We start from the raw sequence: 69644 nt of genomic DNA on the forward strand, positions 1-69644 counted from the left end.
GGAGGTTTTGTGACATGAGCACGATTGATTATTAAATCATCAGCCATTGGGCCAGCCCCACCCCTCCCTGGAGGAGGTGAGCGATTAGGATTGAAAGTCCCAACTCTAAGGGACCCCATGAGGCTCGCAACCAGGGCAGCCATGGGCAGCAGCAGTTCCTCCCTGACTATCCCCAAGGCCCCCGTTTCTCTGACGTCTTAGCCAAGCAGACCAGCCTCGGCTCCTTTCCCCAGCCCTTTGTTTCACTGTCCCAGCTTTAATGAACATCCTCTAAAATTCACATGGACTCATATTGTGGCATCTTTTCCTTCACAAAGTAAAGAACCCACACACTGTTGGCTGGCCCCAGGCAGACCCGTTCAGGGCCAGGCCCCCTTTCCGGTAACATTATGTACACAATCTCACCACGTCAGCCACCTCCCATTGGGGCAAAGCCCATAGTACACTTTGGAAGTTGCCCCACGGGCCATCTAGCAAGCCTTACCTTGATAACCCCTGGCCTCGCATTCCAAGGTGAGTCCTTGACCACATCTGACTACATTTTCTGGAGTCTCTGGACCAAACTTGAGTCTACCTGGCTTTCCCTGTGGTTTTGGACTAAGCACCTACCCCTTGAGAACCAGCTCTCAGCCTTCTATTGGGTTTGCCAATGCCCCCAAATATCCCAAAATGGCATCCTGCTTACTCTGATTTGAAGTTATTTGAGACTTGAAACAATAAATTACCTAGAAGAAAACATGGGTACTAAACTTAGAGACTTTGGTCTTAGAGAGGATTTTAATGAATTTGACTTCAATGGCAAGATAATTAAAAGCAAAAATGAATGAACAAGACTACATCAAACTAAAAAGCTTCTGCAAAGCTAAAGAAACCCTCAACAAAACAAAAAGGTAAACCAACCAAATGGGAGAAGATATTTGCCAACAACAGCTTTGACAAGAGGTTAATATCCAAAATATATCAAGAACTCATGCAACTCAACAACAAAAACAATTAAAAAATGGCCTAGCCAGCATGGCTCAATGGTGGAGCAGGCGGTCACTGTTCAATTCCCGGTCAGAACACATGCCTCGAGTGTGGGCTTGATCCCTAGTAAGGGGCGTGCAGGAGGCAGCCAATCAATAATTCTCTCTCATCATTTATGTTTCTATCTCTCTCTTCCTCTTTGAAATCAATAAAAATATAAAAAATAAAAAATTCTCACTCATTTTTTTAAAAAAATGAGCAGAGGACCTGAACAGACACTTCTCTCAAAAAGACATACAGCTCTGGCCAGTGTGGCTCAATGGTTGAGCATCGACTCATGAACCAGGAGGTCATGGTTCAATCGCAGTCAGGGCACAGGCCCGGGTTGTGGGCTCAATCCTCAGTGGGGGGTATGAAGGAGGCAGCCATTCAATGATTCTCTCGCATCATTGATGTGATTATCCCTTCTCCCTCTCCCATCCTCTCTGAAATCAGTTTTTTAAAAAACACAGATAAATAAAAAGATGCTCACCTTCACTAGGTATTAGGGAAATGCAAATCAAAACTATACCCTTGCCGAAACCGGTTTGGCTCAGTGGATAGAGCGTCGGCCTGCGGACTGAAAGGTCCCAGGTTCGATTCTGGTCAAGGGCATGTACCTGGGTTGCGGGCACATCCCCGGTGGGGGGTGTGCAGGAGGCAGCTGATCGATGTTTCTCTCTCATCGATGTTTCTAACTATCTCTCTCCCTTTCTCTCTGTAAAAAAATCAATAAAATATATTTTTTTAAAAAAACTATACCCTTGCCCTGGCTAGTGTGGCTTAGTCGTGCACTGCCAGAGGTTCTTTCAGTGACTAACAGGCAGCTGGCAGGAGGAGGCAGGCAAAGGCGGATCTTGGGGTGACTTGGGCCTTTTGCCGACCTGTTCTTGGGTTGGGTGCTGGTGGAAGCCAGCCTCGGTGTGCAGCTTGGTCCTTCCCATGCACACCCAGGCTCAGCAGAGGCAGCCACAAACTCTGGGTCGCTTTGTAACTCCAAACAGGTTGCCCAGGGCCAGTCACAGGCAGCATCTAACATTGACCTGCACTGGAGTACCTCCCAAAAGGCCCCAATGGTGGGCTTCAGACAACATCAGAGCAGGACCCAGTTAGCTCCGCAAGCAGCATATCCAAAGGTATATCTCTACAGGCGCCAGACCCTGCTGAGGCAAATTCCGCTTCATGTGATCAGCACCTGCCCAGCAGCTTGTGCTCTGAGGTCAGGGTTGATCCTCATAGTCAGCCAGTCTGAGGATTCGCTCCATGCACAGATGAATCAACAGCAACCAAGACTCAACTACAACAGGAGGGCTCACATAACTCACACAACTCACACAAGAGACATTCCTTAAGCACCTAGCTCAGGTGGTCAGGGTCCCTCAGGCCACCTACTACATAAGTCCACCATAGCAGATCTACCTAATATACAGAAACAAACACAGAGAGGCAGCAAAAATGGGGAGACAAAGAAACATGTCCCAAATGAAAGCACAGGAAAAAGCTCCAGAAAAAGAACTCCAGAAATGAAGGCAAGCAATCGTCCAGATATAGAGTTCAAAACAATGGTTATAAGGATGCTCAAGGAATTTAGTGAAAACTCCAGCAGCATCAAAAAGGACAAACCAGGGGTATGGGCTGGATGGAGGGGGGCAAAAGGGGAGGGAGTGGGGGACATCTGTAGTACTGTCAAGAATTAAAAAATATTTTTTAAAAGGACACAAATCATAAAAAAGAATCAGTCTGAAATGAAGAATGCACTAGAAGGAATCAACAGTGGGTTAGATGAAGCAGAAGACTGAATCAGTGATTTGGAAGACAAAGTAGCAGGAAACACCCAATCAGAGCAGCAAAAAAACAAAAAGAATTTTTAAAAAATGAGGATAGTTTAAGGAACTCTTGGGACAGCATAAAGTGTAACAACATCTGCCTCATAAAGGTACCAGAAGGCGAAGAGAGAGAGCAAGGAATTGAGAACCTATTTGAAGAAAAAATGGTTAAAAACTTCCCTAACCTGGTGAAGGAAAAACACACACAAGTCTAGGAAGCACAGAGTCCCAAACAAGAAAACCCAAAAAGGCCCACCCCAAGATACATCATAATTAAAATGGTAAAGGTTTCCCCGGCCGGTTTAGCTCACTGGTTAAAGTGTCAGCCCACAGACCAAAGGGTCTTGGGTCTGATTCCTGGCCAAGAGCAAGTACCTCAGTTGCAGGTTCGACCTCAGCCCCTGTTGGGGCATGTGCAGGAGGCAACCAATCAATGTGTCTCTCCCACATCAGTCAATTTCAATCTCTCTCTCTCCCTCCAGCCCGCCCTCCCTCCCTTTCTCTCCCTCCCTTCCCCTCAATGAAAAAATATTGTCGGGTGGGGAATTTAAAAAAATGGTAAGGATTAAAGACAAAAGAGAGAATCTTTTTTGTTGTTAATCCTCACCTGAGGATTTTTTCCTCATTGATTTTTAGAGAGAGCAGAGGGGTGGGAGGGAGGGAGGGAGTGAGGGAGAGAGAGAAACAGTGTGAGAGACACACATCTTTTGGTTGCCTCCTGTATGCACGCCAACTGGGACCAGGGATGGAACCCACAAACCAGGTATGTGCCCTTGACTAGCAATTGAACCTGCGACCCTTCAGGGTGTGTACTGATGCTCTATCCACTCTCCTAGACAGAGCTAAAGAGAGAATCTTTAAAACAGCAAGAGAAATACAGTTACCAAAAACGGAGCTCCCATATGACTATCAGATGATTTCTCAACAGAAAGGATTGACATGAAATATTCAAAATGATGAAAAGCAATGAAATACAACCAAAACTACTCTATCCAGGAAGGCTATCACTTAAAATTGAAGGAGAAATAAAGATCTTCCCAGACAAAAAAAACCCAAAGGAGTTCATTACTACCAAACCAGTATTACAAGATGTTAAAGTGACTTCTTTAAAAAGGAACATAGTTATAAAGAATAAAATGGTAATAAATATGTACCTATCAATAATTACTTTAAGAATATTTCTTGATTTTTTTTTTTTTTAGAGAGAGAGAGAGGAAGGAAGAGGCAGAGCAAGAGAGCAACATTGATAAGAGAGAGAAACATTGACTAGCTGCCTCCTGCATGCCTCTCATTGGAGAGCAAGCCCAAAACCTGGGCATGTGACCTTACCAGGAACCAAACCAGCAACCTTTGGGTACATGGGATGACACTCAACCAATGGAGCCACACCATCCAGGGCCAATAATTACTTTAAATGTAAATGGCTTATATGCTCCACTCAAAAGGCATAGGGTAGCCCTGGTTAGATGGCTCAGTTAGTTGGAACATTGTCCCATACACCTAAAGGTTACGGGTGTGATTCCCGGTCAAGGCACATACCTAGGTTGTGGGTTAGATAACCGGTCGGGGGGAGTGCAGTAGGCAACCGATTGATGTTTCTCTATCACATAAATGTCTTTCTGTGTGTGTGTTTCTCTTTCTCTTTCTCAAATAAAAACAAACATGTCATCGGGTGAGGATTAAAAAGACAGACATAGGGTAGCTGAATGAATAAGAAAACAAGACTCACATATATGCTGTCTACAAGAGACCCACCTCAGAACAAAAGGTACACAGAGACTGAAAGTAAAGTAATAGAAAAAGATGAAAATGAAAATGGAAAAATAAAAGCTGGGGTAGTAATACTTATATCAGACATAATAGACTTTCAAAGGCTATAAAAGAGACAAAGAAGGATACTAAATAATGATAAAGAGAGCAATCCAACAAGATGGTATTACCCCTTATAAACATTTATGCATCTAACATAGGAGTATATATATATATATATATATATATATATATATATATATATATATCAAATCTTGATGGACATAAAGGGAGAGAGTGACAGTAATACAGTCATAATAGGGAATTTTAACATCTCATTGACATCAATGAATAGGTCTTCCAGACAGAAAACCAAATAGTCTTAAATGACATACCAGCAAGATAAATTTAATTGATAATTTCAGAGCATTTCATTCCAAAGCAGCAGAATATACACTATTTTCAAGTGCACATGGAACATTTTCTAAGATAGACCACATGTTAGGACACAAAACAAGTCTTAATAAATTTAAGAAGATTGAAATCATATCAAGCATCTTCTCTGACCACCATGGTATGAAACGAGAAGTCAGTTACAAGAAAAACCTGAAAATACACAAACACATGGAGGCTAAATAACATGGTACTAAACAATGAATGGGTTAGCAATGAGATCAAGGAGGAAACTACAACATACTTTGAGACAAATGAAAGTGGGAACACAACAACCCAAAATCTATGGGACATAATGAAAGCAGTCCTAGGAGGGAAATTCATAACATTACAGGCCTAACCCAAGAAACAAGAAAAATATCAAATAAACCATTTAACCTTACACCTACAGGAACTAGAAAAATAACAAGCAAAGCCCAAAGTGAGTAGAAGAAAGGAAATAATAAAGATGAGAGCGGAAATAAACAAAATAGAGTCTAAAAAAAAAATACAAAGGTGAAAGCAAAAGCTGGTTGTCTGTAAAGATAAGGCCTAGCTCGGTGGCTCAGTGGCTGAGCATCCACCTGTGAACCAGGAGGCCATGGTCAGATTCCTGGCCTGGGGTTGGGGCCCGGGTTGCAGGCTCAATCCCCAACAGGAAACAATAGGAGGCAGCTCATCAATGATTCTCTCTCTCACTGATGTTTCTATCTCTTTCTTCCTCTCCCTTTCTCTCTGAAATCAATAAAAAAATATTTTTTTAAAGAAAAGATAAACAATTTGGATAAACCTTCACCCAAACTCACCAAGGGAACAAAAAGAGATGACCCAAATAAGTAAAATCAGAAATGAAAGAAAAGTAAAACTGACACCACAGAAATACAAAGAATTAAGAAAATATTACAAACAACTACCAACAAATTTGGCAATCTGGAAGAAATTGATACATTCCTAAAAACATGCAATCTTCCAAAACTGAATCAAGAAGAAACAGAAATATGAAAAGACCTATTACATATAATTAAATCAAAGCAGTAATAAAAAATTTTTCAACTAATAAAAAGTCCTGGACAAGATGGCTCCACAGGTGAATTTTATCAAACATCTAAAGAAGAACTAACACTTCTCCTTCTCAAACTATTCCACAAATTCAAGAGGAGGGAAAACTCCCAAGTTCATTTTATGAGGCCAGTATTATCCTAATTCCAAAACCAGATAAAGACACTACAAAGAAAGAAAATTATAAGCCAATAGCCCCGATGAACTTCAATGCAAAAATCCTTAACAAAATATTGGCAAACCAAATCCAACAATACAGTAAAATGACCATACACTATCAAGTGGGATTTATTCCTGGAATGCAAGTTTGGTACAAGATCTGCAAATCAATTAATGTGATACACCACAAACAAAAAAGAAGGATAAAAATTATATGGTCATATCAATAGATGCAGAAAAAGATTTGACACTATCCAGCACCCATATATGATAAAGACTCTCAGCAAAGTGGGAACTGAGGGGACATATCTCAACATAATCAAGGCCATGTATGACAAACCCACTACTAACACCAGACTCAGTGGAGGAAAAGAAAACTAAAAGCATTTCCCTTTAAGTCAGGAACAAGACAGGATAGCCACTTCCACCACTCTTATTCAACAGAGTGCTGGAATCAAGACAAGAAGAAATAAAAGGCATCCAAATTGGAAAGGAAGAAATAAATTCTCATTAGTTGCAGATGACATGATACTGTATATGGAAAACCCTAAAGATTCCACCAAAAAAATTACTAGAACTAAATAAATTTCATAAATAGCGGGAAACAAAATAGCTATTCAGAAATCAGTTGCATTTTTTTAATATTTTATTGATTTTTTACAGAGAGGAGGGGAAAGGGATACAGAGTCAGAAACATCGATGAGAGAGAAACATCGATCAGATGCATCCTGTATGCCCCCTACTGGGGATGTGCCCACAACCAAGGTACATGCCCTTGACCAGAATCGAACCTGGGACCCTTGAGTCCGCAGGCCGACGCTCTATCCGCTGAGCCAAACCGGTTAGGGCTCAGTTGCATTTTTATACACCAACAATGAACTATCAGAAATGGAAACTAAGAAAAAAATCCAATTTATAATTGCATAAAAAAATACCTAGGAATAAATTTAACCAAGGAGGTGCAAGACCTGTACTCATAAAATTGTAAGACACTGAAGAAAGTGAAGCTACAACTAAATGGAAGCACATAACAGACTCATAGATAACAATAATAATAATAATAATAACATTGTTAAAACGTCCATACTACTCAATGCAATCTACAGATTTAACATATTTCTTATACAAATACAAATGCTATATTTCACAGAACTAGAAGAAATAAAAAAAATCTCTGTGGAACCACAAAATACCCTGACAGCAATCTTGAGAAAGGAGAACGAAGTTGAAGGTATCATTCTACCTGATAGCAAACTCTATTCCAAGGCTATAGTAATCAAAACATCATGGTACTAGCATAAAAACAGGCATAGAGCAAAGACACAGAATAGAGAGCCCAGAAATAAACCCATGCCTATATGGTCAATTAATATTTGACAAAGGAAGCAAGAAATACAATGAAGTAAAGACAATTTATTCAATAAATGGTGTTGGAAAAATTGGACAGTTACATGCCAAATAAAATTAAACTAGAGCACCTTCTTATACCATATACAAGAATAAACTCTAAATGGATTAAAGACTTAAATGTAACACTTGAAACCATAAAACTCCAAGAAGAAAACATAGGCAGTGAAATCTGTTATTTTTCTTAGCAATATGTTTTCTGACATATTTCCTTGGGCAAGGGGAACAAAAGAAAAAAATCAACAAATGGGACTCCATCGAACTAAAGTTTTTGCACAGCAAAGGAAACCATCAACAAAACAAAAACACAACCTACTGAATGGGTGAAGATATTTGCTAATGACAAATCTGGTAAGGAGTTAATATCCAAAATTTACAAAGGAATAATTCAGCTCAACACCACAAAACCCAAAACAACCCAATTAAAAAATGGGCAAAGGGCCTGAACAAACACTTCTCCAAAGAGGATACACAGATGGCCAATAGACATAGGAAAGGATGCTCACCACGCTTAACCAGAGAAATGCAAATTAAAACCCAATGAAACCTCACACCTGTCAGATGGCTATCATCAATAAATCAACAAACAAACAGCAAGTGCTGGGGTGGAGGTGGAGGAGGAGAAAAGGGAACCCTCATGCACTGCTGATGGGGATGCAGATCGGTGCAGCCACTGTGGAGAACAGTATGGAGTTACCTCAAAAGGTTGAAGATGGAACTGACTTATGATCCAACGATTCTACTTCTGGGTATATACACATGAAGAAACCCAAAACACCAGTTCAAAAAAATACCATCACCCCTATGTTCACTGCAGCGTTGTGAAGCAGCCCAAGTGCCCATCAATAGATGAGTGGATAAAAAAGTGGCGGTACATTTATACAATGGAATATTACTTGTCCATAAAACAGAATGAAATCTTGCCCTTTGCGACAGCATGGATAGACATAGGGGGTATTATGCTAAGTGAAACAAGTCAATCAGAGAACGACAAATACCATATAATTGCATTTTTATATATGGAATCTAAAGAACAATATAAAGGAACAAACAAAACAGAAACAGACCCAACTACAGAGAACAGACTGATGGTTGCCAGAGGGGAGGGGGATTCGGGAACCGGGTAAAAAAGGGGAAGGGATTAAGGAGTACAAACTGGTGCTCGCTTCGGCAGCACATATACTAAGAAGTACAAACTGGTAGTTACAAAATAATTACAGGGAAGTAAAGTACTGCATCGCCGTCCCAGCCACCACTCCCCGCCCAGCCCTGCTGGTGGGACTTCAGCTGCTCACCCAGCCCCTAGGGGCCCCTACACAGGGCCTCCCCTTTGCCACAGGTTCCTGGCTGTTCCTAGCAGCCTCGTGGTTTGGTCTGGCCAGTGGCCAAGGGCGAGCTTCCTCACACAAGGCGAGCCCCTCTGGGTTGGGAGGAATTAGAGGCCCCAGTTCCTGTCCCTGTTCCTCGTGGTGCCACACACACTGACGGCTCTGCACCTGGAGCCATTTTCAACAACATCGCTGAGCCCAGAGCAGCCCTTCCTGCCAGCGCCTGAAATGGGCCGATGCCACCTCAGGGATCTCACGCCTCAACAACCGGGGTGCAGCCAAGGTCCTGAGAGACAAGTACGTTCTCTGCTCCCAAACCAGGCAATGGTGACTGCAGGCAGCCCAGTCCCTGGGGAGACCGGCCGTACTGCCCGCAGCTGACTTCCATGGCCCGTGGCCCGTGGCCCTTCTGCTGGAGCTTCCAGCTGCACCGGCTCAATCAGACACCTGCCTGGGCGCCTCGGGGTTATTCCCACCCACATCCTCCTCTCAGCACAGTGACCTGCATTGCCTTGGGGTACCAGACATTAGGGACTCTGACTGAGGCACCCACTTACCTCTCAGGAGATTCAATTAGCAGCTCTCTGGCACAATGTTCTTTGGAACTTCTATCTGCCCCCCCCCCCGCCCCCCGCAACCCAGCAGCTGGTCTCACTGAGCCAGAACCACCTTTTTTCTTTTAGAGAGAGGGGAGGGAAGTGGGGAGAGAGAGGTCAGCTGCCTTATGTACGTGCCCTGACTGGAATTGAACCTGCCACCTTCTGGTGCATGGGATGATGCTCCAACCTACAACTGGCCAGGGCAGAGAGCCACATATATATACTAGAGGCCTGGTGCATGAAATTCGTGCACTCTGGCGGGGGGGGGGGCTCCCTCAGCCTGGACTATGCCCTCTCACAGTCCGGGACCCCTTGGGGGAGGTCTGCTTGCCAGCTTAGGCCCGACCCCCCCCCCCCGCCCCGGGCAGTCAGATATCCCTTGTGCAGTCCAGGGCCCCTCGCTCCTTACCGCCTGCCTGCAGCAGAGGCGGGAGAGGTTCCTGCCACCGCCACTGTGCTCACCAGCATGAGCCTGGCTTCTGGTTAAGCACTGCTCCCCCTGTGGGAGCACACTGACCACCAGGGGGCAGCTCCTGTGTTGAGCGTCTTCTCCCTGGTGGTCAGTGCAGGTCATAGCGACTAGCTGTTCCATTGTTCTATTTGCATATTAGGGTTTCATTACATAGGACAGCGGTTCTCAACCTGTGGGTCGCGACCCCTTTGGGGGTCGAACAACCCTTTCACAGGGGTCGCCTAAGACCATCGGAAAACACATATATAATTACATATTGTTTACAGTAGCAAAATGACAGTGATGAAGTAGCAACGAAAATAATTTTATGGTTGGGGGTCACCACAACATGAGGAACTGTATTAAAGGGTCGCGGCATTAGGAATGTTGAGAACCACTGATATAGGACATATATATGTATAATTTTTTTTTTTTTTCAGAGAGGAAGGGAGAGGGAGAGGGAGAGATGGAAACATCACTGATGAGAGAGACTCATTGATTGGCTGCCTCCTGCACGCCCCACACTGGGGGTCGGGCCCACAACCCTGGTATATGCCCAGGCCTGGAATCAAACCATGACCTCCTGGTTCATAGGTCAACACTCAACCACGCTGGCAGCACTCTGGCAGGGATATATATATATACACATATTTTTAATTTCAGAGAGGCGGGAGATGGAGAGACAGAGAGAAACATCGATGGGCTGCCTCCTGCTTGCCTCCTACTGGGAATCGAGCCTGCAACCGGAGCAGGACCCTGACCAGGAATTGGACCATGGACCGCCGCCTTCTGGTGCTCGGACGACACTGAGCCGCACGCTGGGCGAGAACCACCTTTTTAAAGAAACTCCCCTTAGTCGCTTTCAGGTAAGTGGTCCCCTGAACGGATCAAACTCCTCCCAGGCCCTCTTGCTTCACCCTGGGCCTGCACATTGCTCCAGTGGTTACACTCGCCCGAACCCCACCCTTGGTCCTCCCTGGCACTCCTCCCGTTTCCACCCCAAGACGCGTCTGTTACTCTGTCCTCTGACTCCACTTCCCCCTTGTGCTGGGATTTTCCCGCCATCTCACCATCTGCTCCTCACTGCGCCCTGATCCAGGGCCGAGAGTCCAAGGTGGTCCCCTCATCTCTGAGCGCCCCCTCCCCCAGCCGCAGCCCCCCACACGGGGAGGACGCTCCAACCCCCTGCTGGCCTCACTGCCGCTTCCTCACAGGGGGAGAGAGAGAGAAAGAGAGAAAGAGAGAAAAAGAGAGAGAGAGAGAGAGAGAGAGAGAGAGAAAGAGAGAGAGAGAGAGAGAGAGAGAGAGGTGGGGGGGAGAGAGAGAGAGAGAGAGAGAGAGACCCCTGCATGTGCCACACCCGGGCAGGTGCCCCAACTGGGAACCAAACCAAGACCCCCTGGCGTATAGGCTGACGCCCAACCACTGAGCCACACCGGCTGGCGCTGCTACAATTTTACTTAGATGTGTACTTTCTTGGTTACAACGTGCCTCCCCGACTTCTCACATATCTGCTGCCCAGGCTGTTAAACAGGGTGGGTTGCTTTGCAGCCGGCTGCCTCCAGCAGACACGGTGCCCCATGGAGAGGGAGAGCCAGGCCGCCCCCCCTCCCGCCCCCCCCCCCACCTCCCCATGAAGTTCCCCTTGTTTTAGAGATCTCAGGTGGCTCAGACACTAACTGGCCGCTGGTTTTTCCTTCCCGCGCTTTAATCCCCACACTGATGTTTCACATTCACCAATAAAGAGTGAACTGGGAAAACCCTGGGCCCCAGTAAAAGCAGAACCCCAGGCCGTGCACTGCTCACAAGTTCCCGGTGCTGCTGCTGGGCTGGGCACCCCACTCTGAGAACCCTGCTCAGAGGGCAGCCCTCCTGCCCCCTAAAGCTCGAACTCTAGTGGATGGTCAAGGACACAGGTGAGTCCGATGGAGCACAATCAGCGTCAACCGGGGGGCAGCTAACCGGTTGAGGCAAGAAAGACCACACAACCCGATGCCCGTCTGAGCTGCTGCCATGCCAGGGTGCTCCCTGAGGCAGCTCAGCCTGCTGCCAGCCATCCTCCACTCTGCCCCAGGGTCCCCGGCATGTGCCCCGCCGGCCGGCTCTGCAGGGCGGGACCCCAGCTGCCACTCATGATGGCAACTGCCGCCACCTGGGCCCTGTTAGCTCAGGTGCCCAGCACACTGCACCTCGGCTCTGTGGTGCCTCCCGCCGACCGCCCTGCCCTGGTGTAGAGGGGGCCCCTCACAGCACAGGGCTCCCTGCCTGGGTGACCGCCGCCCCCACCAGGCCGCTGTGAGTCACGCCCTGGGCCGTCTGCCTTCCACAGCTCATCCCCACTCCCATGCCCACTCCTCTGAGCCTCAGTCACACAGCCATTCTGCATCTCCACTTTGTCTAAAGTGGCCCAGGGCTGCTTGTGTGATCCTGGCAACAGCTATCCCCTCCCCTGCGGGCCTGGCCAGGGTGTTAAGCCACATCCTGGGTGAGTGCACCCAGATCAAACTCTCCCGTGTCCACATATCCACGTTAGGGTCTGTCTGCCCCTCCCCGGATGGAGCAGCCTCAGGGCACAGCCCTCCGAGCTCTGCCGCCCCGGCCACCACCGGCTGCCTGGCCCGTGGGCAGCTCCCTGGGCAGCGATTCCCTCTCCCTTCCCCTCAGCCCAGGCCCCGCACATGGTCGTGGCCAGAGCAGAGGGGGGCTGATGCCAGGGTGCCCGCGTCCTGCGGGGCTGTAACCTTGACACAGCAGACCTGCCTGGGTAGAGGTTTAACCTGGGGGACTTGGCTGCTCGGTGATTAGACCCTGGGCCCAGGCCCCAGCTTCCTCCTGGCGGCGGGCAGAAGGGAGAGCCCTGCTGTGTGCCCTGGGAGGCTCCTGGTAGCTTGTAACTGCCTATAAATCACCCTCCGCCTTTTCTTTTCCTGAAGACCCCGTTGTGCTTAGCAACAGACACAGCATTTCACCGACCGTAGAGTTTCCCCCCCCATTTTCCTCCAACTCCTGAGCAGAGCGCCACCCAGGTCCTCAGCGGTCGTGGAACAATTTCACTGTTACCTTGTGCCGGCGGCGAAGGGGTCCTGGTGGCCAGCCGGCAGCCGCTGCTCCAACGCCAGAATCCCATCCTAGCACCCGCCTGCTGGGACCCACCCGGTCCCAAGGGCCACAGCTCGAGCGCCCCAGGGAGCAGGTTCTGGATGAAGATTCGGATTCAGAAAGTCTGTCGGAGAGCACTCCCGGAATCAACGCCTTGGAAGGGACGGAAGGAGAGACAGTTTGGGGTAAGAGACTGGGCCTTTAAAAGCCCCATGGACCAATCAGGGACCAGGGCTGTCCAGCAAGGAGGCATGACCCTGGTCAAGATGATTCCCTTCAGCTGAGAATATTTACAGAGAAGATGGACAGCTGAGGGCTGGGAGTTATTCCTCGGGGCTCATCACAGCTGGTCCGTGGCTGGTCGGTGGCTGGTCCGTGGCTGGTCGGTGGCTGGTAGGTGACGGGTGACATTCTCCGGATGTGGATTGTGGACGTCTTCCTAATCAGTTCAGGTGTTTCAGTTAATTAGGAAGCAAGTTCGTGGGCAGACAGAAAGGCGGGGCAGCCTGGACCGGGCCTGTGAGTGGGCCCCGCCCTGGGGGATGTTTGTAAACTGACACAGACTCTCGACCAAACGTGGAACTTTTTTGCTAAACTGTGCTTTTCAGAATAAATCCGAATTCAAAAAAGTATATTTGGAACAACTCCGGTATGTTAGACTACTTTTTCAACTATGATTTTTATGAATTTTACATGAAGATCAAGTATTCCTGACGAGAATGTAAAGTTTAATTGAGATGTGTTGTAAGTGCAAATTACACACTGAATTTCAAAGACTTAGTATGAAAAGACGAATGTAAAATGTATCATTAATAATTTTAAAATGTTTGATTCCATGTTGAAATGATAATATGTGGATATATTGAGTTAAATAAAATATGTCAATAAAATTAAATCACCTATTTCTTTTGACTTTTTAAGTAAGCACACGAGATGATTTTAAATAACTTATTTGGGCCAGGCTGGCGTGGCTCAGTGGCTGAGCGTCGACCTATGAAGGTCACAGTTCAATTCCTGGTCAGGGCAAACTCTATCCCGGTGTGGGGCGTGCAGGGGACAGCCAATCAATGATTCTCTCTCATCATTGAAGTGTCTATCTCTCTCTCCGTCTCCCTTCCTCTATGAAATCAATAAAATATATTTTAAAAAATAAAATAACTTACTTGGCTCACGTTATTTCTTTGGTACAACGCTGGGTTAGAAGAAAGTCAGAGGCCAGACACAACCATGCGATTTTCACATTGGCCACCAGGTGGCAGCCTTCTACCAGGACTGCGGTTTTCAGCAACCTGGAGGCCGCCCCTACAAGATCAACATTTTTTTTCCCCCCCCGAGATCAATTTTCAAGGGACTTTAGAGAGAAACATCAAGATGGGGAGACAACTGGGGGGAAAGACCTGGGAGACGAGAGAATGATTTGGACCGGGATTGTGTGGTCATGCCTGTGGGCTCAGCTGCGGGAGGATAAAGTAGGAAACGAGCTGTCAGAACTCTGTCTGCTTCTCCAACTCCAGCGCATTGGGGCGGTGGTGCCTGCCCCACCCAGCCCACCTGGGACAGCCAGTGCCGGTGCCCTCCGAATGAGTGGGAGGTGCAGGTGGTCTGTGCAGTGAGGAGCCAGGAGGACAGGGAGACCACCCCACAGCGGGGGCCGCTGAGCGGGGAACGGAGCCCAGCGCAGTTTCTTGGTGGGACCAGCAGTGAGTAGTGGTGGCTTTCTGGCACCTAGAGCTCGTCCACGGTTGAGCGCAAGGGACTGACACCCGCTGGGCACTTTGGCCTCACTCCATGTTGCAGGCCCTAGTCTGCGGAAATGTGCCCTCACAGGCCAAATACAGAGAATTCTGAGGACCTCAGTTAAACTCACAAACTGAAGCTTCAATAAAAAAAATTACAATAGCTCAAAACCCTCAAATATGTTTAAATCCGTGAGTACATAATTATCCTAAATAACAAAATTAATGGGGTCACTTTTTGGGGATGATAGAGAACAAATTCATTATCTTAAACATCCATAAAGGGGAAAAATGTAAAAAAAAAAATCTGTATAGGAAAAAGAAGTAAGCGTAGGCCCTGCATGAACAGTCCAACTGGATAACTGAGTGAAAGGGGGGAGCCAGCTCTCTAGGGGTCTTCCGGACGGTAAAGGAGAAAGCAATGTTAGAGTTAAGTCCCACCACTGCGCAAGCCCCCAGAGAACTGACAGACTCAGGCACCGACCTCACAAAAAAGAAACAGCCAGTCCTGGCACTCCCCGATGAAGGAAGCCAGGCCCACCTGATCAAGCCTCTAGATGTAACTGCAGAATCTCATCAAGCAGAGGAACAAAGTGGGAGCAATGGTGCCAACCTCTGGCGTGGGATTGACATCTCCCGAGCTCCAGAGTCTAGTGCAGCGGTTCTCAACCTGTGGGTCGCGACCCCTTTGGGGTCGAACGACCCTTTCACAGGAGTCGCCTAAGACCATTGGGAAACACATATATAATTACATATTGTTTTTGTGATTAATCACAATGCTTTAATTATGTTCGATTTGTAACAATGGAAATACATCCTGCATATCAGATATTTACATTACGATTCATAACAGCAGCAAAATTACAGTGATGAAGTAGCAACGAAAATAATTTTATGGTTGGGGGTCACCACAACATGAAGAACTGGATTAAAGGGTCGCGGCATTAGGAAGGTTGAGAACCACTGGCTAGTGTGTGTGCCATGTGGGGGCACCTGGGGTCTGAAGCAGAAAGGGTGAGGACCAGATGCTTGTTCCGGGGCACTGGGTGTGGAGGGGGCTAAAGGCAGAGAAGGGAGCCTGGGGCATGTCATGTGGTGGAGGGAGAGGCCTTCCTGGGTGGGGTATCTTGGTCCCAATGCCCACCCCTCAGGGCTATGGACTGCATAGCCTGCCCCGGGACTCCTGCCTTCCGGGAAGCTCCATGGGCTCCAGCAAGTAGGACCCGAATTCGCCCCCAGGGAGGATGAGATACAACGACAGCTTCCTGAGAAGCGGGGCTGGGGTGGGTGTTGTAGGGATACCTGCACCCTGGAACGCGAGTGGTGATGCCGCCCCCTGGTGGGTCACAGGAAACGGCAGCCCCACACCCCTCAGCCTCACAGACACGCGGAGACAGTGTTCCTGTACAGATGCTTTTATTGGGGACGCTCAGGGCTGGGAGGGCAGGGGCCGCGGGTTCAGTTGTTGGCCAGGATCTCCTCAACCCAGGGCATGAGCTCCGTGACGCGGGCGTACACGGCAGGCGTGGAGGTGGAGCAGGTGCCGCTGCCCCAGGACACGATGCCCACCAGGGTCCAGGTGCCGTCCTTCTGGCAGACCAGGGGGCCACCAGAGTCGCCCTGCAGGAGGAGGAGAGGGCTTGGGTCCAAGCCTGAGAGGTTGCGGGGCCCTAGTGCGCCCTGACCTGGCTGAGCCCGGGCGGGGGGCTGCAGAGAAAGGGCAGTGTGGGCCTGGCCGGCAGGGGATGCTGAGAGCTGGTCAAACCTGCCACCTACTCCTGGAGGCCACCCTCGGTACCACGGCTGAGGACGTCCAGCTCACGGGGTTGGGGGGGGGGGTATCAGATGCCCCCGGGAAGCCCAGAGCGAGCCCTCCCGGGGCACCGGTGAGTGCTGGCCTGGCGTTGGTGGTCACAGGGCAAGGAGGGGGGTTAAGCAGACAGATCCCGGCCTGACAGGGCGGGGGGGGGGGAGGTGAGGTCGTGGGGGGCCCGAGGCCCAGGCAGCCATACCATGCAGGAGGAGACGCCGCTGGCGCCGGCGCAGACCATCACGTCGGTGATCTTGTTGCCCCAGAACTTCTTGCACTCGGCGTTGGACAGGAGGGGCAGGGCCGCCTGCTGCAGCTTCTCAGGGGTCTTGTTGGCTGGAGGGGGAGGGGGGTCAGCGCTTCTCGCCCCGCAGCCGGCCCCGTCCTGCCCGCCCCCCAGGTCCTCATGCTTAGCAACACGATGGCCGATGGCCGTGGGCACAGAGCTCCCCTCCCTCAGGCCCCACCAGCGTCTGTGGGGCGCGGCTCCTCTGGTTCCACACAAACCCCCCACGGGGTTGGGGGCGGCGGGGCCTGCAGGGACCCCCTCCACCCCCTTCCTGCTGCCTCTGTCCTGTCCCAGGACCAGCCGGAGCCGTGGCCCGAGGAGAGCGGAGGAGGCTGCAGGGGAATCAGGCAGGGCCAGCAGCCGGGGAGGGGGACCAGGCCCCACTCTCAGAACCGGAACCAGACCTGGACCTCACTCCCAGCCCAGATGGCAGCGAGCGGGCGGCTCCCCGCTCCTGGGTCTGGGGAGAAGCCAGGCAGGCCCTACCTGCGGGTGCCCAGGTGTTTCTCAGCATCTAACTGTTCACCTTCATTTACTAAGCCACGCCTTTACCATGTGTGGCAGGCGGAATTAACAGGGTTAAGAAATGGGAGATTTATGACTAATTTATGACTAATGGAATTTAGAACAAAAAAAACCCAAGAGCCCTATGGGTCCCGCCTGGAGACCCCCTCGGAGGCAGCCCGACCCCACGGCGCGGGAGGCCCCGCTTTCACCGTTGTACTTGGTCTTGCCCCGCCCCCCTCCCCGTTGTACTTGGTCTTGCCCCGCCCCCCTCCCCGTTGTACTTGGTCTTGCCCCGCCCCCCCTCCCCGTTGTACTTGGTCTTGCCCCGCCCCCCCCTCACCGTTGTACTTGGTCTTGCCCCGCCCCCCTCACCGTTGTACTTGGTCTTGCCCCGCCCCCCTCACCGTTGTACTTGGTCTTGCCCCGCCCCCCCTCACCGTTGTACTTGGTCTTGCCCCGCCCCCCCCTCACCGTTGTACTTGGTCTTGCCCCGCCCCCCCTCACCGTTGTACTTGGTCTTGCCCCAGCCGGTGGTGGCGCACAGGGTGCCGGCGGGGAAGTCATCGTCGGCGCTGGGCAGGCACACGGCGGACACGGTCTGGGAGAAGCGGGCGGGCGTGGCCAGCTTCAGCAGGGTGATGTCGTTGCGGACGGTGAGCATGTTGAACTTGGGGTTCTTGAACACCTGTGGGCGGGGCAGGCCGCGAAGGCGAGGCCCTGGGGTAACTCCGCCATCTGCCGCTTTCAAGGAGCCACCTCCTCTCTCCCGCTCCCCCCGACCCCCACCCAGAGCCGGGCGGAGCCGGGACCAGAGCTCCGAGCCCCCGCACCCCCCTCCGCCCCCACAGCCCCCGCCCGTCCGCGGCGGCTACCTTTTCGATCTTCAGGACCTGGATGTTCTCCTCATCCGAGCCCTGGTCAAACTCGCCGGCCACGACCACGTGGGAGGTCCTGGCGGGAGATGGGGGTTAGGGACCAGCACACGCCTGCCCCCCGCCCGGCCCCCGGAGCCGCCCGGGCCTCACCTGACCCCGCAGTGGGCGGCAGTCACCACCCAGTCCTCGCTGATGAGGGAGCCGCCGCAGAAGTGGAAGCCGGTTTTGTCCTGGAGGAGGACGGAGGTCAGCGCCGGCCGGACGGCGGCCGCCCCGCGGGCCCCCCACCCCCGCGTGTCCCTCGCTCACCTGCAGGGACACCTGCCAGGGCCAGGAGCCGGGGACGGCGTCCTCCCCATTGACGATCCTGGACAGGCCGCTCAGCACGGGGTGGATGGCGGGGACCCCGCAGCCTGGGTGCGGGGACAGGAGGGGGTGAGGAAGGGCCGGGCCTGGAGCCCGTCTGCGGAAATCTGGTTCCTTCCGCACCCGCCCGGCGGCACAGGCCCCACTGCGCTCCCTCCCGCCCCGCAACCTGTGGGCTCAGGACCCCTGCAGCCTGGGACCCGGCACCTTGCAGGATGGGAGCGGGGAGCGGACAGGCGCTGAGGGGGCCGCCGGCCTGGCCCGCCCCTCCTTGCTGAGACCTCGGCCTTCAAAGCTCACGGTCCTCAGTAACCGGGGAGCAAAGCACCAACCTCAGGGGCAAAGCTCACCGGTGAGATGTGTGTGTGTGTGTGTGGGGGGGGGGGGATTATAACCCAAGTGCAGGGGGCATGGGGAGCGCTGACCCGCCCAGGGAGTGTGAAAAGCTCCGTTTGCCACAGCTGGGCCCACTCTCCAGTCTCTATTCCAGAGTTTCAGAAACTACTCATTGTACAGAATTTTTGTTTCTTAATCCTATATAATAAAAGGGTAATATGCAAATCGACCCAACTGCACGCAGAATGACGGGTCGCTATGACGTGCACTGACCACTGGGGAGCAGACGCTCAACGCAGGAGCTGCCCCCTGGTGGTCAGTGCACGCTCACAGGGGGAGCGCCCCTCAGCCATAAGCCCAGCGGCCGCCTCCAGGGCAGCACCAAGGATGTCGGACTGCGGCTTAGCCTAAGCTGTCAGCGGACATCCCCAAGGGCTCCCGACTGCGACAGGGTGCAGGCCGGCCTGAGGGACCCTCCCCCCCGAGTGCACCGATGTCTGCACTGGGCCTCCAGGTAATAAAACAGAACTTTGAAAGGACTCGTTGAGGAAACAGAAACCCAAGGACTTAAATGGTCGCAGGAGAATGAGAAGAGACAGGTGCTCAATGTGACCATGGCACACCTGGGGCGGGGCCCGCACGTTCTCCCCTGGGTGCCGGTGCCGCAGCCTGTGACCCCTACGGCCCAGCAGGCCACCTGCCCCTCCAGCCCGCGGGACAGGGAGGTGGACCAGCCCCTCACTGAGGGTCGTTACCGCCCAAACATGTCGTCGTAATCATCTAGTCCTTGTCACAGCAAACAGGATTAGCAGCACCCGGGGCTGTATTTACACAGCTGAGCATTTCACGGGGTTAGAATGAGGGAGCCCCACTCCATGGGGACAAATGTACAACATTTCGTGGGTGGGAAAAGGCGTGTGGTAAAACTAGCGCAGAGGGTCCTGCCGTTTATGTAAGTTTTCACGAAGGTTACACTTCGTGGATTTATAAATACGTAGTAATTTGTAAAAACCCGCACAGAACTGAGACACAGCAAGTTCAGGTGCGGCTTCACTGGCCAAGGGGAGGCGGGAGGAGGCAGAGGGGCCTCTCGCTGAATCTAGTGGGTGTTTTATAAGAAATACCTCAGACAAATCTGCTAATGGGGTAACTTTTGCTAAACCCTGATGGTGCAGGGTTGTCATGGAATTTTCTGGATTTTTAATGATTTCTTCGTTTGTTAAAATAGAAAATAAAACGTTAGCAAGTGCCTGAACATGAATAAAGAACCCGGGCCTCCCTCCGCCTTGGGGGGTGTCTGTGACCACACCTTACTCTGCCCACAGCACCAGCCTGGGCCGCTTCTGGGGCCTCAGCCCTCCATGCAGTCCCGGCTGGACTTTTCCTCCTGCCGGGTGCAGGGCTTGAGGGTGCAGGGCATGAGGCCGTGAGACTCGGAAAGCCCCAGAAGCCCTCTGCCCCCTACAGCCTCCGCCTGCCTCTCCCTGTCCAGGCATGCAGGTGCAGGGAAGGGGACTCACAGCTCCCTGTTGGCCAGGCCCCAGGGTTTGCTCCGGACAGAGACCCTCTGTCTCTGGGGTCACAGGGGACTTAGGGACCTTCTCCCCCCCTCCTCCCAGGCCTGGCTGCCCCCATACACACACTCACCGAAGGCGGCTTCCACGAGGGCGAAGCAGGAGAGGAACCAGAGGAAGGCCATGTTGCTCCGTGTGGGAATGTGCAGTGCCTGGGCGAGGGCTCCCTTTTATGTCCCCTGGGGCTCCTCACCCCCCTGGCCCTGCCCAGTCAGAGAAGCCGGAGAGCCACCTGCCCTGTTCTCCGGGGACCTTGGCGATAAGTGGGGGCCAAGCCCCTCTGGCAGCCAGGCTGGCTCTCAGCCTGGGACACACCGGCCCCTGGGAAAGGGGCAGCTGCCCTGCCCAACGTCACCCATTAGACTTGGCAACATCAGGCACCCCCACGGCGCTGCGGGCAAGGCCAGCATCCCACCAGGGATCAAAGAATTCACGCAAAGAGGCCCAGCTGGTCGTCGCTGGGAGGCCTCCAGTCCCGTAAACGCAGGCTGCAGGTCCTTAACAGAGTGCTCAGTGCAGCCCTCCTCAGAGATCAAGTCTTAGACAGACATTCTGGGTTACCCAGGGCCCCCCTCGAAACCAGCCCAGCCAAGCAGCTTCAAGGCGGGTGTGAGGGTGTGCGGGGGCCTAAGGAGTCACCCCACGGTGGCCGCCAGCAGGTCACAGTTGCTGGCCATCCATGTCTACCACTGGGTTCCACGAATTCTCTTCTGTGATAATTCACAATATAAGGAACTATTCCTCACATAAAGCTTTTGTCTCATAAAATGCGGCTTTGATTCCACACCTTTAAAGGATGTGCTGAGGAAACTGAAGATAAGGGATGTAATCGTCACAGAACGAGAGAAGGACAGGCATGTGTGTGCATCGGCCGTAAGTGGAGGCGGAATGGCTTCTGTAGGCTCCTCCTCTCCCTGGGCCAGAAACCCAAAGGAATGGAGCACGCGCCACCCTTGCCCTCGGGGTCCCAGGCCCCCGGGAGAGACAGGTGCTAAAATAAGAATATAATGCTTTTTGTGGCGTTATTTACAATAGCCGAGACATGAAAGCAGCCCAAGTGCCTGTCAGCAGATGGTGGATAAAAGAGCTGTGGTACATATATACAATGGAATATTACTTGGCCATAAAAAAGAATAAAATCTCACCATTTGTGACAGCATGGATGGACCTTGGGGGTATTACGCTAAGTGAAATAAGTCAGTCAGAGAAAGACTGATACCATATGCTCTCATTTACATGTGGAATCTAAAAACAATACAACCAACCAACATAGAAACAGACTCATAGATACAGAGAACAGACTGATGGTGCCAGACAGGAAGGAGGTTAGGGGACTGGGTGAAAGAGGTGAAGGGATGAAGTACAGATTAGGGGGTGGCTGGGGAGGAGGGGACTGGAAGAGATTAACGATAGAACATATATGCATATATGCATATCCCATGGACACAGACATGAGCATGGGGAAGACCTGGGGCAGGGTGGGGTTTGGGTGGAGGGGGGCAAAAAGGGAGAAAAGGGGAGACATCTGTAACACTGTTGACAATTTAAAAAGTAGAGATTGTTTGTTACAGAATAGCCACGGGGATGTAAAGTACAGCATAGGAAATACAGTCAATAATATTATAACTATGTATGGTGCCAGGTGAGTACTGGAAATATAGTGGGGAACACCATGTAAAGTAGATGACGGTCTAACCACTAAGCTGTATGTATACCTGAAACCATCCCATATAATAAAAGGCTAATATGCAAATCAACCAAATGGCAGAACGAGTGGTTGCTATGACACTGACTGACCACCTGGGGGCAGATGCTCAATGCAGGAGCTGGCCCCTGGTGGTCAATGTGCTCCCACAGGGGGAGTGCCGCTCAGCCAGAAGCTGGACTCACAGCTGGTGAGTGCAGCGGGGGTGGCGGAGCCTCTCCCACCTCTGCAGCAGCGCTAAGGATGTCCTACTGACAGCTTAGGCCCACGGGGAGTGAGCACAGGCCGGGCTGAAGGAGCCCCACCCCGAGTGCACGAATTTTGTGCACCAGGCCTCTAGTGCAAACTAAAATTGAAAGGAAAAGAAATAATGTCCTGATGTCCGGTAACTGGGAAGAGGGACTGGGGACGCTGCTGCTGGTGACAGTCCTGTGTGGGCCTCGCTGATGAGACGCTTTGAAAAGACAAACTTGGCGGGTGGACTCTCCCGGCACCTCTGGGGCCTGTGGTCACGGTCCCTGGTCTCCGAGGGAGAAGGCCGTCAGGGGAGCAGGAAGTGTCACCAGTCCAGATTTGAACTTGAGTGGCTTTGAAGTTTCGACTTTGATTCGTAAATTTGGGTTTTTTCAGGGTTGTGTGCTCACTGCAGGGGGATATTAAAAATGTCTGTTTAACCACCAGTTGAGCAGGTCTCTGACCATGAAAACAGTGGCCACAGCTCAGCTCAGACGGGCTCCTGAGGCCCGAGCCCGCTCCGTGCGAGGGGCTGACGCGGCCAAACTTCGGGGACACAGGGAGTGGGGCAGCCGCTGTTGCCTAACGGGCTCTGAAGCTCTTTGGTGTTTTCACTGGCTGTGTGTGGCCACCAGGGGTGTCCTGGCTGAGTGCTGGCCTGGGGTTGAGCATCAGGAATCCATATTTAAATTCCAGGCCAGGGTAACTTATTGAAATAGTAACATTTGCTGGAGCTTTTCCCCCTTCACTCATTCCAAGCAGGTAGCCAAGGCATTTGTATTTTTCTAGACTCAGGGACTTTTCCAGAGCAGAGAGCAGATGCAGCCTGTCACCGGCTCTCAGGTCTGTTGCCCATAAACCCTCAGCCGAGGAGGCCCCGCCCTCTCCACAGAGAGATGTGTGCGTGTCTGGTGATGTGTTTTTCACTTTGAGCAATTCCTTTGGTCCCCAGCCCCTCGCCCATTCCAACCAAACCGTGAGGTGAGCACAGCCTGGGAGCAGGGCGGTCATTTTGTTAGAGTGACAGCCATTGTCAGTGCTACAGCCATCCCCTCCTTTCTCTCCACACGAGGGTCCCGTGGAGGGTCACCCCATTCAGCTCTCAGGGGGTAGAACTCTGATTGCTAGAAGCCAGTGGAAACGGGGGTGGGTGGGTGAGGAGAACCCAGCCCCGGCCCACTTTGGCAGTCTGTGGGGGTGTGGGGCTTGGCACTTCGGCCGCCCTCTTGAGACCCGAAGAAGAAAGACAGAAACCCTGGCCCGGAGCGACCCATCACCGGGACCCTGGCCCGGAGCGACCCATCACCGGGACCCTGGCCCAGAGCGACCCCATCGCCGAGCTGCTGAGTGGAGGCTGGAAATTGCGGCCTCCAGATCTCTGCTTGTGTGCACTCATCTGAGAAAAGCAGGTCCCTCTTATTAGCCACTGTCAGCCATGTATTTGATTGCAAAAAGCAAACTTAATGATGCAAAATAATCATAAGAAAGGTGCTGGATGTCTTTCATTTCCCCTTCTGGTCCGCTCTCCCCCTTCACCTTGCTGGCCTCCAGCAGCCTGACCCTCAGGAGGAGACCGCAGCACGGCTCCCGACTCCCCGGCTCTCTGCCTTCCTGCTGGGGTCAGTGGGGGTGGGGTGGGGCAGGGGTCGGGGAGGCCCCAGCAGGGGCAGGGCCCCGTGAGGGTAGGAGAGAGAAGTCAGGTCTTATTCTCGATTCCCAGGTGGCTTCCCGCTATGGGGGCGCAGCTCCTTCAGGCGGCCCTGTCTGCACAGCTGCCCTTTCGGGATTCCATCACCGCTCGCCCCTTGTCCCTTCAGCTCCAGGTGTGTCCCCATTGTAGTTAGAAGCCTGTGCACTTTACTATCCTTTGTCGGTTCCCCTAAATCCTGCCCACATCTTTGTAAACATTCGCTCTATTGAAACTCCTCGAGGAGCCCAGTGTGACTGCCGACAGGTTTTAGGCAGGACGGTGTCTGCTGCAGCCATTGTGGCCCCGGGACCTCGGAGCGTGGGATTCTGGGATTGGGTTGCTCACCCGGGAGGAGTCAGGAAGGGTGAGACCCTGGTCACGGCAGAGTGGCATCACAAGTTCTCAAAATGACACTGGAGGCGGCAGAGGCTAAAGTACAGGTGGGAACAGGTACTGGAGGCAGAGGCTGTGGCACCAAGTTCCTGCAGCATCAGTGGCGACCATAAATATTGGGGAGTCATACAAACGGCCAATGAGCACAAGGAAAGATGATCAAAGCCACCAGTCATTTTGAAATGCACATCGACACCACAGCAAGGTTTCACACCCATTAGGATGGCGAAGATAAATGAAAACCAAAAAAAAAATAAGAAGAAAAAGAATTGCCAAAGGTGTGGAGAAATCTGAATCCTGTGCACTGTTGGCGGGAATGGAAAATGGTGCAGCCACTGTGGAAGCATATGGAGGGCCCTCAAAAAATTAAGCAGATCTATCATAGGATTCTGCAATTCCACTTCTGCATGAAAACCCCCACGAATTAAAAGCAGGGTCTCTAAAAGATTGTACACCTATGTTCCTAGCACTGGGAGGGCCGAGGGCCCCGCCCCCCAGCTGAAGAGGGACACCTGCAGCTGAGCTGGCTCCCAGGCCTCCGCACGCGTGCACGAGGGTGCAGGGCCCCGGCCAGCTGTCTGCTCCCAAAGCCACTGCCAGGGCCACAGGTTGCCTCAGGCTACCGAGGCCCCTCCCCCATTTGCCCTGCCCTTCCCCCACTCAGAGCCCTGCCATGGGGGTGAGAGGGGGGTGGACACACTTGGATGATCTGGGCCCCTGCTCAGCAGTGCCTCCACCGGGGCTCTCCTAGGTGCACCCCTTGGTCAGCCCAGCCCAGCCTCCTGCCCTGGCTCTTGGTGAGCCTAGGAGCGCGCCCCAGGCTCTGCCCTCGCTGTTCCCTCCGCGGGTCGCTGCCTGGGCACACACTATGAGCACCCCACCTTGCGTGTATGGAAATAGGGTCAGAGAGGGCCTGGTGCCGATACCTGTATGTGAACACCACGCTACGATCATCAATGCGACAGAAATTGGAACCAGCCATGACGTATTGTTTTCCCTGTGCGTTTTGGGGAGCAGCATCACCCTCAATTTTTCTCCCCAGTTTGCCAATTGCTAGGAAAGGGCCCCACTCCTACCCTGTTGTCCAAGCCAGAACCAGAGCTCCCTGTTCCCATGATCCCGCCTGGTCCAGCCTGCATCAGCTTTGGGGGGGGGGGGCGATAGCAGGGGCCCCAAGGTGGCCCCGGACCCAGGTCTGTGTGACCGGCAGGGGGCGGCTTGCCTTTCCAGGCCACACCTCAAGCGGCCTGAGGGGCCACACAGACGTCGAAGCCTCACTGAGCCTTCTTGGACATCCATCCCTGAAACTCGGGGAGCACTCAGCCCCTGGCCACCTGTGCCCTCACCTGCACCTCCCTACTTAACCACACTGCCCAGGGGTTTTTGAAGAACTTACAGACGAACTAAATTACTTGTCTGAGGCCCTCCAGCCCGTGAGAGACTAGGCTGTGGCTTGCCCAGGTCTGGCTGCGGCCACAGGGCCCCTCCCAAGGCAGGGCTTGGGGAGGAAGCCGAGTGCAGGGGAACGAAGAACAACCATGACATCTCATTTCCTCTTGGCTGTGAGTCAAGGTCCACCTAAACCAGTGCCCCTTTGCCTTGACCCTGGCCCCACGCACAGCCGTGGCTGCAGCTGCTGCTGTCCCAGGCGGGCCTGCTCGGGCACATCCTGCCCACTTGGCACCTGCCCAGGAAAAAGAGGGTCACCTCAAGGTCCCCAGATAACAGCCCGGTCACAGGGATAAAAGGGGGAGCCTCCCAGGCCCGTGCCCTGCACCTCCCTGACAGTGACACCATGGCCTTCCTCTGGCTCCTCTCTTGCTTCGCCCTCCTGGGCACAGCCTTCGGTGAGCGCTGGGGCCGGCAGAGGCCGGGAAGGCTGTCCCCCAACCCTGGGCCCACTCCCAGTTCAATCACGCAAGGTGGTGTGGCCTGAGCGCGTCTCAGCCCGAGCCTCAGCAGCCCCACTTCTAGAACGGAGACGGTGGGAAGACTGGATCAGACCAGCCAGTGTGAGGCCCTGGGGAGGTGGCTGCTCCTAGGGCTGCCCCGAGGCCTCACACCTGGGCAGGGGAACAGGGAGGACAAATCCAGAGGGACGGAAAGCTCTCTGGAGAGTTGGTGATTCCCAAACCGACTCAGAGAGTGAGCAGGAAGACAGCCCCTACCAGCCCTTTCGGGCCCTTTTAAATTCTTGTCTGCGGAGGGCTTACTATGTTCCCAGAACAACTTCGTGCTTTACCTGTTGACTCATATCCGTAAACCAGCTCTGCGAGGTTAGCAACGATATGGTCCCATTTTGTTGATGGGAACAGACTCAGCGGCTAAGCGAGGCAATGATGGGGCTGCCCAGGCATTAGCCCTGCACCACACACTCAACCTGCCGGGCTTGTCGGGGCTGAAGCACAGGGCACCCTGAGCTCTCCCTGGGAATTCCTGGGGCGGTGGGGCCTGGGTGGGGGGCCCAGAGGTGACCTTGGCCTCTGCCCCTCACCTCATACGTCCACCTCAGGCTGCGGGGTCCCCGCCATCCACCCCGTGCTGAGCGGCCTGTCCAGGATCGTCAATGGGGAGGACGCCGTCCCCGGCTCCTGGCCCTGGCAGGTGTCCCTGCAGGTGAGTGAGGGGCACGCGGGGGTGGGGGGCCCGCGGGGCGGCAGCTGTCCGGCCGGCGCTGACCTCCGTCCTCCTCCAGGACAAAACCGGCTTCCACTTCTGCGGCGGCTCCCTCATCAGCGAGGACTGGGTGGTGACTGCCGCCCACTGCGGGGTCAGGTGAGGCCTGGGGTCCCCAGGAAACCCACTGGGTGGGAGGAGGGCCTTCTGAGCTCCATTCCTCAGTTTCCTAATTGGAAATGTGTAGAAAACTCAAGTGTTGCTGGCCTCCCAGGGGTCACTGGGAAGGAAACACTCACAGGCTGTAGCACAGCTGTCCCAGGGCAGCTGTTGGCATTCGGAGCTCCTGTCTCTGATCACCACACACACACACACACACACACACACACACACACGCACTCATACTCACACCTCATAGCAGGAACCCCCTCCTTTCTCTTCAGAACCTCCCACCTGGTTGTGGCCGGGGAGTTCGACCAGGGCTCAGACGCTGAGGACACCCAGGTGCTGAAGATTGCCAAGGTAAGGTGGCCCAGGCGGGGCAGGCTAACGGGGCTGGGCCAACATCCTGAGAAAGCCCTGGGCTGCGGGGAAGTAAAGGAAGCCAAGTTCCTCCCGGTCACCCAATATTCCACCCAGATGGGCAAAAGCAGAAAGCAGGGGGTGAGGTTCCATGCAGGGGGGTCGGCACCTCCGTCCTGGGCCCATGAAAGCAGCTGCCGAGCTGAAGTGGCCCGTGGTCAGAGGGGACGGAGGCGATGAGGGTGACCCAGCCCTCGGTTGGTTTCTGCTCAGACCCCAACTGTGGCTGTCCGCCCCATCTCAGGTGTTCAAGAACCCCAAGTTCAACATGTTCACCGTCAACAACGACATCACCCTGCTGAAGCTGGCCACGCCCGCCCGCTTCTCCCAGACCGTGTCCGCCGTGTGCCTGCCCGATGAGGCCGACGACTTCCCCGCCGGCACCCTGTGCGCCACCACCGGCTGGGGCAAGACCAAGTACAACAGTGAGTGACCCGGTGGGCGGGCGGCAGGTGGAGGCTGCGGGCAGGGGGGCTGCTGGTGCTGACCACCACCGGCCCTTCCAGATGCCAACACCCCCGACAAGCTGCAGCAGGCGGCCCTGCCCCTCCTGTCCAACGCCAGCTGCAAGAAGTTCTGGGGCAACAAGATCACCGACCTCATGGTCTGCGCCGGCGCCAGCGGCGTCTCCTCCTGCATGGTATGGCTGCCTGGGCTCGCTCTGCACCCCTCCCTCCCCGCCTTGTAGCAGGAACCCCCTCTTTTCTCTTCAGAACCTCCCACCTGGTTGTGGCTGGGGTGGGTTCAGGCAAGAGCCCAGGCCAGGGGCGTGGGCAGAGGGAAGTGGGGAGCAGGCAGGCTCCTTCCTGGGTGCTCCTAGCCGAGGCTGGGAAGGACCTTTTGGCGGGCCACGACTGACTCGGTGAGGCTTGGGGCCACCACAGTGCAAGATTCCATGGATGTCGAGTTCTGAGCAAACAGCACCTCCTGGAGCTGTGCAGGGCGCCGCCGGGGCAAGGAACGGGCGCCCAGGGCTCCAGTGGCAGCCCTTGCTCCTCACCGTGGCCCCACAGCCCTCGCTTTCCTCCTATCAAACCAGCGCTGTGAGCCTCCATCACAGAACCTCACCCTGGGGTGGCCCCGACTTCCAGGGCACGAGCTAAAAGAGCTGCTCAGGTTCCCATAATCCTTCCAGGAGACGGGTGCTGGGTCTAGGGCTGCCAGGCCCTGGACTGGGCTCTGGGAACCATCCAGGGGCCTCTGGGCCAGGCGACCCGGGCTGCCAGACCCAAACCCTCTCCTCCTCCTGCAGGGCGACTCTGGTGGCCCCCTGGTCTGCCAGAAGGATGGCGCCTGGACCCTGGTGGGCATCGTGTCCTGGGGCAGCGGCACCTGCTCCACCTCCAGCCCTGGCGTGTACGCCCGCGTCACGGAGCTCATGCCCTGGGTGCGGCAGATCCTGGCCAACAACTGAGGCCCTGGCCCTGCCAGCCCTGCTCCCACCAAGCTCAATAAACCCGTAAAAACATGTTGATGGCGTCCGTCTCTGTGTCAGGGCCTGTAAGGCCTCACTCGGCTCCTGAACTTGGGCCTTCACTCCACCTGGTGCAGGGGGTCCCGGGAGGGTCCCTCCTTCGTCACCTCCCCAGAGTGGCCAGGCAGATGAATGGGACCTTGGCCCCAGCTCCCACCTGGGCTGCGGGGTGCTCGCCATCCGGCCCCTGCTCAGTGCTTGGCTTGGCCTGGTGCCGGGAAGTGGCATTCAGAGGACGGCCTACTGTTGGTCCCACACCTGTGGCTCCAGGAACCCTCCCGGGAGCTGCCCCCTGGCTGCCTCTCCCAGGCCTACTGGAGCCACTGGTGGGGACCCACCACACCCAGTGGTTGATGAGGGAACTATTGCCCTTTCCCGGCAGCTTCTGTCCTCTTAAAGAACCAGTCAGTGCCCAGCCGGTGTGCTCAGTGGTTGAACATTGACCTATGAACCAGGTTGCAGACTCTATCCCCAGTAGGGGGTGTGCAGGAGGCAGCCAATCAATGATTCTCTCTCATCATTGATTTCCTATCTCTCCCTCTCCCTTTCTCTCTGAAATTAATAAAAACATAATTAAATAACAAACAAAAAAACCAGCCAGGAGAGCCGTGGCCTAGGCAGAGCAGGCCTGACTCTCAGAACCTCCGAACCAGACCCGGACATCTGCCTCCCAGCCCAGACTGCATGGCGGGCTGGACGCACCCCCAGCTCCCAAGGCCTGGCCTCCATTAGCAAGCCTGGCCCCACCTTGCAGGGGACACTGGCCCTGTCTCCGTGGCCCAGCCGTTTCCTGTGGCCTTGGCTTCTTCTGCTGGGACCCTCCCCCTCCCCAAAGGACGTCCACAGCCTCACCACAGGTCTCCTCAACCCACTCCTACCCTGGGCATCACCGTGAGCACACCCCCACCTTCCCTCTAAGGGTCCTCCTGCCTCTCACACTTCAGGAGGCTGCTTTTCATTTTTAAAATTTTATTTAAATGTAGACTGTTAGTCAAATGATTGGAAAATCAATAATGAAAAATAGTTTTTTAGGGGTTTCTCTTGGTGCTGAGGAGCACATCTCAGTGGCACTGACCCCTGGGGGGACACAGCACCCTCATGGGGCTGAGGTCAGCCCCCAGGGGTCACCAAGGCCATGTGGGCCACGGGACCTGCACGCTTGTGGCCTGGCTGCCGAGCTGGGACCTCCCCAGGCCTGCAGCGCCCACAGGGAAGACCCCAGCCTGCTCCCTGGCCCGGGCTCTGGGGGCCTAGCTCTGCTTGGGCTCCTGAGCCCACACCCTGCCCTGTCATAAATATGTACAAATCCCTGACAGGCTGGGCACCAGGCCTGGGGAAGCTGAGGATGCCTGTCCCCAGGCCTGCAGCACTGAGACTCTCGGGGAAGTGCTCGGGGCAGCTCGGACCATCACTGCCCTCGTCCCCCAACCTCCATCCCTCAGGTCACTGTCCTCAGGCAGCTGCCAGCTGGCCCAGGACCCGGCGGAACTGCTGAGTGCTATGGCCCAGCTCCTTGACCCTGTCCACCATGTCCTGGGCGGCGGTGGGCGATGGGTACTGCAGGGCGGCAGCCTTGGTGGTGGCCACGATGCCACGCAGGAGGTCGCAGAGCAGGTTGCTGTAGTGAGTCACCTGGCTGCGGACGTCAGCTGCCTTGGCCTGCCGCGACAGCGTGTCCCCAATGAACACCAGCTTATGGGCGCTGAGGATGACAAACTTGCTGTGCGCCACAAAGATCTTGGGTGGCTGGTTGGTGGCCACGGCGGTGAAGAAGGCGTCCACCGCGTTGGTGAGCGTGGTCAGGTTTGCCTCGCACTGCTCCAGGTAGAAGAGCAGCAGCTGCCGGTCCGAGGGCCCCAGGCTGCCTGTCCGCCCTGGGGCCAGGGACTGGGCCGACGTCCAGTTGGTCAGGTCGTGGTCGATGGGCCGGGACACCTCTTGCTCCAGCCGCTCAAACTGCTTCAGCTGGGGAGAGGGAAGGCAGAGTGAGACCGCAGCCACAGAGCATGAGGGCTCAAAGGGGCGGCACTCGGAGTCCGCAGCAGCGGGGACAGGCCTCCTGTCCTATTGGCAGAGCATGTTCTAGAGCAGTGGTTCTCAGCCTTGGCTGCACATTGGATCACCTGGGAATCTTTTTAAAATCCTGATTTCTGGGCCTCATCCTCCGGAAGTTCTGTTTCTTTGTTACTAATGTTGTGGCCTCACCCCATAACAAAGAAACAGAATTTCCGGAGGATGAGACCCAGAAATCAGGATTTTAAAAAGATTCCCAGGTGATTCCAATGTGCAGCCAAAGTTGAGAACCACTGGTCTAGAGATTCTCCAAATAACTTTTGTCAAAATCTCCTTTATGATTCCATTTCTATCACATTTTAAAAATGGCACGAGAGACATGGAGAACTGAGTGGCTGTGAGGACGAGGGACATCACTCTTGTCTGGGTGCTGCTCTCTAATCAGTCAGAACATAATCGTGGGGAAACTCTTTGCAACTCCCTGTGAATTTATAAATATTTCAAAATGAAAAGTAAAAAAAAAAGAATCATGTTCTTAACATATACAACATAAAAAGACTTAATTAATGCACCAAGCAGAGAACCTTATGGGTGACATTTCTGCGTTTATTTAGTGCTAGTCTATGTTTTAATTTTTATTATCTTCATAATCAGAATAAAACTCCCGTAGTTTTTGTAAACTGTCTTTTTCAAGTGATCCAAAATATGAAGGAGATTCTATATTTGCAGATAAATGATTTATAAAGAAAACTGGGTACAATTTGAATGTTCGACAATAATGCTATATGTCCTTATAAAATAAGTTATGAGGAATGTTTAATGCCATGGAAAAACGGGTGAGATAAAGGCAGACGTAACTGCTCACAATGTACCATGTTAAACACTCCTCCGGGTAACCGGCTTCTTTTCCTGCTTTCTTATACTTTTCTCTCTGTGTTCACTAAAAACGTCCACCATGCTTCCTCTGCTAGTGTCAGCCCAGCGAACGCATGGGGACAGGAAGCAGGGGAGTGGGGCTGGGAGGGCGGGCCCGGCTCAGCTCCGCCGCCGGCTCTGACAGACAAGCAGCTTTTGCGTCCCGCGTCCTCACCTGCTGCAGCTCCAGCTGGCCCTTGCCCTGCCGCATGATGTTGCCCTTTTCCAGCAGCTCCTTCTGAGTCTTCTCAAACTCTTCCTTCCCCTGGAGGGGAGACACAAGGACGGGGCTGAGCCAGGAGCCCCCAGACCAGGAGGGAGCGCGGTGAGAACAGTGGCCACCAGGTGGCGCTGCACACTGCACCAGGCTCGCCCGGAGGCCACGGGGCCCAAGGTGGGTCAGCTTCCAGAGGAAGCAGCCCTCCTGGGCCTCCTCCATCTCTGGCCAGCACAGGGAGGGGTGGGCATACTCCATGTGGCCAAGGCCAGCCTCCCTGCCCTCGTTCCGGGGCCAGAAGTCACATTCATGCCCATCCCCTAGGCCAGTGGTCGGCAAACTGCGGCTCGCGAGCCACATGCGGCTCTTTGGCCCCTTGAGTGTGGCCACGAAGTTTCAATCGCACTGTACATGCGCGCCCGCACGTGGTATTTTGTGGAAGAGCCACACTCAAGGGGCCAAAGAGCCGCATGTGGCTCGCGAGCCGCAGTTTGCCGACCACGGCTCTAGGCATACAGAGCCTGCGCCCACCTGCCCCTGACCTGTGCTGACCCCGTGCCAGATCTCAGCCTGGAATGCTGAGACCACCTGGCTGGCACCCCGGTCTCTGCTCAGAGGACCACCTTCCCATCACCTTGCTTGTTCCCCCTTGCCTGGAAGTATCTTTGTCTTTGCTTATATTTCAGGACCCACCTCCCCAAACAGAACAGCCACCTCTGCCCTGGTCACCTGCAGGACCCTGATGACAAGGATGCATTGGCCCAAAGGCCTGAGGTGGGGAGAGGAATGGGCTTCTGGGGGGCCCTCTGGCCTAGAAGCTCAAAGTGAGAGGAGGACAAGGGACCCACCAAGGCCCTCATGGGGCCAAATCCTCCTTTGGCCACAAAAGCCCTCAGTGAGGGTGATAAGGGTCCCACGACAGGGGTGGAAAAATCAGAGCTCAAAGAGGACCGGGGAACTGGGCAGGGCGGGCACCCACCTGCAGGTGGACATAGTCGTAATCCTCCATCCAGCCCCCCTCACTGTTCTCGTACTGCCCATCCGGTGAGTCCTGGGAGGTGAACTTGGGGGGTGAGGGCAGGGGCCGGGACTGGATGCTGCTGGCCTTGTCGGTGGGGATGGGATGCAGGCAGCCACCCCCCTCGGACCCTGAGACAGGGGCCTTGGTCCGTCTGAAGAGCAGTGAGGCATTGCCATGCAAGAAGGAAGCCAGCTGCTTGGCATCCTCGGGCACAGCCCGTGAGCAGGCCACCAGGCGGTCCAGGTCTTCAGAAGTGGCCCCAGGGCCTCCTCGGCTACTGTCAAAGGTCTGGCCATGGGCCACCAATGTCTGGTACACGTCCTCCATCTTCTGCAGTTGCCGGCTAAGCTTGGCATTCAGTGTACGGTCAGAAGTGTGGGCAGAGTTGCCCACGGCGCTGCGGGCAAACTCCAGCAGCTCATGGACGGCCCCCTGGACAGCGGCCACAGCAGCCCGCAGGTCCTGTGCTGGGGGCTCCTGAGGCTCCGTGGTGCTGCGCCAGCCCCCACACCGGCCAGCACTGCTTGCCACGTCCAAGAGGTGGGTGACGGTGGCACTCACACCCTGCTGTAGCCGGGTCAGGGCCTCCACAGCCACCTCCAGCTCCAGGGGCTCGCGGCCTGGCACCGGCGCCTCCAGGGAGGAGGCCGACTGGCTGCTGCGAGTGCTGCCTGTGCTGGAGGCAGACAGGCGCTTGGCATCAGCTGGGGCCTCTCGCTCAGCAGAGGGGGGCACCACGTACACACCATCGTCGGCCACGCTGCTGTCAGCCACCTCGGGAGGAAGAACCCGCTCACGGGGCACGTCGTAGAGGGTGCTGGGGCCAGGCCGCCGCAAGCCAGGGGGCACGTCATAGATGTCGGGAGCAGGGGGCGGCACGTCGTACACATCCTCAGCGGGTGATGAGTCTGGGGGGGGTGCAGCGAGGACCAACGGGTGGCGGGTTGGGTCAAAGGGCTTGGCCTTGGCGAAGGCAGGGGGCACGTCATAGGTTTCTTCACGCAGTAGTGGGCCATCAGGGACGTCCTTGCTCACGGATGGAGGAACATCATACACCTGAGGGGCCAAAGGGTGGTCAAGGCTGCCTGCCCATCTGCCCACCTGGACCCAGCTCCAGCCCGGTGCACATTCAACACCATTCTAGCCACAGGTATGGTTAAGAGCCCAACTCTGGGGCCAGACCTGAGCTCAGCATCCTGGCTCCACTGTGTGACCTAAGGCAGGTGACTGCTCACCTCTGAGACGGGAGATCTCCCCACAGACTTGTTGTGAGGATTATATAGGTTAATTCACTGTGTGACTTCAAACACTCAGGGGGCAATCAGATATCACAACCCTACCACCACCACTGCCACCACCACCATCACCATTCAATACCACCACCACCACCACCATCACCACCACCACCACCACCATCACCACCATCACCACCACCACCATTCACCACCACCACCACCACCGCCATCACCACCACCACCACTGCCATCACCATCACTGCCACCACTACCACCACCACCATCACCACCACCACCATCACCACCGCCACCACCACCATCACCACCATCACCATCACCACCATTCACTACCACCACCACCACCGCCATCACCACCACCACCACTGCCATCACCACCATTCACCACCACCACCGCCACCGCCACCGCCATCACCATCACCACCACCACCATTCACCACCACCACCACCACCGCCATCACCACCACCACCACCATCACTGCCACCACTACCACCACCATCACCACCACCACCACCACCATCACCACCACCACCATTCACCACCACCACCGCCACCGCCACCGCCATCACCACCACCACCATTTACTACCACCACCACCACCACCATTCACCACCACCACCACCATTCACCACCACCACCGCCACCGCCATCACCACCACCACCATCACCACCACCACCAATCACCACCACCACCGCCACCGCCATCACCACCACCACCACCATTCACCACCACCACCGCCACCACCACCGCCACCACCACCACCACCACCACCATCACTGCCACCACTACCACCACCACCATCACCACCACCACCACCACCATCACCACCACCACCATTCACCACCACCACCGCCACCGCCATCACCACCACCACCATTTACTACCACCACCACCACCGCCATCACCACCACCACCACCATTCACCACCACCACCGCCACCGCCATCACCACCACCACCACCATCACCACCACCACCAATCACCACCACCACCGCCACCGCCATCACCACCACCACCACCATTCACCACCACCACCGCCACCGCCACCGCCATCACCATCACCACCACCACCATTCACCACCACCACCACCACCGCCATCACCACCACTACCATTTACTACCACCACCACCACCGCCATCACCACCACCACCACCATTCACCACCACCTCCACCGCCACCACCACCACCACCATCACCACCACCACCATTTACTACCACCACCACCGCCGCCATCACCACCACCACCGCCATCACCACCACCACCACCACCACCACCGCCACCGCCATCACCACCATTTACTACCACCACCACGACCGCCATCACCGCCATCACCACCACCATTCACCATTCACTACCACCACCGCCATCACCACCACCACCATTTACTACCACCACCACCACTGCCATCACCATCACCACCACCACCACCACCATTCACTACCACCACCACTGCCATCACCACCACCACCATTTACTACCACCACCACCACCACCACCATCACCATCACCATCACCACCGCCATCACTACCACCACCATCACCATCACCACCACCACCGCCGCCGCCGCCTGTGTATTCCCTGCCCTGTGGCAGGTACTTGGCTGAGCTATCTGTGTATTACAGTCAGGGTGACAACACCTTGGCTTGTGCCTGATGCCGCCGCATTATTATTGGACCCCCTTTTGCTCTCGGAAGTGTCGGGTTTGGGTGATAGGCTCTGTAGTCACCTTCTGATACCCCATGTGTTCCTCTCACACACCGTGAAGAAGGCCCTTCACGTGGCCCTTTTACAGCCAAAGATGCTGAGGCTCAGGAGCACCCATCGGAGAGTGAGTGAGGGCAAAGCTGGGATCTGGAGTCAGGTCTCCTGATGCCCCCACCCCAATGCACACTCACAGTCATACCCAGACCCGAGCTCAGTCAGGACCAGCCAGTGAGGCCCCAGCACCCCGACTGCTCACCGCATGGTGGCTGGATGGCGGCAGGCTCTTCTCCACACTGGGAGGCACGTCGTACACGTCCAGCGATGGGTCCCAGCCATTGGGACCCTTGACAGCCATGGGAGGTGTGTCATATACCTGGGGCAGAAAAGGTGCAGTGATACAGGTGCCAGGGCCCCCTGAGGGGATGGAAAGAGCAGAAACTCCAGAGCCACCCACCCTGGCCCAGGCGGGGAAAGCCACTCCTCCCTCAGCAGGGCCAGCCAGGTCACCCCACCCAGGCAGGCAGGCACCTACCTCCTGGCCGTACTGGCTGGGAAGCCCTCGAACGGGGGGCACGTCGTAGATGTCCTGGGGCCCCGGGCCCAGCAAGTGGCGCGGGATGTCGTACTCGTCCTGCTCTGGCTGGGAGGCCTCGAACACATAGCCCTGCCCCACGCGGGTGGGCACCACCACCTGGGGGCAGACGGCCGACTGTCACCACCAGCCCTGGAAGCCAGCCTCCAGGGTCCACTCTCAGGTCCTCAGGGAGACTCCACTCCCTGTGAGTTGGCTGAGACACACAAAGGTGAGGGGCAGGGGTCCCCCAAGAGTGGGCTCAGAGGCCACTCAGAGGCAAGGGCATTCTCATCCCCTTGCATTCTCTGCCCTTTCTTCAATGACGTGCTACGCCAGGAAACCAGGAAAAGGAAGTGGCCTCTACACCTGGATGACCAGGTTTCAGAAGAGGGGGCCTATGGGCTAGAGGAGGATGGGCCATCCTTGAGTAGGGTGCCTTTGCCTCAGGACACTTCCCAGCTGCACGCTCCTAGAAAGTCTGCCCACGAGGGGCTGTCCTGACTGCGGGATCCAGTACAAATGGAAGTGTGGTGCCAGGCTGGGCCCAGAGAAGTGGCCTAAAAGAGATCCCAATAGTCAAAGCCTGGGGCCTCCTAGGAGGTGGTGGCCAGGCAGAGCAGCAAGCAGCCCCCAGCCCTCTACTCCCCCCACAGCACATCTTGGGGAGAGACTCCTGAGGACAGGCCCAGTAGGGACTCCCAGACCTCAGGGCCAGTTCTCAAGCAGATGGAGTGAGAGTAGCCAAGACTCCCACTCCCCACCCACAAGGCCCCGAGACCACCACTCACCCGAACAGGTAACATCGGCCCAGAGAGGAGGCCAGCCCCTTCCCCTCCCCGCTGCCCGACCCTGGGCCCCAGATCCGGAGCCGCAGACTGCCCACAGCCCTTCATGTCAGCACCCGGCGTGGCAGGCAGTGCTGGGCACACAGCCTTCTTCCCAAAGGCACCCTGGGCCTGTGGGAGGGTCAGCTGTGTGGGAGGGTCAGCCTGAGGGACAGGCTGGCAGGTCTCCTAGGCCAGCTCAGGGCACGCCTCCCCAAGGCTGCAAGCCCTGATCTTCTCCTGACAGAAAGGCCTTTGTTCCCTAATCAAAGGGGATGTCTGGGATGGGGTGACTCAGGCCCTCCCCACACACATCCCTGGGCAGTAGAGCTGAGGCAGGGCCAGCCCTCAGGCTCACGGCCCCCGGAATCCTGTGTCCACGCTGTGCCCAGCCCCCACACATGGGCAGCCGCCAGTAGAACAGTGTCTCCCCCAGAAGTGCAGGCACCAGCACTCTTCTCATCAGCCCAGGGCCTGGCAGAGCCTCCAGCTCACGCATCCCCTGCCTGCCTCCCTCCTGGACAGGCTCCCGTTAGCTGCTGGGGCGTGCCTCCATGGGGTTTCCCCGCCCACTGCCCCCCACCCCGGCGTGTCTGGAAGTGGAGCTGGTGGCCCTCCCCAGATTCATCTCCCTCCTTGAGCCCCAGACTTGAGTCTCCTCCAGTGCTATTTTTAGACACTGGAACCTGCCAACAGCAGGGCAGGCGGGCGGGCGGGAGCTGGCGGGACGTGGCAGGTTGGCGGGGCCTGGAGGCGAAGCCTGAGGTGTTTTGAGGCCCTGCTGGCCTCCAAAAGGCAGGTGGGGACCGGGCCTCATGAAGAGGGGTGTGCACCCCCACCCAGTCTCCACAGATGACACAGGGCAGGCAGCGCAGGCAGAAGGGCTCTGGGGTCCAGACCCAGGCGCTGGGCAGCTTGCCACGCCTGCAGCTGAGCTGGTGACAGTAAGCAGCCATATTGGCCAGCTTAAGTTTTTCTGGGAGAAAAAAATAGTAAGGCAGCCACCAGTGGGGAAAAGCTCATTAGGGAAACCAGCTCTCCAGAGAGCTGCTGAGCCACCTAATCACAGGCTGCCCTGCTCTGCACCTGGGCCCCATTAGCAGGACCTGAGGCCCCCAGGGTGGGGTCACAGCCTGAGTCTGGGAGAAAAAACAGACCCCAACCCAAGACCACGTGCTCTCACACACATCTCAACAGTGCAAGACAGACACACGCATACCCACTGCCAGATGCACACCGAAAGACAGAAACTGGGCAGGGCATCTGCAGGGCAGGAGTGAGACATGACACTAATGGGTTCAAAGACCCAGTGAGATGGGCTGGGTCACCTGCCCAGGCAGCTTGGCTGCCAGTCTCTCCCATCTGAAAACGGGTCATTGGCTCACGTGACCCAGGCTGACTGGCCTGGCACACCCCCACTCCACCTGCATCTGGAAGCTCGGTTTCCTCCTCTGAGAAATGGAGCAATACTGGAATGCTGTGGGACGGAGTAGATGCCCACCTAACCTCTCATCGAGAGTGAGGGACAAACCTAGCATGGCACCCCCATGGCCTGGCACCAAGAGCCTGGGGGGATGAAGGTCCCATAAGGAACAGAACTGACTGAGCTCAGCTGTGTCTCCCCAGCGCCTGACCCAGAGCCACAGCTGTTCCCTTAGGCACAGCTGCGGCCCCTGACCCAGAGGCAGTCCCCCACAAAAACACCCCTCCCCCTGGGGGCCCTACCTACTTCTGCCCTCAGCCTCCTAAAGCCACGCCCCTGCCCAAATGGCGCTGACACCCTGGAGTGGCCCTGACCTCTCTCAAGCCACTCAGTCCCCAACCAAAGTCAGCAGGGCTCCTCCAAGGCCCAGCCAACCTCTCCCCTGGGCCAGGAGCCTGTTTCCCAGACTTGTGAGGGGGAGGACGAGACTTATGAAAGCACAACCCTGAAATGTGGACACAAATACGCGCGCACCAAGATGTCCACGCCTGGCTGTGTGTCAGAGACACGTGTCATCATTAACTGCCTAGAGCCCTCCCACGGAGGGGCGACAGAGCAAATCCAGGGCAGTAGTCACAATCACGTTTAGGGACTCAACAAAATGCTTCGATATCTATCTGATATTGGATTTACTACCTCAAAATGCAAAAGTATGTGTACAAATCTGTGAAAGATGCATAGAGTATGCTAGACAAAACATGCCAAAATCTCCCAGTGATTACCTCGACTGGGCATCTCCTGTCTAGACCTTTTCATACATTACGCATTTTTTATGACAAACAAGCTTCACTTTCATGATCATAAAATAAAAGCAGATGTAATCCAGGCCGCCCAGGTCAGGAACAATGAGGTTTCTTGAGGGAGGGCCACTGGGCCTCAGCCAGGTGAGCCCAGAGCAGACTGACAGCAAGTCCCACCAATGGGAAGGAAACGGAAGCAATGACCAACACCTGGTCTCACTGCTGCTGCCTGGCCCACAGGCCTCCTGCCTGCCTGCCCACAGATGCACCAGGGCAGGCCTGCCTGCAAAGACGAGGGAAGGGGGAAGGTATGCCTCCCTGGGGTGTGTGCAGAGCATGGAGGAGAGAGGAGAGAGAGAGAGAGAGAGAGAGAGAGAGGAGAGAGAGAGAGAGAGTGTGTGTGTGTGTGTGTGTGTGTGTGTATGTAGGGGGAAGAACTAGGGCCTGTCCCAAGGCTCACCAGCTGGGAACTGCTCTCTGCTACTACTTCCTGCTAAAGCTACCTGGGAGCAGCCTAATCTAGGTCATCCCAGTCCAGCACCGCCCATCTCTGGCCAGAGAGCTGAAGGACCAGGAAGTGGGAGCCGGTGACCCAGGGTTCCCTGGTAGCCAGTGTCCATGGAGCCCCTTGGGCACCTGCCAGCCAATGACCCCAGGAAGGTCTCCTGGCTGCTGAGCTCCATCCCGTGGGCAGGGGCAGGTCTCCCGCCTCACCCTGGGCTGGCTGAGGACAGGGGCTCAGTGCTGTGGAGTGAGCGTCCACTCGGCTGCTACCTCTCCAAACACAGGAGGCCCTGGGCCCAGGGAAGCTGATCCAGCAGAGCCTGGTTGCTATGCCCACTGCCCATTCTCTCCCCAGGGCCTCCATCCTCTCCCCAGGGCCTCCGAGTCACACCCGCTGTGGTCTCCCTCTGAGGAGGGACAAGCTGAGGAGCTGGAGCTGGAAAGACTGTAAGAACTTCCCTGCTGGTGAGGGCTCCACACCAGCTTCTCAGGGTCCTCCTGGGTGAGCTGTAAAGGGTGAACAACCATGGAGGAGACAGGAGAGCGGGGTGTGGCCACTTTGTCCCCCAAGTCCGTGGGACTTCCATTTCCAGGCCTCAGGAAACTGCACTCCCCAATTCTTGAAGGGATGTGTGCATGAGAAGACACAGGCCAAAGGTGAGAAAATGTTGCTCCTGATTCAGCCCAAAGCAGCCAGTGGGGTCTGGCCCCCCTCTTCAGTGCCGTCCCTTCTTTCAGGCAGACAGACTGGGGAGGGTGTGGGGCCTTGTCCCCTGGCCCAACATCCCACTGGCAACAGCTCACAAGAGGCTTGAACCAGGTTCTCTCTCAGGACAACCCTGTACTGGCAATCCCATAGGCCAGTGGTCGGCAAACTCATTGGTCAACAGAGCCAAATATCAACAGTACGACGATTGAAATTTCTTTTGAGAGCCAAATTTTTTAAACTTAAACTATGTAGGTAGGTACGTTGTTATTAACTTAATTAGGGTCCTCCTAAGGCTTAGGAAGAGCCACACTCAAGGGGCCAAAGAGCCGCATGTGGCTCGCGAGCCGCAGTTTGCCGACCACGGCCATAGGCAATATTCTCCCCACTGTGCAGGAGTTACAAACAGGTCACTGGTAGGTGCCTGCAGGCCTACTAACATGCCCCAAAAGAGAAGGGTTGGGCGACTATGGAGCCAGGACGGCCAGAAGATGTGTTCTACCCCCGCCCAAGGGACTGACACCCCCGCCCCAGAACCTCCAGGCACACAAGGTGACTGGCCTCTCCCCTTTGTCCCTTCTTCCTTTCCTGCTCGCCAGGATGTAGCCATGCTGGTTAGAGCTCACGAGGCAACTACCCTGGCCCACGAGACTCAAGCCCTACATCGACAATGTCAGAGCTACAAGATGGAAGGAGCCATGGCCCCTGATAGGCACGGAGGTGTGTGTCAGGACTGCGCTGCTCACTTCCAAACTGAGGAAAAAAAAACCTCTCCTTTTGTTCAATTCATTCTTTAGGGTTTTCAGCCACACTCCCCTAACTGCTGCACTGTACTCCATGCTGGATTTCTCCCCTTCAAGTGCCACCCTACACTCCCAACCCTCCTGCCCTTTCCTGGGTCCCCTGCCCCTGCCTGGGCCCCTCAATGCTCCCATACCCTCCACTCTCTGGGCAGAATGACTTACTAGAATATGGGTTGAGCAGGTCACTTCCACTCAAAACCCTCTATCTTCAGGAAAGCATCTGGGTCTTAGGTGGCACCAGGCCCCTGGGAGTCTGTCCCCAGCCTGTTGCTACTGCATCACCAGCCAAGCCCTAACTGCCAACCCAGAATACGGAGACTTTTCCACACCTCCAGGCCTCTGACAGGCTCCGTCCTCCCACTGGGGTTTGTCTCAGCTATCTCCTCTCTGTGCTGGCCCAGCCTGTTCACTCCCATCAGCAGCAGCAGAATGAACACATTCCCCAAACAATCACCTCCCACCTTAGCTCCAGATCAAATACACAGCCACTGCTGGAGCCCCAGAGAACCCAAGGGTGTTTAGCTGTGCCCTGCTGTGCCCAGAAACCGGGGTCTGGGCGAAACCCACCCGGAGGTCTGCCCAGCCATGCCAGGATGGCCTTACCTTTGGCGGTGGCTTCGTCCCTTCCCAGTTGCGTGCATCCATGGATGGGGGAACCTGGTAGATGTCAAGCCCCATCCCAGCAGAAGGTGGCACCTGGTAAATGTCCTGGGTGGAGCTGCCAGGCCCTGGAGGCACCTGGTAAAGGTCTGGGGCTGGGCTGGGGAAGGGGTGATGGGGCTTTGAGAATGTGGCTGTCTGCTTGGCCGGGGGAGACTGGAACTGTGGACTGGGCCCAGGGGCTTGGTAGAGCCCCTGTTGGGTCTTGCTGGGGGTGGGCACCAGGTAGATACTGTCAGACTGTGGTGGGTAAGCGACAGGCAGCATAGGCGTGTACTGGGCAGCTGGGTTGTGGAGGCCAGGCTGGGGCGGGGTCAAGGGGGCAGGTGGGCCGGGGCCGGGCCCTGCAGGCTTCTTGTCGTGCATGCCCACGAGGATCTTGAGGCGGTTCCCAGGCACGATGCCTTGGCGCCCGTGCAGCGAGCAGAGCCACCAACCGTCCAGGCCCTGTGTGTCCCGCTCCAGCACCGTCATGATATCCCCCTTGCGGAAGGAGAGCTCATCTGGGGACTCGGCCACGTTGTCATAGAGGGCTTTGGCCAGCACATTCTGGGGAGAGAGGACACAGGTGGGCATGAGGATGTACATGGAGGGCTCAGTGGCTTGCCCAGCACCCACATATCTCCAGGTCAAGGGAAGCGTCTGGTTTCGGCACTGGGAAAGGAACGAAGTAAAGTTTGGCACAATCCCGGTGCCTCTGACCCCATGAACCCCAGCAGAAAGGCCCAGCTAATCCTGGCATTTTTTTTCCAAATGGGCCTGGATAGCACCTCAAAATCCTCTCAACCGCAGCCACCACCTACACGCCAGGGATGGCACTCAAGATACTATTAAAAACCACTCCCAAAGTCATACTGCAACCTGGACAACACTGGGAGAGCAGCGATAATGACAATAATGGCCACCACGTTCTGGTAAGAAAACAGGATGTACACCCTCCCTGCTCCAACTCAATAGTCCTGCTGCCCCACCAGTGCAATCAGCCAAGAGGAAAAAAACAAACACAGTGGAGAAGGGGACACAGGGACAAAACTGTCATCATCTATGTAAAAATCCCCACACACTAGAAGACTGTACCTGATGAGAATGAAAAGTCATAGAACAGATTTCACAGGATTAACAACAAAAGCTACAAGTTATCCAGGAATTGATCAAGCAAAGCCTGCAGGAGACCTAAGAGGCAGAAATGTTTACATTCTGTCAAAGGGCTCAAGAACTAACGTAAGGAGAAACATACACCAAGTTCATGAGGGGATGACTAAGCGCTATAAAAAAGCCAAACAGTCCAAGCTTACTAATGAATTATGATTACAATCACAGTGCCAGCAGAAACTTTAAAAAATATATATATTTTTATTGATTTCAGAGAGGAAGGGAGAGGGACAGAGAGAGAGAAACATCAATGATGAGAGAGAATCATTGATCGGCTGTCCTCCGCACGCCTCCCCCTCCCCCACTGGGGATCCAGCCAGCAACCCCGGCATGTGCCCTTGACCGGAATCGAACCCAGGACCCTTCAGCCCACAGGCTGATGCTGTATCCACTGGGCCAAACCACCAAGGTCAGCAGAAACTTTTTTGTTGAGTCATCTAACCAAAGAAAAAGAATTCTTCTAGAATTAAAAGGAGGAAAAGAGGTCTACAAATAGGCAGATTAATTCTGAAAATAAAACACCAAGGGCACTCGCCTTCCCAGCTGTGAGAGCCTGCCACAGCTCCAAACCAGGGAGTGCCCTGGGGACCAGAGGGCTGGGACAGGACTCAGGAAAGAGAAGGCTGCTCCGTAAATGATATTAGGAGGAAAACTCCATGTGAACACTTGCCTCATGTTATAAATAAAGGGCAAGCAGAGACCTAAACGTGAAATGTGTAACTCTAGAACTAGTAAAAGAAAAAATTGTGGGAGAATATCTTTGTGATCTTGAGATGGCGAAAAAAAATAAAACAAAACCTCAAAAACAAAGACCCCAAAGGCACAAAATGTAAGGTGACAAAAACCAAAACAGACGGGGTGACAGGTCACCAAATGACAGGAGTGATTAACTGGAGGTGCTCCTACAAATCAGTAAGAAAAAAGATAAGAACACTCACAGAAAACCAACAAAATATGAGGAGTGACTTTTCCAAAGGGGAAAACTGAATAGCCAAGACCCCCCAAAGAACGTTCAGGGTTCCAGCCAGCAAATCGGGACGCATCTGCATCTCTGCTGTGTGTCAGCAGGTGCCCAGGCATCTGGTGAGGCCTGTCAGCCACACCCTCCTGAGGTAAGAGTAGAGTCCTTTACTGTAAATGTTATAAACATCTACAAAACAACCCCATGTATTTTTCACAGATTCTTATCCAGGGAGATTCCAGACACATTACGTTAGCATGGGTGCTTCTGGAAGAGGGACAGGAATGAGACAGACATCAGGAATAAATGAGAAAAATAAAGCAAAACAAGGAACGGCAGCACCCTCCAACCATACTCTTTGCTGCTGTAATTCTCCTGTTAATTTGCACAGCCACCAAACACTGCTTCGGGGTTCCGCTAGTCAGCAAACCTTCCCAGAGCAGGAACATGCACTCCAGGGAGGGGTCCTGGGGGAAGGTTGTAGGGTCAGAGGCAGGCAGACCATAGCACTAGTGATACTGAGTGGCAGACCCAGAACCTCACTAGAGGCAGAGAATCTGGGGGGGTCAGGAGGCCCTGAGTTTTTAGCCCTTGGCCCCTGATGCTGCTGCTCCCTTGCACAGGTGCCAGGCTCAGGTTGGGCCCAGAGATATCACAGAAGGTCCCCCCACCCCTCCCCTACTCCCACTCCCTGCTGGAGGGCCAAGGTCATTTCCAAGGAGCTAAGGAGGTGCCTGGGGGAGAGAAGGCCAGGGTTGCGTTGGCCTTCTAGGGCAGCAGAGAGCTTGGCAGGTGCAGCACAGGCCAGGCCTCACACACAGGGGAAGCCAGGTCTGTAGAAAGGCCAGCATCAGGTCAGCTGGGCTCCAGCTCCACCAGTGAGGCCTCAGCTCTGGTTGCCCTACTCTGAGCCTCCTGGGATCTGAGGACACACAGCCTGGTCTAGACCCCTGACTTGGGAATGAAACCTGGGTGTGGCCACCCATTAGCTGTGTGACCTTCCCCCCCTGGGCCCAGTCTCCTCCCCAGGACTCCATCTGCAAGGAGTCAAGCAGGAGCAGAAATTCCAGGCAGAAGGAAGAGCCACACCCCCGCAGGCAGGAACAGGAAGTGGGAGCCTGGGCCCTGGGGCAGAGGAGAGTGAGGCCTCAGCCAAGTCCAGGGGGAGCCCCTCTCCTCACTCCATACCAGCATCTGGGGTCAGCAAGGGTCCTTCTGAGCTCCATCTCCACTGCTGCCACACAGGATTAGGGAAGAGGCCTGAACAGCATCAGGTGACCCCTGGGAAGGCCTGGGCCCCAGGACTGGATGCTCAGACCCCAGGAGCCCACTCCCTCAGAGCAGCTCAGAGGTTCCCGCCCCAGAAAGGGCCAGCGGCAGGAAAACTGGGAGCCAAGAGTGGCAAGACCCAGGGGGAAAGCCAGCCAAGGCAGGCAGCTCAGAGCTCAGGGAGGGCAGAGCCAGAGGAGTCAGCCAGCACCAAGATGAGCACCAGGGCAGAGGCCCCTGGAACTGCTGACGGCTGCAAGGTCCACACAGAGATTACAAATGCACGGAAGTGTAAATTATGCCTCAATAAACCATCACTCCAACTTAAATAATAGGGAGAGGGAAGAATAACAATGTTAATATCTGAGATGACTGGGAGATGTTTTCTCTTCCTGATTTTCAGAATTTTTCAATTTGTATTTAATGAGTATTTCTTGGCGCTGGGGTTAAAACAACACATATCCTGAAAAAGAAAACAGTGGACTACCTCCTAGGCTCCAAAGCAGGATAGGAGAGAGGAGGCCGAAACAGGCCCAGAGGCCAGAGCCCAGGGAGAAGGAGGCAGGGGCGAGGGCTGCCCTGCAGCCCACTGGGGCTCCAAGGCCCCATCCCCAGGCTGCCTTTAAGAAAAGTAAGTTTCCCAAATATGGTCTGCAGCCTGCTTCAGGGAATCACATCCCTTCGGAGGGCGGGACACACAGTCCCCCTCCCCCAGTGACCCCAGAACACAGAGCCACCCCACTGGGTCCCCCCAGCCCCTGCCCTGGTGACCACAGGAAGTGCCAGCAGAGTGAGTCACAGGAAAATTCCCCTCTGGCCCAGTCAGAGGGGGCGGGGTACAGACAGAGGGGACGGCCCCTAAGAGGCCCCTCACCTCTAAGGAGAAGGGCAGCTCAGGGAGGGCTGGCAGATGGGCCTCCGCCAGGTCCCACAGATAGGGCTGGGCACTCAGGGAGGCTGAAGGGCTCTGCTCAGGGCAAGGTCCAGTGGGGGAGGGAGAAGGGAAAGCAGAGAGTCCATCAGGGCCCAAGAAACTACTGGGGACCTCCTGTGCAAGGGTGGCCAGCCCCCACCCCTCAGAGTGAGGTCCCCAACTGCGGCTGTAACTGTATGTCCTGGGGCGGCTGGAGCCAGGCTGGGAAGCACCTCTTGGGCTGGGCACGTGGCACTGGGCGCCTGGCACCAGGAGCTCCTTGCCTACGTCAGCTGGTGCCTCTGCCCAGAGCCCCAGAGGCAGCCTTCTGTAGCCTGGGCACTGCTGGCGCTGGAGCAATCCAGCTGGCCAACGACTCGCCTCTTTGGGTTTCTAAACCTCCCCAGCAGCTCCTGACACAAGCTCCTCCTTCCTTCTCTCTGTCACTCAGACCAGACCTGGGTGACCTCAGGCAAGTCCCGTAGTCTCTCTGAGCACTCAGATCCCTGTTCGGGGTGACACAGGCCTAGTCCTAGCTTGATCAGGTCTTTATCCACATGGGCTTTACATTCCAGTGGGGCAGACAGACACCAAAAAACTTGCTAAGGCAGGGGGCGAGAGTACGGTGCCCAAAATAATGTAGAACAAGGCTACTGCATCTAGGGTAATCAGAGAGGACCTCCCCAAGGAGGTGACACTTCAGATGACTCATGAAGAATGAAAACTAGGCAACCGTGAAACCAGCTGGGGAAGAGCATACAGGCAGCGGAGGGGCATGAGCCAAGGTACTGGAGCTGGGAGAGGCCAGAGGGGAAAGGGTTGTGGCCCTGGAGTGGCAGGCAGGCCAGGGACAGTCACACTGTAGGATGAGTTGGATGGTGCATGGAGAGCTTAGTAAATGCTATCCAAATGGTGGCATCCCACCCACGGCAGGACAAGCCTCGCCCGAGCTCTGGACGTGTTCCCCAGGACCCAGGGTCTTGCCCAGCTTGTTCTTACAAGGAGCCGGCTCCCGCAGAGCCTAGCTTTCCAGCCTCCCCTGCTTCTGGGACAATCAGGTGCTTCACCCCCAAGCTCACAAGAGGGCACAGCTGTGATCTCTTAGAGGGGCACCCTGCCAGAGCACTATCACAGTCCTGGCAGACACTGCTGGCCATCTGTCTGCCCTGCCCTGCGTCTCTGGCCACCTCGCTCCTGCCTCTAGGAAACCTCTCCCTGTGTCCTCCTTTTTCAGGACATGACTAGGGTGTAGTCCCTTCAGGAAGGGTCCTGTGCCCCTCATTGGGCACCTGCTCACGGTCGCCCCCACCTGGAAGTACTAATACATCCTGTTATTGCCCACTTCATGCCCCCTAACCTGGACACCCTCAGCATGGACTCCCCTCCCCTGCAAGAGCACCAGGCCGAGGATGGGTGGGCTCCGGCAGAAATCCTCCTGGCATGGAGTGCCTGGCCCTTCCTGGGAGCAGTGTGGCTTCACCTGAGAAAGCCAGGAAAGCCCTCTGGAGCTCGCTTACCCAAGAGGGAGGAAGTAGAGGACCCCAGCCAGGCTGGGTTGGTCCTCTGCTGAGCCTTGGATGCTGGTGGTCAGGCGTCTGCGTGAACTGCAGCTATCTGATGGGTATTCATGTCTCCTCCACGGCTCCACCAGCTGCCTCTGGGACCTTAGATGCGCTCTGGGTATCCCCAAGCCCCAAACCCGGTGCTGGGAGTGGTGGAGAGGCACAATTGATGAGTTCCCAGTGACTACAACAATGATGGCCGGTGCTGATTCTGGCAGAGGCAGGGCTCTTTTGTACACTTCAATTGCCTCTTTTAACCCTATGAGACACTATGATTAATTACCCCCGCCTTACAGACAGGGAAACTGAAGCACAGAACAGTTACTCGACTGACCAGGCTCCATCAGGGAGCAACAGAAGCGGATCTGGGCTGTGACAATGTGGCGCTGGTGGCTCCTAGGGTAATGCTCAGGTTCATGGGAGCCAGGAGTGGAAATTTCACAGGCCTTTTGCTCCCTCCTGTTCCCCACCTCCAAAACACACAGACACACACTCTCTCCAGCCCCCAGTGCAGAGCCTCGCACACAGCAGTCACTTGGGAAACACTAGTTCCCTTCATACCCAGAACCATCTCAACGTGAGCCAAGTTTATTTCTGGGATATTCTGTTTGCTTGTCTCAAGGAGTCTCAATGGCCAATGGACACAGGCCCAGTGCGTGTACCGACTGCAGTCTGCGCCCACTGGTCAGTGCCTGACCATCCCCTTGTCCTGCCCCTGTAACCCCAGGCTGTAACCGAGCTCTGAGAGCAGTGCCTCTTCCCTTCCCAGACACCCCCATGCTCACATCCTTGGTGGAACTCCGGGACCAGCAGCGTTAGCTTCACTCCCCTAATACTCCCAGGGACAACCAAGTGGCCAGAATCTGGGTTCAAGTCCTCAGTACTCTGCCAGCAGGGAACAAATGTGGGTGCGCCCCCGTTCCAGAGCCATCCCAAGGGGAGCATGGTTCCTGCCCTGCCTACCTCAGGGGCCTGAGGCTCAGCTCTATGCCTAACACTCAGCAGCCAGAGGACAGGTCTGCAGAATGAAGGATAAAAATCCACTGTCAGCAGCTCCCAGTAACAAGTCACGCCTGGCCTCGGCTGCAGTGGCAATAGCAGATGCCTTTGTGTCTAGGGCCAGCTTTGGCCGGAAGCAGGCCCCTCCCCCGACCCTTGCTAGGGTGTCCCAGGCACTATCTCTAGGAGGCTGGGCAGAAGAGAGGTGAAAAGGGTAGGCCCTCCTTGCTGCAGGGCATGGCCTCTGCAGCCCCCAGCATACCATGGATGGTGGGAACAGGCAGGACTGAGGCCAAAGCACCAAGAAGCCTGTGGGGCGGTATAAGGGCACAGCCAGCCTACACCCTCTAGCCCATTCCAACTGCTGGCAGCTTGGGAATGGTCCTCAGCCCCCTTAGAATCAGTGGCTCAGTGGTTGTGCGTTGACCTGTGAACCAGGAGGTCATGGTTCCATTCCTGGTCAGGGCATATGCCCGGGTTTTGGGTTTGATCCCTAGTGGGGGGCGAACAGGAGGCAGTCGATCAATGATTCTCTCTCATCATTGTTGTTTCTATTTCTCTCTCCCTCTCCCTTCTTCTCTGAAATCAATAGAAACATATTTTTTAAAAAAAGAATCCTCACCACTGCCACCTCTCCCAGAGACTCAACCCAGGCTGGCAGACCCTAGACCAGCCGTGGGCAAACTACTCCGGCCCCTTTGAAATGAATAAAACTAAAAAAAAAAAAAAAAAAAAAAAAAAAAAAAAAAAAAAAAGACCGTACCCTTTTATGTAATGATGTTTACTTTGAATTTATATTAGTTCACACAAACACTCCATCCATGCTTTTGTTCCAGCCCTCCGGTCCAGTTTAGGAACCCATTGTGGCCCTCGAGTCAAAAAGTTTGCCCACCCCTGCCCTAGACCTACACACTTGACACCCTGCTGCTCTTTCCCAGTCACTGGGGCCTGATGGGAGGAATCACAGGTCTCCCAGCAGAGGGCTCAGCATGAGGCTGACCTTTACTCCAAGGGCAGCACCAGAGTAGGGGTAACTACTCCCAACCCCAGATTTGTCATCATGGAAGGCAGAGGCAGAAGGGACAGCATGGATTTCACTCCTTACAAGGCCCTGGATTCTCCACCTTGACATTTAAAATCCTGAGGATCCCTAGACAGTTTGACTCAGTGGATAGAGTGTCAGCCTGCAGACTGAATGGTCTGGTGTTTGATTCCAGTCAAGGACACGCCCAGGTTGAGGCTTGATCCCCAGTAGGGGGCGTGCAGGAGACAGCCAATCAATGATTCCCTGTCATCAATGATGTTTCTCTCTCTCTCTCCCTCTCCATTCCTCTCTGAAATCAGTAAAAATATATTTTAAAAAATATTAAAATAAAACCTCAGAGCTCTGCCCACTCCAGTTCTGAAAGAGAACTTTCAGCAGCCCTTCAAGCAGCACCTCTGCCTGAGCTGAAATGGAGGGGGACAGGATGGCACCAGAAGTGTGGTATTCTAGCTTAAAAACAGCACCAAACGCCTGATTTCTATGATACACAGTGGAGATGGGAGGGGAGATGGAGCCCTGGCCCTCCATCCTTTGTGCTCCTTTCACTCCAGGTCAGTACTTCACCCTGCTCCTCACCTAGAAAGGGGAGGGAGTTAGGGCTCAGCCCCACCTCCTTGGAGGGAGAGCACCCTGCAGCCCCTTATTGGGGCCTAGATCCCTATCCTCCACCCCAACCTCCAAGTCTCCTGGGTACACACCTGGCTGGTTCTTGCTGTGGGCTCCTAGGGGGCAGGGATGGAAGTTCTCTAGGTCCAGGAGAAAAGGGTTGTGGGACCTCCTAAAAACACTGGGCCTTGGTCCATGTTGCTCAGTGGTTAGCGCGTTAGCCCACATACTGAAGGGTCACAGGTTTAATTCCAGGTCAAGGGTATATACCTGGGTTACAGGTTCAATTCCCACCTGGTCTTTGGAGTGTTGTCATGCTCTGCTGGGGCCGCCAACTTGGTGGGGTTCCCCTGGCCCAGGGCTGTGCCTTTGTGGCCCCTTCCTGGGACCCAATGTTTTCTTTTTGGTTTATCTTTTTTTTTTTTTTTTTTTTGTAATCCTCACTCAAGGATATTTTTCCATTGATTTTTATTTTATTTAATTTATATATACTTTTTTTATTGATTTCAGAGAGGAAAGGAGAGGGAAAGATAGAAACATCAATGATGAGAATCATTGGTCAGCTGCCTCCTGTATGCCCTCCAGTGGGGATCAAGCCCACAACCCCGGCATGTGCCCTGACCAGGAATCGAACAGTGACCTCCTGGTTCATAGCCACCATTGATTTTTAAGAAGAGTGGAAGTGAGGGAGAGAGAGAAAATGATACAGGGAGGGAGAGGGAGAGAGAGAGACATCCATGTGTCTCTCTCACATCAGCTGGTTGCCTCCCACCTGTGCCCAACCCACTCCTGCTCCTGCAGCACCAAGCACACACCTGCTCTTCTAGGTCTGTCAGCCCTGTCTCCCTGACCCCCAACATCAGTTCTCCACTTGGGAAAGGAAATGGGCACTGAGGGCATGCCCCCCAGTCCCGGCAGATGAGGAACATCTCCCTGCCTGGCTGAAGCCTGCATGCAGGGGAGCCCGAAGAGTGCCTTCCAGCGAGACCCTTCCGCATGGTATGGGTGTGGGAAAGGAAACTCCGTGTTCTCAAGACGGATGAAGCCCCAACATCTCCCCTAGCTCTAATCCGCCTACTCTCCCCGCCCATCTCCAGCCCTCAGCAAATCTGTTTCTCGGACTCCCTCAAACTGCAAGGAGAGGCTGAAAGCCTGGACTACGGACACTCAAAAAGCAGTCCGCCCCTACCCGGCGAGCCCTCGACCACGGAGGCTGGCACCCCCGGATGGCAGTGCAGCCCACCGCTAGGGCCCAGTTTTTGCGATCAGGTAGGTAAAGGTCAGGAAGCGCCTGTCCCCAGTCCCGGGCGGGCGGGCGGGCCGGGGTGAATCATTAACCGGCCCCAGCCTGGCGCTCCTGGAGGCACCCGACATCTCCGCAGACACCACGCACTTGCTAGCCCAAATCTCGATCCCTAACCTGGGGGAGGGACACTCCAAAACACACATATGGACTGATGGACAGACGGACCCCCACCACCTCCTGGTCAAGCCTCCTGGAAGATCACGGTCTGAGGGACTTCGGCCCCCTCCTCATAGCCGAGGAAACTGAAGCCATGGTTCCAAGGCCCAAGGTCACCCAGAAGGCGGTGGCCGGCGGGGCGGGGGGGTGGGGGGAGCGGGCCTCCTGCCAGCAACTTTCCCGGATCCAGGAACTTTCCTGCCGGCCAGCAGCCCCTGAGTCCAGGCCAGGGCTCCTTCCAACGCCCCCAGAGCGCGCAGGCAATGGGATCCCCATTCATCGTCTCCAGGCGCTCGGGCCAGGGTGTGAGGTGGGTCCAGGACTTCGGACCCCAACCTGGTTGCGCCCCCGCGGAAGCTCCAGTGGCCGGCGGTACCCAGGACCCGCAGATTCGGCAGGAAATGCCGCTCGCTTAACTCTCCCATCTGGGCCTGCCCCAGACAGGGCAGTCTCCTCTAAGGGGGTACGTGGACTCCAGCCGGACAGGGCGTGAGTACCCCACCCCGGCCGCCACACTCACCAGGTAATTCATTGTGTCCAGACGGCCTGCCTGGGGGCCCCACTCCCCGCAGGGACGCACACCGAGCTGCCCACGCCACACGCCCCGCCCTGAACGTGCCACAGGCGCCCAGGTCCAGGTCCGGCTGCCGCTGCCACCACGCCTGCTGCCGCCACCACGCCTGCTGCCGCTGCCGCTGCCGCCACCCAGAGCGGGGTCCCCTCTCGCTCCGCCCGCTGCGGGCCAGCCTAGCCCGGCTCCCGGCATTCCCAGCCGTGCACGCCCATTGGCCGCTGTGGCTCCCCATGCAAATGAACTGCCTGCCCACAGGGCGCGGGCACGAGCGGGAGTCGGCGGGCACGCGCCGCCCGGTGGACCAACCCCCACCCTCTACCAGCGCCACGCTAAGCTCTAAGTGCTGCCGGCCAAATGCCAGGCTTTAAGCCTAGTACACCGATATTTCCTTTTCTCCATCCAAATGCACGTCCCCAACCTATACCTTTGGAGAGAATGCGTCCCTCCTCAAAGGCCTTAACCTCAAAGGCAACGCCTCCTCTTCTGGGCAGACTAGGATTGCCCTTTTTCTCTTCTTGCTCCTCCTCCCCCTCCTTCTCCTTGTACTTCTGCAGCTTTTGAGGCTCCAGCCTCAAGTTGACTTATGCCTTCCCCGCCTACCAACCCGGGGGCATCCCACGGTGTCCTTCATCACCAGTGAAAAACTGAGTGGAAAGCGTCTTGGTTCTCCTGAGTCCCTACTCCCTAGGCTGCAGGTCACTGACTGTCACCTCACATAGCAGATCCAGGGTGTGCCCGTCCCTGAGCTTGGTGCAGGCTTGCACAGTGGCCTACAGGGAGATCTAGGATGGACCCTACTCCAGAACCGGTCAGTTTGGTGTCTTATTCCTGGATCCTCAGACAGTCAACATCCTGGGCCACTTACTAAGTATGCAGACACCATTAGGCAGCTCTCAGTGCCAGGGAAACAGTGGGGCAGACTCGGCTTTGCCTTGCAGAGAACCCTGAGGCATGGCCTATAAAATATATATAAAGCCAATATATATCCACAGCTATCCCTCCACCTGACACACACACCTGACACCCAGGCCAGGTGTACCACCATGGGCAGGCCCTTTCCTATATGTAAAATGAAGAGGCTGAACTAAGGCAGCCCAAGTCTGGCTGGTCATGGGTCCCCTGCAGAGCTTGTTAAAAAACATATTCCCAGGTCACCCCTTCAGAAAAAACATGTGGGGGAACCTGAGCATCTGCATTTCCTCAAAGCTTCTTGGGGAACCACCAGACAGAACTCACAGCATAAGGGGTGGGTAAGGAACAGTGGAATTTGGACACAATGGTACCCAGAGTCCTCCAGGAGCAAAACAAATGGGTACCACCCTATGCCCTCCCCAAGACAGGCCCCCTCGTCACCCTCAAAACAGCCCACTTCCCCACAGAAGAGCCAGCTCTCAGAGAAACACTGCCTAGAGCAGTGGTCGCCAACCAGTGGGTCTGTGAGGTCCAAAAGTTTGGCGACAGCTGGCCTAGGGCATCCTCTCCTGCATATTCCCAATGGCTGTGTCCCAAAGTCAGACAAGAAGCTGTGGCCTCCCCTAAGCCCTGACCCCATTCCCAGGTTCCAAGGGAGCAGATGGAAGCCAACTGGGTCATGCGTTAACATTTGTCTGGAGGGAGTCCTTAGGTTTATCCCAGGTCACCAACCCTGTGGGGTGAGAGGTAGGGAGCAGGCCTCACAGCCAGGCCTGTCCTGCAGGCAGGAGGTCTCTGCAGGGATAGGCTGGGACACCAAAGTCCTGGCCCGCAGCTCTGTCCTAGATGGCTTAGGGAGAGAGGAGGTGGCTGGCTGGGAACAAGGGAACAGGAAAAAGAGACCCTCTAGTCTCTGGGGCTGGATTAAAGCAGCTCCAGGGGCGGGGTTGCTGAGGGGGCGGGGGGTGGTAGGTGGGGGAAGGGAACCCAGCTCAGGCTCAGGCATTTCAAAAATTTGCTCCTTTTCCACTTAAACTCCCTCCCCCCAGCCTGTGCCTCCCAGAATGGCATTTCCGCTTTGGAATCAAGGCCCTAGGATCCGTGCCTGACTGTACAAGAAGGAGGGGAAGAGGAATGCCCTTCCCAGGCCTATGTGGGAGGGACATGGAGGACAGGACCCACTGGGCAGGCTATGATTGGAGTGTATCGTGTATAGGGGAGCAGACCCTCCTGGGCTGACAGCCCCCAGGACAGCCTTCGTGGGGCCCTGAGCCAAGGTTCTATGATCTCACGCTCATTTCATGTCCACAGCAATTCTGCAAAACAGGCTTCACAACTGGCCCCATTTTCCAGATGAAGAGGTTAAGACCCAGTTTACAGCCCCTTTGCCCCAGACCCTACCTAAGTGGGAAGAAGAACTTGGGACCCAGCTCCCATTCTCTGGGCTTTCCGGGTCTTATTCTGCAGGTCAGACCCACTGCAGTATGAACAATTCTTGCTTTAGGCTCAACAATGTCCGTTGCAGCATTTATAACTGTAAACAAAGGGGTGGGGCATCACCTAAATGACCAACTATAGGGGACAGGTGAGGCAACCACAGCCTCTCAATGGAATATTGTGCAGCTATAGGATGGCCTCTTTCAAAGACCCAAAGCAAACAAGACCATGTTTATGACAATGGGAAGTGAAGAGCACGGACTCAAATGGCTTGCACGGTGATGCAGCAGCCCTTCCCCTCCTAAAGCTTTGGTCTTCCCAGCAGCACCGAAGGGAGGCTGGATGGATCAGCGGATGGCTGACTCTCAGAGCAACAGAGGGAAAGGATTTCCTGAGACCGGAGGTGAGTGCTGCCAGCCCCAGGGACAGGAAGAAATGATATATCTGAAGGGCCACGGGGTATCGAATTCAGCCTTCCCTCTGGGCTGGCCACTCATCTTGGCAAGCTCAAAACCAGCCTTCGAGCTGGAGCCAGCTCTGCCTGGGTGGGGTGTCAAGGGACCCCTGTTGGTGGCCTGGAGAAGAGATGAGCCCAGCTGCATCAAGAACTGCCATCTACCACACAGCCCGGACACGGTCCTCACTGCCACACTGAGGGCCAGGACAGAGCTACCACTACACTACCCAGAGGTTCAGAGAGGGGTAGGGCCTTGCCCAGGTCCTACTGCCAGGAAGCGGCAAAACTACACCCATAACCTAGCTACCCATGCGTGTCCCCATGGAAAAACACCCAGGTGACCCCAGACAGAGCAGAGTAGGCACTCTTAGGGCGGGTGTTAGAGCTGTCAGTCATAAGAGCTTTCCTATCCTCCGCTGACCTTTGAGGGTGGAGTAACCAACCAGGCAGTTCATTTGTCATTATAGTGGTGATTCTGACTGTGGGGAGGTGGGCGGGCCCCACAGCCTGGAGCCAAATCTCTCCCCAGTTACCTCCACTGGGGCAGGGAGGCTCTGGTCCTCAGCCTGCCATTCCCTTCTGCATCCCCCAGGCCAGTCCCAGAGATGTGGGTGCAGGGGCAGGGCCAGGACAAAAGGTGTGAGGATGGAGTGATCAGGTGCAGGGACAAAGTGAGGGATGGGGAGGGGGCCTCGGTTTGGGCAGAAGACAAACTGGCCTCCCAGATCCAGGCCTGGATTCCAGAAAATCCAGTGCCCTCACCTTCCTGCACTTCCTTCCCTCCACACTCCGGCTGTTTCAAGGAACTGGAAGGAGCAGCATTCTCTCCTAATTCTGTTAACTGCTTTTCTAATTTGAAAATTAAAGCTCAGCAGGGGAACCTATAGGGAGGTGCCTGCTTCAGAAAGAGGCCCAGGGTCTCTCTGCCCAACTCAGGGTGCTGACTCTGGTACCCTCAGTCCCCCTTTCTCCTCTGCAGTCCCCTCTTCCACTCTCTAGGTGGGGGACCTTCCTGGATGCTGTCAGGCAGGTGGGAGCTCTCCTAATGAGAAGGTTGGGGCCTGGGTGCACTTGCCCTTCTCCTTGGCACTGGGACACACGCCTGGCGTCCTCCCCTCAATACTGCCTGGAGGGTGAATCAGGCTGGCAGAAGAAACAGGGGTGGGGAAGACAGAGGCTGGGTTCTGGATGAAGGAAAGGAGGGTGGGAGCAGGTGGGGCACAGAGATAAGCCCGTCCTCAGGGAGAGAGCTTAGCTGCTGGTGGCCGCTGGGCTTGGGGTGACAGCCTGGGCAGGCAGGGACAGGGTGTGGTCAAGAAGCCGGCCCCAGCCCTCCATCTGCTCTTGCTTCTCCCCATAGCAACCAGCCCAGCACATCAGGGCAGTCAGAGGCGGGTGACTTCACATGCCATCTGCTGTCTCCTCACCCCCGAGCCTGCTTGTGTAGGAGCAGAGGTACCCACACCCACAGAGACCCACAGAGATGTGCAGAGGGTGGAACAGTGCTGCCCAGCCACACAGCTGGGATAGGGGGTCAGGGAGCCAGTATTGTCACAGGAGGGGACTCTGAGGACTCGGGGAGCACTGGGGTGAGCATACAGGAAGGAGTGGATACAGAGCTAAGGCTGCCACTGGGAAGGCACTGCTTTGTTCTCCCTTCTCAGGCCACACTGGAGCATCCCACCTGAGCCTGCTCCATCTACAGAGAAAGGCTCCGTTTGCCCCAGGAGACATTAAAGATCCCAGACCCTCAGCCCATCAAGCAGCTTTCAGAGCCTCGGTTTGTGAGTTTGTTAAGTGTAACCCAGTGGTTCCCAACGTGAGCCACACGCCCCAAGGGGGGGGGGGGGCAATTCGAGAATAAATTATTAACAGTGAATTTTTTGCATTTCTATGGTTCCAGGGACCTCATATACAGTATATAAATATATATTGTGACATATTTATGCATTTCAGTTCTCTATTATGTTTTTTGAAACTTTATTTGCTATTTTTTTCATCACTTCATATTATTATTTTTTAACAATTTCTTAATGATTTCTTCCTCAGTACTTCAACTGTCCTTTTGTTCTTTTATTTTTCTCTTTCATGGATGCCATGTTCTTTGGAAGCTTGTTTAGATCAAGTTAATGGTCTTTTAGGCTTCCTCCACATGAATAGGAGTTCACTTTTTGAATAACAAGAATTAGTATATGTCACAAGGGGGACATCAGGATTTTAGAGATGCTTAGGTGGAGTGTGGCCACAAAAAGATTGGGAACCACTGGTTAACCATCGCCAGCAGCCTTGCCGATCACCAGGCCACCAGACCGAGGCATGGTGCATAGTGCACAGTGGCACCCTGGTGTCAGCAGCACAGCCTTCCCCTGCCCATCACACACCAGACCCATCCTGCCAGGCACCAGGGGGCAGGGGTGTTCTCCACTCAGCCCTCCTCTCCCAGCCCCTGCTCCGGCACCCTGAGCTTCCCCTAATCCAGCGGTTTTCAACCTGTGGGTCTCGACCCCTTTGGGGGTCGAAAAACCCTTTCACAGGGGTCACCTAAGACCATTGGAAAAACACATACATAATTACATATTGTTTTTGTGATTAATCACTATGCTTTTTTTTAATATATAAAATATATTTTATTGATTTTTTACAGAGAGGAAGGGAGAGAGATAGTTAGAAACATCGAAGAGAGAGAAACATCGATCAGCTGCCTCCTGCACATCTCCTACTTGGGATGTGCCCACAACCCAGGTACATGCCCTTGACCGGAATTGAACCTGGGACCCTTCAGTCCGCAGGCCGACGCTCTATCCACTGAGCCAAACCGGTTTCGGCGCTATGCTTTAATTATGTTCAATTTGTAACAATGAAAATACATCCTGCATATCAGATATTTACATGACGATTCATAACGGTAGCAAAATTACAGTTATGAAGTAGCAATGAAAATAATTTTATGGTTGGGGGTCACCACAACATGAGGAACTATATTAAAGGGTCGCGGGATTAGGAAGGTTGAGAACCACGGCCCTAGTCCCTGAACTATAAGAACAAAACCGCAAGGGAGGCTCTGAGATAGAATCTTTCTGCTGAGCCCTGTTGCCCCAGATCCACAGCCAATGCAGGGGGTGGTGGGCAGGGTCTCCCGCGGGTGTGTGGGGGTGGGGGTGGCTGGGTGCAGGCTCTGTCACATCATTAGTGTGCGGGTCATTCCTCTCACTAGCATATTGCTGCCTGGACATGCATCCAGGTCTCTGGTTTGGGGGGTGTGGGGAGGGGGAAGGCATAAACAAGCGAGCAGGGGTCTGGAGGAGAAGAGCGGAGAGCAGAGGGATGGCAGTGAGGACTATTTATACAAAGTGCCTAGGGCAGCAGGGAGGGCCTCTCTGAGGAGGTGGCATTTGAGTAGATATGTAAATCTTTTGCTAAGGCTTATTATGCAGAAAAAAAGTAACAGTAAAGATTTGTAAAAATAGCACAGGCATGCCAACTCCCTCAGTGTGAAGAGCAGAGCCTGAAGTGTTAGGGACACAGGGAATGGCTCCCAAGCAAACCTCCCACCCCCACCTGGGCTTCTTGAGTGGTGGGGTCTCTACTGGGCTGGGCCTCCCAGAGTTGAAGCAGAAGCAGCCAGGAGTATCTACCTGTTGGGGTGTCCTGGCAGGCAGCCAGGGATAAAGAGGAGTAGGGACAGGGTGTGGTCAAGAAGCCGGGGGAGGGATTCAGTCAGCTCCAGGAAGGCCTCCATCCTCTCCTACCTCCTGCTCTCCGAGAAGCCTCTTCCCACCAGGGTCTCTGGAGTGGAAAGGGGCCCAGGAGGAACACAGGTAACTCAAAAACCTAAGGTGCTTCGCCCCACAGGCAATCTGGGAAGAGGGTTTCCAAACTCAGACACCTGAGAAGGGCTGTGAACAGAAAGGTGTTCACACCACTTTCTGAACAAGCACAGAGCAGGGGATCCAGGATTTGGTGGCACAGACAAACTCCCTGGCCATGCCTCAAGGCACACATAAGTGGATATCAGGTTTTGTAAAATACTGACAACACTAGTGTTTCAGGACTTAAAAATACACAGCATACAAAAATTAGAGGCAGATATTGATCAGCAAGAGAATGGACAAATATATAGATTCATATTCATAAATGGAACACAACTGGGAGAGGTGCATCAGGGAGCCAGCAACAAAAAGAGAACTTCTACACAACACGTGGATGAAAATCTCAAAACCACTATGCTGAATGAGAGAAGCCAGACCCCAAAGAGTACATACTATATGCTTCCACTTATATAAAGTTCAAGAACAGGTGAATCTAAGCCAGCCGTGGGCAAACTACGGCCCACGGGCCGGATCCAGCCCGTTTGAAATGAATAAAACTAAAAAAAAAAAAAAAAAAGACAGTACCCTTTTATGTAATGATGTTTACTTTGAATTTATATTAGTTCACACAAACACTCCATCCATGCTTTTGTTCCGGCCCTCCGGTCCAGTTTAAGAACCCATTGTGGCCCTCGAGTCAAAAAGTTTGCCCACCCCTGATCTAAGCCATGATGAGAGAAGTCAGAATATTGGCCACTTTACAGGGGACGGGGGACACTTGACTATAAAGTAATACTTACAGCCCTGGCTTGTGTGGCTCAGTTAGTTGGAGCATCGTTGAATACTCCAAAGGGTTGCGGGTTCAATTCCCAGCCAGGGCACATGCCCAAGTTTCGGATCTGATCCGATGGGATGTGTACGATGTTTCTCTCTCTCTCCCCCTCCCTCTCTCTAAAACCAGTAAGCATATCCTCAGGGGAGAATTTTAAAAAAGGGATACTTGCAAACTTTCTGAGATGATGGAGACATTACCTTGATTTGATTGATTGTTACACGGGTTCTACATTAGTCAAAACTCATCCAACTGTATAGCTAACATCTGTCCATTTCACTACATGGAAAATCTACCTTGGTAGAAGAGTTTCAACTGGTAAAAATAAAACAAAGCACAGAGGAAAAAATACATAGAATTAAGGATACCAAAAATAGGTAATGCAACCCTGAACCCATCCGACTGCCAGGGAGCTTAAAGTTAAATTTGTATGCCTATCTCCCCATACACTACATAGCTTCTGGATCTTTGGATGACCCCAGACTATTTGTGTCCTTCACTATAATCTGCTTCAAATCCTTCTTGGAACTTGGTGGGGTTTAAATAATATAAAATGACTGAAAAGCCTTCTCAGCCTCTAATCTCCCTTAGAGAAGGGATTAATCTTAGAGCCAAACCTTGTGACCATCTCTCCTGCCAGAGTGGGCATCCGCTGCCACCTCTCCTGAGGTCCCCAACCTGTCTCCAGCTCTTTTTCCTTTTCTTGAAGAGAGGAGACACGGGCCCAGCACAGTGACTAAGAGTGAGCTGATGAAACGACGGGTGTGAGGAGGATGCAGGCAAAGCAAGCAGCTGTGAGGAAGCCAGGTCCAGGCTGGGGAGGACAAGGAGCACAGAGAGGAGAGGGAAAGCGACAGGCGCAGGTGCCGGTGCAGCGGATCTTAGGGAGCACAAACTTATGCCCAGGGTGGGAAGCGGGGGTCAGCAGGTGCCACCATCACAGCCTGGCGGCCCACCTGTCTCACTTGCAGGCATGAGCCCCTCCATTAAGGTACAGGAACCCACTTCACCGGTGCTCTCCTTCCCACCAACGGCCCTCTTACTGCAGGTGGCTGCAGACCACATCTGAGGCCAGGCCTGCACTCTGAGCCTACTCCTGGAGCACTCAGGGCAGGCCATCCACCGGCAGTTCACTCTGTCGGTGGGGTGAGATCAAGCAAGGCCCACCCATGGCTTATCCAAGGCTCAAAAGGAAGGGGTCCTGCAGGCAGGCGGGGGCAGGGGAGAGGCCAGGGTCATCCCACCAATAAGGCCTTGGTGGGAACCACACCGACCATCAGAAAGGGGCACTGGAGGCAGACTGGGGCAGGCCACGGAGAATCGTGCTGGAGTCAGAAGTGGGTCTTGGTCACTGCACCAGCCAGCAGCGGCAGGATAAAGATGATCACCTCAACAATAGTAGCTGCTATGACTGATTAGCCTTTTAGTAAGTGCTTTCTGCAACCCCTGCCAAGTTCTCACAAAACCACAGGAGCTCAGCGCAGTTCACATCTCCATAATACCGAGGAGACAACAGGCTCAGAAACTCACTCGAGGTATAGATGACGCAGCACCATTCGTTCCAGAGCTCTTGCTCTCAAGCCACCGAATATCCTCCCCAACTAGAGCAACCTCTCTGGGAACCCCACTCAGCCTTCCCAACAAGGCTCCGGGACAGCAGCTAAATGCCAGCTCTCTGCACAAGGACACAGCCACCTGTCTGTGGGGACTCCTCAGTGCTCCCAGGGCCACATCCTTGGCAGGCAGTTAGGGCAAGCTGGGGCAGACGCGGAGAGAGAGGAGCCGAGCAGGCCTGGATCCTACACCAAGGAAGCCTGCAGTCTGGTGAGGGAACCCGACAGCAACCAAACAACCCCAACAATAAAGGCATAATCACAGATGGGTATCCCAGAGGGCTTCCCAGGGCAATGCCTTCAGCTTGAGCACTCAAGAGTGAGCAGGGAGACCTGGTGAGCAAGGCTGCGCTGGAGATCGCTCCCTGCAGAGGGAGGGCCGCGCAGAGCCAAGGCCAAGTACGGAGAGGGGATGTGGCAGGAAGGGCATGCCTTGTGCTCTGGAGACTGAATGAGGACTTTGGACCGGGACACTGCCTCTTCCCACCGTCCTCTTCTGAGCCATCCTACCAGGCTCCAGTTGTCCACAGCCTGGCTGCCAGGCCGGTGCCTCCTCACTCCCCGCCAGCTCCCCAGTCACAGCACTGGCTGGCACAGAGCCAGGCACGAGGGGCCCCGGGATCACCGGTGGAGGTTCAGCCAGGTGCCATGCCCAGCCCACTGATCTCCATCAACCACTACTGGGGCTGCACAGGGCTAGACCCACCCTGCTGCACAGCCCTGGGCAAGCTGCCTCGTCTCCCAGGGGTGCCGAAGGGGTTACACGAACTCATGCTTGGAAAGCCACAAGCAGAGGGTCGGTCTCTCAGCAGACTTGGCCTCTGTGGACAGCTCAACAAGCCGCAACCCCCACAATTAGAGAGGCCTTGCAGGATGATGCTCACTTTCTAGCGCTGGATCCTGCCAAACTTTGTTCCCACCCTGGCTCTTTCTCTCAGTGGCCATGCGACCTTGGCAAGACACAGGTCCCGCCTGAGCCTGTGAAGCCCTGAGCCCAGCACCTGGCACACAGGTCACTCTCCACATGTCAGCACCGTCACTCCTTGAAAGAATCCATCCCTCAATAAAGGAACAGAGGAGGGGCTGGAATGGCTGAGCCCATTTCACAGGCAAAAAACAAGAGTCAGGAACAGACAGCAGGGAATTTCTCTACAAGCTGGAAGTTGGCCTCTCGCCAGACAGTGCCAGGGGGCAGTCAACACCTTGTCACTCCTAAACCCTGATCATGCCAGTGCCTGCCAGAGGGTCTGAGGTGGGTGGCACAGTCGTTTTCCTTACAAATGCTTCCTGCCTCCCTAGAGGCAACAGACCAGCCTGGGGCACCCAGTGGCTATGCTAAAGAGGAAGGCAGATGTCACAGCCCAAGCCTGAAGTGTCTCCAGGTGGAACTCAGAGCCCAGGAAGGAGCACTGCACAGGTAGTCAGAAGGACCCTGTGTGCCTTCCCCTCTCTGGGATCCAGACCCTGTGCGGGTCAAATGACAGTGAGACCAGCTGACCCCTGGAGGGTCCTCCTGCTCTAACACTCAGTAAGTCACTCCTGGCTCAACCAGCCCATCCCAGCCTCTTCTCTCCCCCTCATCACCTCCCGTTTCATTCTGAAGCATCTTGTAATTTCCGTGGGCCAAAGTGCCTGCGTCAGCCATCCAGGAAAAGACTGCCCAAATGAACGGGTGTACTTAAAACCCAAATGTGTCCATGAGTACCACATGGGAAGTCACCATTCTGGGTTCCAAGAGCAGGGCTTGAGCAAGCTGCTTGCCTGGAAGCCTTCAAGGGGCCTCACCACTTAACCAGCACATGAAAGCAATTTTCCGAACATTTCATGGCTGCTCCGAAAATGAATTCCTCCTCCCAGCCCCACCAGCTTACACATTTCCCAAGGTCCCAGCAGAGAGCCAGGGTGATCTGACAGCCCTGCCACACAGGGGACGGAGGGTGAGACCCCTGCCAACCCCTGCAGAGTCCCTGGGGGCTGTGGCTGCGGACAGGCGGGTGGGAAGTGACTTGGAGCTGGCAGCAGTGTGGACAGGCCAAGCAGACCTTGGCTGCAGGTCTTCACAGCAGTGGCCACAGCAGTGCCGGTCTATCCAAGTCATAGCCAGGCCCTGGCCTTGCTGCCATCCCTCTCTTGTTACAGATGGGTCCGCCGAGATACCCAGCCCAGGAAGGCTGCCCAAACTCCTGTGAGGCAGGGGTCTGGGTGCCATCCTCTGCTGTGACTGGACAACTAAACCAAATCAAGGGCAGACCTCCCACATGGAGGCCCATCCAGGTTCTGAGTGACCCGAGTCCCCTTCCCTAAGACCTAGGCCCTCAAACAGGCTCAGGTGGTCTGCCTAGTCCCTCCGGCCAGCGCCCACAGGGTCAGGGCAGGGCTCCAGAAAAGACCCAGAGCCTTGCAGGAAAGCAGAGCAGGAGGGAAGAGCATGGCAGGCATTTTCCGTCTTTCTTTCTTTTGATGAGGCAATTATGCTCTAACCAGAATAAATAGGGGGTGGGGGTGTTCACATCAGCACTGCCTGGAAGCCCTAATTTCTTCATCTGCAACTCTGCATTACCACGTCTGGAGGCGGGCAGGAGTTGGGATCTTTAATTCCATAATAACAATGCTTTGCACTTACACAGCATCTCTCCTCCAGTAATCTCTATGGTGGTTAATTATGAGGTCACTTGCCCGGCCAGGAAGCCCCAACTGTCTGCTCCACCATAAGGATGAGGTCCCCCAGGTGAGGAGCAGTTCCAGAAACAAGGCCAGGTGAACTGGCATTCCGGCCCATTGCCCCAGCTGTCAGAGGGAAAAGCCCTGACTCAGGGAAACAATGGCTGGAGGCCACAGCTTTCCAGCCTGCAGAGAGCACCCCTTCTGTGGAGGACTCTGGGTGTGGGCCCCACCTCAGCCCGTCCATCTGTAAAGCAGGCTGAGGCCTGCACCTGGGCCGGGTGCCTGGGGGTGGCTAGCATCACTTGCCACCTTCAGAAGGGGGGGTCCAGATGCTTCCAGATGCGCTGGCCTGGAGGCTGCCCAAGCTCGTCTGCTGGGCCAGGAAGAGAGAGTGTCAGGAGAGAAGAGGAGCCCCAAGGTGGGGAGAAAGGAAGGGAACTGGCCCTGTGCCCTTGGGGGTTCGGCGGCAGAGGAGAACTTCCCAGGAAAGTGAGCGCATCAGGCGATGGGGGAGAAGGGAGGGGGGGCTGGCACAGAACCCCACCCAGCCAAGCCGTCCTGGGGGACGGTGTCTCGGGAGAGGTCCAGGCCGGCGCCGGGCCTGGCCATCCCGGGAGGTCCCCGGAGCACAGCAGGGCAGCCATCCCTGGGAGAAACCACAGACCCCCCCTCACCGGCCCCACGGTCCTGGCCTCCTGGTGCGAGTCCTGGAGGGCAGCAAGGGCCCCTCCTGACCCGGCTGTCTCAGGGGTCCCCGGGGGCCAACAAAGACCTGCTAACCCGGCCGCCTGGGGCTCTCTCGAGGGCACTGCACGTACCCACGGGCCGGCTCTCCAGGGGGAGGATGGAAAGAAAGGCAGGGACAGAGAGGCCGGCTGGGGGAGCCGCCCCAAGGTGCCCCCACACCCAGTCCGGAGAAAGCCCGAGTCGGAGCCGCCCCCACCCGGGAGCCGCCGCGCATTAGGCCCGCCGCGGGCGGCGCGAGGTCGCAGGCCGGTCCGGCCGACGCGGGGTCCGGTACTCACCGGCACGGACATCTTGGCCGCCCTCCCGGGCCGGGGGAGACAGCGGGGCCGGGGGCAGCGGCGCCGGCAGGCTGCGGGTCCGGTCCGCCCGCCGCTCACAGAGCCGGCGCGGGGTCCCGCTCTCTGGGCGCCCGTGGGTCCTGCGCGCTCCCGGCGGCCGGACGGTCCGGCGGCTCCAGCCCACGCAGCGCATGCGCCTCGCGTGCCACACCCCTCCTCCCGGCTCCTCCGCCAGGGCCGTGTTAAAGGCAAGGACCACAGACCCAGGCATTTTTTTCTGTCGGCCCAACGAGGCTCAGAGGCTCGGTCACCACCCTTTACCCACCTTTCAGTTCGCGAGTCATTTCCAATCGCACCATCTCCTGTTTGCCCACCCGGTTCTGGAGATCAGAACCCTCACCCCCGACGTTGCCCAGCCCAGGGTACTGGGCGCCTGCCTGGTGGTCTGGCCGGGCTCCCAGACCTTGTGAATGTCAGCCGAGCAGGGCTCCTAGAAACCCTTCTCACCGCCCAGATGAGAGCCCAGAGACCCAGGTAACCCCCATCGGCCGCCCAGGGCTCTTCCGCTCTGCGCTCCCCGCAGTTCCTCGCCCAGGGACTGTGTGGGGAGGATGAGTGAGCGCCAAGGCCAAGGTTCCGGTGGCCAGGGCAGTGTCCGGGAGGGTCAGCACGGCAGCCCACCCAGAGGCTAGGAAATGTGTAGAGGCGGGTGCCCAGGGGGACAGGCTCTTTTGTCTGCCGGGAGTGCAGGGCCAGGAAGCCCAAGGGGATTGAACAGAGGGAAGAAGCAACGGCAGGTGGGCTTTTTCTGAGACCCAGATCTGCCCCTCAGCTTCCACACGTCCAAATCCGCCAATGAGTAGGTCATCCAGTGGACTTCAGGAAGCTTTCCAGCCTTCTTCCCCAAGAGGTGGGGCTGTCTTCATCGTTCTCCCAAGGGTTCCCTAACAGTGGCCACCAGCAACGAGAGGGGTACAAGATGTGCAAGAAAGGGGGAAACTGAGGCCTGCCACAGGGCCCAGGGCCCAATTCGCAGATCTAGAACCAGGGTCCCTTCCTGCTCCAACTGAGCAGGGTTGCCCCCACTTTACCCCTTGAGTGGAGGTTCCCAAATGTGCACCTCAGTTTCCCTAGCCCAGTGCTTGGCAAGGCGTAGTTGGAGGGGGCAGGCAGGGCCACAGGGAGCAGAGAGGGCTCTGGGCTGACAGCTGCCACCTCTTCAAAGGACGCTCTGTGTGTGTCTGGCAGGCAGCCCTGCCCGTGCCCACCCGCCCGTGTCCAGCTGGCATGGGGGCTCCTGAGCTGGGAACAGCAGCTCAGCCTGGTGCCTGGGCTCCCAGCCACATGCACCCACTGTCTCAGGGGCCTCAGAGGCCACCCCTCCCCCTCCCCCTTACTGAGCCTGCCTCGCCTCCTTTCTCTCCTACTTTGCTGGATTCTTTTTTTTTTTTTTTAAATATATTTTATTAATTTCAGAGAGGAAGGGAGAGGGAGAGAGAGATAGAAACATCAATGATGAGACAGAATCAATGATCAGCTGCCTCCTGCACGTCCCCCACACTAAGGATCAAGCTGGCAATCTGGACATGTGCCCTGACCAGGAATTGAACCGTGACCTCCTGGTCCATAAATCAATGCTCAACCACTAAGCCATGCCAGCTGGGTTTGACTGGATTCTTACCACTCTATTTCCTCTCCCATCAGCCCCATTTCTAGGTGCCCCGGAAAGGGAAAGACCCCTTTCACACCCCTAGCCACAGGGAAATGGAAACCCAGGGGAGGGGTGCAGCTAGGGCCAGGACCTTGAAACCATTTAATCCTTTTCTCCACCTGAGCCGCAATGACTGCTTACAGCTGCTTATTCGGGGAGAGCATCCCCAACTCCTCCCTTAGCTCAGGAAGAGGGATCCCTGGCCAGGGCAAGGGACCCAGGGCGTTGGGTGTGGGGTTGGGGCCAAGCAGAGGAGCCCCACAGGGCACTGAGTGCCCTCCCCTGACATTACCTGTGTCTGTGAACACAGGGATGCTCCTTTCTCACCACCCCCTCCACCCCACCCTGTCCTCAGCAGGCAAATGATCCTGGGTGACTCACTCAGTCCTGGAGACAACAGGCTCTGGGGCCTCATGAATAGCAGATCACACCAGAAGCAACAGCTGGGCTGCCTGAGTAGGCGCCAGCACCCTCAGAGGGTCCTTGAGGGCTTACCAGGGGCCCAGGGAGACAGGGGATACTGTTTTTCCTGGCACTGGGAGGAAGGGAATTTGGACACAGCCACTGAGTAAGTCTGGGCAGAGATAAGCTTCATACCAGCTCTCTGGCTGCTGTCCCCTGGGCCTTGCTGTGTCTAGAGGTGGCTCCTTTTCCTCCTCCCCACCCCAGGGTAACCATGCCCCTTTACGGCAGAGGAGCCCCTGGCCTAGGAGAGTGCAGTGATTCTTCAGAGGCTCCTGTGGGCACTGTCATACGCCTGCATTAGCCTGGGGCATCTGCCACCATTGATGAGCCAACGGTGATACATCCTTGTTACCTAATGCCAAGCTCTGTGCAGGCTACCGTAGTTGTTCCTTACTGTCCTTTGTCTGTTCCAGGATCCATCCAGGACCCCACATTACATTTACTCACCATGTCTCCTTAGGCTCCTCTAGGCTGTGACCATTCCTCAGAGTTTCCTTATTTTTAATGACTTTGACAGTCAGGGACGTTTAATTTAGACAGTCCCTATGTTGGGATTTGTCTGATGTTTTTCTTATGGTTAGGTGTGACTTTTTGGAAGGAAGAGCCCAGAGGTAAAATGCCATTCTCATCACATGATGTCAAGGGTACATATCAACAAGATTTATTGCTGCTGCTGTTGACCTTGATCACCTGGCTGATATAGTGTTTGTCAGGCAGGTTTCTCCACTATAAAGTGACTTTTTTTCTTCTACTTGTATTCTTTGGAAGGAGGTGTTATGCTCTGCCTTCCTGAGGACACAGTATCTACATAAATTATTTGGATTTACTCTGTACTGGAAATTTGTCTCTTCTTTATTTATTTATCGAATCATTTATATCAGTGTGAACTCATGGATATTTATTTTACACTTTGGATTAAAAACCCATATTGCTTCATTTTCTTGCTCAAATTGTTCCTGTATTGGCTATTGAGAGTTTTTTCCGTTGGTAAATAAGATTTTTCAAGAGAATCTAGAAATCCACATTGTTTTATAAAATCTCTGGATTTTGAAACGTTGACCGAGTGAGCCAAACGAAATTCTTCGGCAGGACAACAGCAGGCAGCTCTGGGTTCAGGAGTTGTTACCTGCTTGGAATCCTGCTCTGCTGCTTGCAGCTGAATGACCTTATGCAGGAGTTAACTTGCCTGGGGCTCAGTTTCCTCCTCTGTGAAATGGGAGGATAAAACTCTTTGGGTGGTTGAGGGGATTCTATTGAATGACTCAGGTAAAGTTTGGGGCACTGGACCTAACACAGAATCCTGGCTTATTAAACATTATTGCCACACACATGAGCCAGGTATGATTAAGCAACTCCCTATGGAGGGCAAGAATTGAGTTTGTTTTGGGGAGGCCTGAGAGGGTTGGGAGTGACTGACGGGACCCTGTGAGCTCTGGAGTAAATGAGAATGGGAA

The 69644-nt window shown here is 55.0% G+C and overlaps 3 protein-coding genes across 3 annotated transcripts; 1 reads left to right on the forward strand and 2 right to left on the reverse strand.

Annotated features, from left to right (window-relative positions):
* Positions 1-16251: 16251 nt before the first annotated feature.
* On the reverse strand, positions 16252-20732 carry LOC308531628 (chymotrypsinogen B; the record flags this gene model as incomplete). Its single annotated transcript, XM_081108646.1, has 7 exons — positions 16252-16470; positions 16863-16996; positions 17961-18141; positions 18329-18407; positions 18482-18561; positions 18641-18744; positions 20675-20732. 7 exons carry the CDS (start codon positions 20730-20732, stop codon positions 16309-16311), a joined length of 798 nt encoding a protein of 265 aa, XP_080964772.1. The 3' UTR covers positions 16252-16308.
* A 5692-nt stretch (positions 20733-26424) lies between these two features.
* Positions 26425-29267, forward strand: LOC308531553 (chymotrypsinogen 2; the record flags this gene model as incomplete). Its single annotated transcript, XM_081108517.1, has 7 exons — positions 26425-26476; positions 27142-27245; positions 27325-27404; positions 27689-27767; positions 28072-28252; positions 28334-28467; positions 29080-29267. The coding sequence occupies 7 exons, from the start codon at positions 26425-26427 to the stop codon at positions 29239-29241; spliced, it is 792 nt and encodes a 263-aa protein (XP_080964643.1). The 3' UTR covers positions 29242-29267.
* A 986-nt stretch (positions 29268-30253) lies between these two features.
* BCAR1 (BCAR1 scaffold protein, Cas family member) lies at positions 30254-43265 on the reverse strand. The gene is made up of 6 exons (XM_081108012.1): positions 42666-43265; positions 36961-37119; positions 36685-36801; positions 33426-34523; positions 32405-32494; positions 30254-31266 (listed from the first exon to the last, which is right to left on the reverse strand). Exons 1-6 carry the CDS (start codon positions 43194-43196, stop codon positions 30754-30756), a joined length of 2508 nt encoding a protein of 835 aa, XP_080964138.1. The 5' UTR covers positions 43197-43265; the 3' UTR covers positions 30254-30753.
* Between the last annotated feature and the right edge of the window lie 26379 nt (positions 43266-69644).

Source organism: Myotis nattereri, assembly GCF_964212035.1.
Source record: "Myotis nattereri genome assembly, chromosome: 15".
NCBI lineage: Eukaryota > Metazoa > Chordata > Mammalia > Chiroptera > Vespertilionidae > Myotis > Myotis nattereri.

Excerpts from the sequence above, each read along its gene's own strand:
- BCAR1 (XM_081108012.1), bottom strand. The coding sequence starts at position 43,196 with ATGACGGTGCTGGAGCGGGACACACAGGGCCTGGACGGTTGGTGGCTC. Across the intron at positions 34,524-36,684 it reads CGCCATCCAGCCACCATGCG|GTGTATGATGTTCCTCCATC; the intron begins GTGAGCAGTCGG and ends TTGGCCCCTCAG. Across the intron at positions 31,267-32,404 it reads GCCAGCTGGAGCTGCAGCAG|CTGAAGCAGTTTGAGCGGCT; the intron begins GTGAGGACGCGG and ends CCCTCTCCCCAG.